Consider the following 72,089-nt stretch of genomic DNA (forward strand, 5'->3'; position numbering starts at 1 on the left):
TTTTTATCACAGCCTACCAACCTCAGGGTAACTCTAGTTAGTAAATACCACCCAGGGAAATGGATCCACAGCACTTCCCTTCCATATCAAGTGTCAAGTGGTTCCACAAAGTAAGTTTGACCTGACTTTGTGTGAAGTGGTACCCAGGAAGTGAGAAAAACCAAACAGTGTGTATATTTAGACCCCAGAAGTAACTAAATACCTGACAGGTCCCCAGATAACTGTGTCTGGTCTGGTCAGGGACCTCTACTTTGTCTGATTGATAATTTGAAGTGATAACTCTGTTTATGTGCGCTCCAGGATGCTGCATGATTTTTTTCAGTGCTGTACAACGTCCAGAAAGGGTGGTCCTCAGAATGGATGGTCTGTACTGGTAACCTCACAACAACACAAAAACAAGGATGTGTGTGTGTGTGTGTGTGTGTGTGTGTGTGTGTGTGTGTGTGTGTGTGTGTGTGTGTGTGTGTGTGTGTGTGTGTGCGAGAATGTATGTTGTCCCAGTGCCAGAGCTCCAATGACAGACGAGCGGTCTTATCTATTTGCTTTGCTGTGCCTTGAACAGACAAGAGTATGCGTCTGTTAATGAATGAAAAATCTTCATTCAGATGTTTTAAAGGCAGCTCAGTATACTCTGTGAATCTGAATCTTTGTGTTCAGTGAAAAAGGTGGGTGCAGTTCACAGCAGAACGGATTCTCCTGCTGATTTGAGGCGACATGTATGGCTATGGAAAGTTCAATGACTTTTGTGTTGGTGTATAAGCAGTTCTTCCATTGCTCTGCTAAACCAGTACAGGACGCTGCAGGAGCCCACCATTGTAAACGAAGCTGTCAATCCATCATCTCTTTAAGGGAGCTCAAAATGTTTTGGCTTCACAGACAGTGAACATTTAAGGTGTCAATTTTCATTCACAGTCTATAGTGAAAATTCACTCATATGTAATGCATCACATAGCCCATGCATGCCCTGTGGGTTTATAACAAAGCCCAGTGGAAATGAGACATCTCTGACTCACTCTGGATAGCAGCAGCTGTGGTCGAGTGACTGTAGTCCAACTGACGACAAAGGACACAGATGAGGTTTGAGGCCTGAAGTTCAGTGGCCTGTCTGAGCCTGTCCACCCCCTTATACGAGCATTCATTTATGGAGTAATTTGAAGACGGTCCCGGCACAATTAGGTGTGCCTCTGTAACTTGCACAGCTTAGACAACTGCTTGTACTGATGAAAATCAGGTTCTAGATCCCTGTCTACCTGACTAAGATTGAAAAGAGAAATAACTTTTACGTATTAAGTAATATTTTGACTTTCTGAGAAATACATCTTAGACTGTTCTTCTAGCTGCTACATTAAACTTTCACTTTCCAAAGAGCCAATTCATCATCCTCTTTTCTCAGGTGGAGTCACCTGAAGAGATAGCATCCTTTATAAAATCTGTTGAAGTGCAGACTGGTGGAGGCTCTGTTTAGAGATTTGGCAAACCCCGGCCTGTTATAATGGAGCTGTGTGTCTGTGATCGTTACATTAATGACTGCTGGGTGAGAGGAAGGACAGGTTTCCATCTGTCAGCACCTTTACAGAGAACAAGACCCACCACACCAGTCTGTTGTCCATGTAACTTAAAGAGCCAGGGTCTTGAGACTGAGTGTTTGTTTTGGATGGATGTGTTTCTCTGTTTTCCTATAATTTAAGACAAATTATCCATGTTTATCAGGTATGAGTGCATTAAGGTGTAAGTGATACCTGGTGCCATCAGGTGTTAGTGGGAGCATAGCAGAGTGAAAATGTGCATATTATTTACCTAGCACCTTCAATATGCTGCTTTTCCACTCCATCGCCTGCAGCTTACAACTCACAGCACACACACAGACACACAAACCTAAAGAGACACACAGATGAATGCAAACACATACAAATATATCTGAAGACTCAAAGCTTTTCCTTCTCCATGTATGACATTCTTCGCTGTCATGTCATTAAAAGTGTCACATGTTCTGGAGGAGTGAGTTCCTGCTGCTCTCACATATAAATGGCAGAAAGCCAGGAGAGAGATTGTGGGAGTGATGAGGTGATGCTGGACCATTCGTGTAAACTGAACCCTCAGGGTCACATGACCTCTTCCTCAGGCATGATGGGAGCAGACGGCTCTCTCTCTGCTGTCCCCTGCACCTGTCCTCTCTGAAGGCCTTCTGGCTGTCTCTCTTGGTCACCCTTATGGACATTTGAGCATCAATAACATCTCTGCTGTCTGGATGTCATGGCTGTGTACAGAGGAACCATCAGCTGGATATCAGATTAGAAAACTTTTCTATTCCTTTGTCTCTTTTCTCAATCATCATTCTGTCCTGGTCTGCCTATTTCTCTTGCCTGTACACTCAGAGCCTCTCCCCTCCTCCCCCCTCCTTAGATATGAAGCGACATTGGTGTCTTGTCTCAGAAACCTGTTAAGACAACCAAGGAAAATGTCCCATTTCTTTTTTTTTTCTTTCGACCTCATGTAAGTCATCTCAGCACCTCTCCATTAGAGTGTGAGATTGCAGGATTCTGCCAGACTGAGCTGGTTGGAGGTTTTGGATGCAGATGACAGATACCACATGTCCTCCTAAACACTGGGCATTAGACTTGCTCTGAACTGGCAGAAGCGCAGAGTCAAATCTCCTCTTAATCACACAAGAAATGTGAGTTGTAGTGGTTTTACCAGCAGGAATGTTTGATACCTGCGTTTTAACTTATTAATAGTATCCCTTTTGTTATCTAAATCTTTGCCCAAAATATTTACTCAAACTACCCAGCATTTCCATGTGATTTCAGGGCTATTCTTATTTTTACTGCACTCACTTCTCTCAAATCATACACTACACAACACTAAGAAGGTTCCACAGACTTAACCATAATGTCAAACTGACACATATTAGAGTCTAACCACTCCATTTTTTATTCAAAAGGTGGGTTATTCAAATATTTACACCCACACCTCATAAAAGTGTGAGCTTGTAAAGTAGCATTGATTATGGAGGTATGCGCTGAATGGTATGCAGTTATCCCTCTCTTTATGCCTGATAAGAAGTCATTACTCTGATTGAATGGCTCCTCCACTCAACTGCTGTAGTTCATCTAATAATAATCTCACCTCCACTTTAATTCAGCTGTGAAATACTTTAAAATCATCAGGTTGAAATTCATATTTTTGTGTCTGAATCAAAATAAATATCACTACCTAGTTTTTTTTTTTAACTGCAGGATTGATCCCTTAATGGGATGTGGACTGATGCTCTGACTTTGCACAGAGTCCATGTTTGAAAATGTTGTATCTCACTGCATTACTGATACACAGAGAGAAACCTTTGATTTTGATTAACAGCCTCCACGACAAAAAATAGAACATATGTTACACAAATAGAATGAAGCACTGTGGATGTTATGTTTTTTTTTCATGCAGTACAGTAGGTCACAAATAAAATAAGTGTAACTAAGAATAGAGCACATTCTGAGGACAAAACACTCCCAGGATTATAATCAACCACTGTGTTTGGCTGCATCTGAAGCCCAAAGTTGTTGATCACTACCCGGAGAGAACTAGGAGTCACATGTCTGATAGTTCTGCTGTGTTTAGCTCTCAGAGCTGACAGGAGAAGTCCATATAAAAAGCACACTAATACAGCTCAGCAGAAGTACAGTGTCTGTACTGTCGGAGGTAATAAAGGCTTTACCTTGCTTTTATGTCTCATGATACTCATACTGTACATGTGTGCATATTTAAAGAACAATGGAACATCTGAATAGAGCAGACACATACTTCACAAACACAGCAATCAGCACTCTCTGTTCTTATCTGTACTCTGAGTCTTGATCCATTGGATGACCGTCTCATAGGCCAGCTTCTCAGCCGTGGTGTTGAAACTGTTCTTGGACAAGTAAGACACCAGACCCTCCTTGGACACACTCAGAATCTCGTCCTCTCCTACCACCTGATGAGAAAAACAACAGTCAAATTCCTTCTGTTGTACATTTGGGTTTTACCTAACAAATCCACAAAATATGGGGTATTTACTGTATATAAAATCTCTGAACTAGAGAGTTACTACAGGAATGAATGAACGAATCACTCAGACTGATGATAAATCTGTACAAACATGTGGAAACTGTTTCTCTGCAGTCAATAAACCAGGTCAGAGACCAAGATAGAGAGGACAGAGAAACAAAACAGGAGACAGAGACAGAGACTGAGACAGAGGCTGTATAGAATAAGTATAAGTATAGAATAAAAAAAAAACAATTCAGACATTCATGAAAGATAACAGATTTATGTTACAATGTTACAATGTTACAATGTTACAATGTCATTTAGCAGACACTTTTATCCAAAGCGACGTACATACGAGAACAAGAACAACACAAGCAAAGATCTAGACAAGAGGAAACAAGATCAGTAAGAGTAACAAAGTGCTTCAAGTCAATTTGCAGGGTTCCCACTCTTTTCCAGAGATCATTTTCCAGGACATTTTCATTGATGATCAAGCTGGGATGACAGTCTAAATTTAGTTCCTAATTTAGTTCCTAAATAGTCTAAAATGTTCCTCTCAGTGGAAGTCTACATTGAAAGACATGTAGTCTATGGCTATCAATGAAATCATCTCTTACATTCTTAAAAATTATGGCAAATTGATAATAGAATAATGCAACCACAGATGTACAGCACTTCACTTTATTAGTGCAACCAAGTAACAATAATGGGCAACATCTCAGCTTTCTCTTTTCTCAAAAAATATAAAATGAGCTAAGAAAAAAACAAAAGAGCCTGAAAAGGAATCAGGAAGCTGCCTTACTGAAATAATTAAATAATAATAATGATCAGAGGATCAGTTCATTAATGACCTAAATAGAACTGAATGACAAAAATGGCCACAAATGTTTCTCAACTCAACTCAAACTCAAAATATACCTGCTTAATCAAGATATTCATCCTGCTAAGTGGTCGATGTAAAACAAAGCAAATGTCACGTTTTTTTCATGTGTTAACGTAAACTCTGAAAAAATCGCACCGGTGTAAAGACACACTCTGTATTTGAAGATCTCTCAGAGATTTAAAAAAATGTAAACTGTCTTCCTGCATGGCGATGTCTATTATGATCAGCGATGTCTACAACATGGAGTTTCTGTGCAGCTGTGTCGCTCTTTTTGTTCTGTTTGTTTTCACTATCGGGATTTGGACTCCTACTAGCTAGAGCAGGGGTTCTCAAAGTTTTTGGAGCCAGGGACCCCTTACAGATGAGAAAATTGTCCAAGGCCCCCTCATAACTGTAACACAGATTAAGCACATTAGTGATGTGTCATGATCAAAAGCTGCGGCTCTGAGAGCCGATGCTTTATAGTGAATCAGAAGAGCCGGTTTGCATCGAGAGAGAGCCGGCTCCCAGTTTTTTCCTTTCGCTGCTTAGCTCTCTCAGTGTTCAGCCCCAGCTCTGCTCACAGCAGAACTTTGTTTTGATTGGTCAGCATGGCGGCCATGTGGCCAATCACATGTGAGGATATAGGATAAAGGTGATGGAGGGGAGGCTGTGTATCGTGGCTACATCTGTTCCTTCAGAGAGAGTCTTCTTGAAGATCGGGCAAATACTCACTGAGGAGAAATCGGATCAGCCCGTCCAAGCTGAGGCATCTGATTTTTCTCAATGCCGACCTGAGGACATTAATAATGTTTGCTCCAGTTTGGTTCTGGTTCTGTTTGAATGAGTTTGGTTCTGGTTCTGTTTAGTTGAGTTTGGTTCTGGTTCTGTTTGCTTGAGTTGGTTCTGGTTCTGTTTTCTTGAGTTTGGTTCTGGTTCGGTTCGGTTCTTGTTCGGTTGTGGTTCGGTCCTGTTCTGGTTCTGGTTCTGGTTCTGTTCTGTTTTGCTTCAGTTCTGTTTCGGTTCTGGTTCAGTCCTGGTTCGGTTCTGGTTCGGTTCTGGTTCGGTTCTGTTACGGTTCTGGTTCGGTTCTGGTACAGTTTGGTTCTGGTTCGGTTCTGGTTCGGTTGTGGTTCTGGTTCGGTTCTGGTTCAGTTATGGTATGATTCTGGTTCTGGTTCTGGAACAGTTCTGGTTCGGTTCTGGTTCAGTTCTGGTTCAGTTATGGTATGGTTCTGGTTCAGTTCTGGAACGGTTCTGGTTCGGTACTGGTCAGGGTCTGGTTCGGTTCTGGTTGGGTTTGCTTAAGTTTAGTTCTGATTCTAACTATAACCCTAAGCCTAACCCTAACCTAAACCCTAATCACAACCCTAACCCTAACCCTAACCCTATCCCTAATCCTAACCCTAACCCTATCCCTAATCCTAACCCTAACCCTAACCCTAATCCTAACCCTAATCCTAACCCTAACCCTAATCCTAGCCCTAACCCTAATCCTAACTCTAACCCTAATCCTAACTCTAACCCTAATCCTAACCCTAACCCTAATCCTAACCCTAACCCTAATCCTAACCCTAGCCCTAATCACAACCCTAACCCTAACCCTAACCCTAATCCTAACCCTAACCCTAATCCTAACTCTAGCCCTAATCACAACCCTAACCCTAACCCTAACCCTAATCCTAGCCCTAACCCTAATAACAGCCCTAACCCTAACCCTAACCCTAATCCTAACCCTAACCCTAACCCTAACCCTAATCCTAACCCTAACCTTAACCCTAATCCTAAACCTAACCCTAACCCTAACCCTAAACCTAACCCTAACCCTAACCCTAATCCTAAACCTAACCCTAACCCTAATCCTAACCCTAATCCTAACCCTAACCCTAACCCTAATCCTAACCCTAATCCCAACCCTAACCCTAACCCTAAACCTAATCCTAAACCTAACCCTAATCACAACCCTAATCCTAACCCTAACCCTAACCCTAATCACAACCCTAACCCTAACCCTAATCCTAGCCCTAACCCTAATCACAACCCTAACCCTAACCCTAATCCTAACCCTAACTCTAACCCTAATCCTAACCCTAACCTTAACCCTAATCCTAACCCTAACCCTAACCCTAATCCTAAACCTAACCCTAACCCTAACCCTTAACCTAACCCTAACCCTAACCCTAATCCTAACCCTAACCCTAACCCTAATCCTAAACCTAACCCTTACCCTAACCCTAATCCTAACCCTAATCCTAGCCCTAACCCTAATCACAACCCTAACCCTAACCCTAATCCTAACCCTAACCCTAATCCTAACCCTAACCCTAACCTTAACCCTAATCACAACCCTAACCCTATCCCTAATCCTAACCCTAATCCTTACCCTAACCCTAATCCTAGCCCTAACCCTAATCACAACCCTAATCCTAGCCCTAACCCTAATCACAATCCTAACCCTAACCCTAATCCTAACCCTAACCCTAACCCTAACCCTAACCCTAATCCTAACCCTAACCCTAACCCTAATCCTAAACCTAACCCTAATCCTAACCCTAACCCTAACCCTAACCCTAATCCTAGCCCTAACCCTAATCACAACCCTAACCCTAACCCTAACCCTAATCCTAACCCTAACCATAATCCTAACCCTAACCCTAACCCTAACCCTTAACCTAACCCTAACCCTAACCCTAATCCTAACCCTAACCCTAACCCTAATCCTAAACCTAACCCTTACCCTAACCCTAATCCTAACCCTAATCCTAGCCCTAACCCTAATCACAACCCTAACCCTAACCCTAATCCTAACCCTAACCCTAATCCTAACCCTAACCCTAACCTTAACCCTAATCACAACCCTAACCCTATCCCTAATCCTAACCCTAATCCTTACCCTAACCCTAATCCTAGCCCTAACCCTAATCACAACCCTAATCCTAGCCCTAACCCTAATCACAATCCTAACCCTAACCCTAATCCTAACCCTAACCCTAACCCTAACCCTCACCCTAATCCTAACCCTAACCCTAACCCTAATCCTAAACCTAACCCTAATCTTAACCCTAACCCTAACCCTAACCCTAATCCTAGCCCTAACCCTAATCACAACCCTAACCCTAACCCTAACCCTAATCCTAACCCTAACCCTAATCCTAACCCTAACCCTAACCCTAATCCTAAACCTAACCCTAACCCTAACCCTAATCCTAGCCCTAACCCTAATCACAACCCAAACCCTAACCCTAACCCTAATCCTAACCCTAACCCTAACCCTAATCCTAACCCTAACCCTAACCCTTACCCTAATCCTAGCCCTAACCCTAATCACAACCCTAACCCTAACCCTAACCCCAATCCTAACCCTAATCCGAATCACAACCCTAACCCTAACCCTAGCCCTAACCCTTATCCGAACCCTAATCCTAACCCTAACCCTAACCCTAACCCTAACCCTAATCCTAACCCTAACCCTAATCACAACCCTAACCCTAACCCTAATCCTAACCCTAATCCTAATCACAACCCTAACCCTAACCCTTATCCTAACCCTAACCCTAATCACAACCCTAACCCTGATCCTAACCCTAACCCTTATACTAACCCTAATCCTAACACTAACCCTAATCACAACCCTAACCCTAACCCTAACCCTGATCCTAACCCTTATCCTAACACTAACCCTAATGACAACCCTAACCTTAACCCCAATCCTAACCCTAATCCTAATCCTAACCCTAATCCTAACCCTAACCCCAACCCTAACCAAAACCCTAACCCTAACCCTAATCACAACCCAATTATAACCATAACCCTAATCCTAACCCTAACCCAAACCTAACACTGAACCTAACCCTAATCCTAACCCTAATCCTAAACCTGATCCTAGGGTTCGTTTCTGTTCTGGTTCTGGTTCGGTTCTGGTTCGGTTCTGGTATTGTTTGCCTCGGTCCTGGTTGTGGTTCGGTTCTGGCCCAGGTCTGGTAAAGTTCGGTTCGGTTCTGGTACGGTTCTGGTTCAGTTCTGGTACGGTACTGGTTCGGTACTGGTAAGGGTCTGGTTCGGTTCTGGTAGTGTTTGCTTGAGGTTGGTTTTGGTTCAGTTTGCATAAGTTTGGTTCTGGTTCTGGTTCTGTTTGCTTGAGTTTGGTTCTGGTTCTGTTTGCTTGAGTTTGGTCCTGGTTCTGTTTGCTTGAGTTTGGTTCTGGTTCTGGTTCGGTTCTGGTTCGGTTCTGGTTCGGTTCTGGTTCGGTTCTGATATGATTCGCTTCGGTTCTGGTCCGGTTGTGGTTCGGTTCTGGTTCAGTCCTAGTACGGTTCTGGTATGGTTCTGCTTAGGTTCTGGTCTGGGTCTGGTTCGGTTCTGGTACGGTTCTGGTACGGTTCGGTTCTGGTTGGGTACTGGTCCGGGTCTGGTTCGGTTCTAGTACGGTTTGGTTCTGGTTCGGTTCTGGTTCGGTTCTGGTACGGTTTGGTTCTGGTTTGGTTCTGGTCCGGTTCTGGTGCGGTTCTGGTACGGTTTGGTTCTGGTTTGGTTCTGGTCCGGTTCTGGTTCGGTTCTGGTACGGTTCGGTTCTGGTTGGGTACTGGTTCGGGTCTGGTTCGTTCATGTTGGGTTTACTTGAGTTTGGTTCTGGTTCAGTTTGCATGAGTTTGGTTCTGGTTGTGTTTGCTTAAATTTTGTTCTTGTTCTAACCCTAACCCTAATCCTAACCCTAATCCCAACCCTAACCCTAACCCTTATCCTAACCCTAATCTTAAACCTAATCCTAACCCTAATCACAACCCTAAACACAACCCTAACCCTAACCCTAACCCTAACCCTAACCCTAACCTTAATCCTAACCCTAATCCCAACCCTAATCCTAACCTTAACCCTAATCACAACCCTAACCATAACCCTAATCCTAACCCTAACCTTGACCCAAACCCTAATCCTAACCCTAATCCTAACCCTAACCCTAATCACAACCCTAACCCTAACCCTAATCCTAACCCTAACTCTAATCCCAACCCTAACCCTAATCCTAACCCTAACCCTAACCTTAACCCTAATCACAACCCTAAACACAACCCTAATCCTAATCACAACCCTAACCCTAACCCTAACCCCAACCCTTACCCTAACCCTAATCCTAACCCTAACCCTAATCACAACCCTAACCCTAACCCTAACCCTAATCCTAGCCCTAACCCTAATAACAACCCTAACCCTAACCCTAACCCTAACCCTAATCCTAACCCTAATCCTAATCACAACCCTAACCCTAACCCTAACCCCAACCCTTACCCTAACCCTAATCCTAACCCTAACCCTAATCACAACCCTAACCCTAACCCTAACCCTAATCCTAGCCCTAACCCTAATAACAACCCTAACCCTAACCCTAACCCTAACCTTGACCCAAACCCTAATCCTAACCCTAATCCTAACCCTAACCCTAATCACAACCCTAACCCTAACCCTAACCCTAACCATAACCCTAATCCTAACCCTAATCCTAACCCTAACCCTAACCTTGACCCAAACCCTAATCCTAACCCTAATCCTAACCCTAACCCTAATCACAACCCTAACCCTAACCCTAATCCTAACCCTAACTCTAATCCCAACCCTAACCCTAATCCTAACCCTAACTCTAATCCTAACCCTAACCCTAATCACAACCCTAAACACAACCCTAACCCTAACCCTAATCACAACCCTAACCCTAACCCTAACCCTAATCCTAACCCTAACTTTAATCCCAACCCTAACCCTAATCCTAACCCTAATCCTACCCCTTAGCCTAACCCTAATCCTAACCCTGACCCTAAATCCTAACCCTAACTCTAATCCCAACCCTAACCCTAATCCTAACCCTAACCCTAACTCTAACCCTAATCCTAACCCTAACCCTAACCCTAACCCTAATCCTAACCCTAACCCTAACCCTAATCCTAAACCTAACCCTAATCCTAACCCTAACCCTAACCCTAACCCTAATCCTAGCCCTAACCCTAATCACAACCCTAACCCTAACCCTAACCCTAATCCTAACCCTAACCCTAATCCTAACCCTAACCCTAACCCTAATCCTAAACCTAACCCTAACCCTAACCCTAATCCTAGCCCTAACCCTAATCACAACCCTAACCCTAACCCTAACCCTAATCCTAACCCTAACCCTAACCCTAATCCTAACCCTAACCCTAACCCTAACCCTTACCCTAATCCTAGCCCTAACCCTAATCACAACCCTAACCCTAACCCTAGCCCTAACCCTTATCCGAACCCTAATCCTAACCCTAACCCTAACCCTAACCCTAATCCTAACCCTAACCCTTATCCGAATCACAACCCTAACCCTAACCCTAGCCCTAACCCTTATCCGAACCCTAATCCTAACCCTAACCCTAACCCTAACCCTAATCCTAACCCTAACCCTAATCACAACCCTAACCCTAACCCTAATCCTAACCCTAATCCTATTCACAACCCTAACCCTAACCCTTATCCTAACCCTAACCCTAATCACAACCCTAACCCTGATCCTAACCCTAACCCTTATACTAACCCTAACCCTAACCCTAACCCTAATCCTAGCCCTAACCCTAATCACAACCCTAACCCTAACCCTAACCCTAATCCTAACCCTAACCCTAATCCTAACCCTAACCCTAACCCTAATCCTAAACCTAACCCTAACCCTAACCCTAATCCTAGCCCTAACCCTAATCACAACCCTAACCCTAACCCTAACCCTAATCCTAACCCTAACCCTAACCCTAATCCTAACCCTAACCCTAACCCTAACCCTTACCCTAATCCTAGCCCTAACCCTAATCACAACCCTAACCCTAACCCTAGCCCTAACCCTTATCCGAACCCTAATCCTAACCCTAACCCTAACCCTAACCCTAATCCTAACCCTAACCCTTATCCGAATCACAACCCTAACCCCAACCCTAGCCCTAACCCTTATCCGAACCCTAATCCTAACCCTAACCCTAACCCTAACCCTAATCCTAACCCTAACCCTAATCACAACCCTAACCCTAACCCTAATCCTAACCCTAATCCTATTCACAACCCTAACCCTAACCCTTATCCTAACCCTAACCCTAATCACAACCCTAACCCTGATCCTAACCCTAACCCTTATACTAACCCTAATCCTAACACTAACCCTAATCACAACCCTAACCCTAACCCTAACCCTGATCCTAACCCTTATCCTAACACTAACCCTAATGACAACCCTAACCTTAACCCAAATCCTAACCCTAATCCTAATCCTAACCCTAATCCTAACCCTAACCCCAACCCTAACCAAAACCCTAACCCTAACCCTAACCCTAATCACAACCCAATTATAACCATAACCCTAATCGTAACCCTAACCCAAACCTAACCCAGAACCGGTTCTGGTTCGGTTCTGGTTCGGTTCTGATATGATTCGCTTCGGTTCTGGTCCGGTTGTGGTTCGGTTCTGGTTCAGTCCTAGTACGGTTCTGGTATGGTTCTGCTTAGGTTCTGGTCTGGGTCTGGTTCGGTTCTGGTACGGTTCTGGTACGGTTCGGTTCTGGTTGGGTACTGGTCCGGGTCTGGTTCGGTTCTAGTACGGTTTGGTTCTGGTTCGGTTCTGGTTCGGTTCTGGTACGGTTTGGTTCTGGTTTGGTTCTGGTCCGGTTCTGGTGCGGTTCTGGTACGGTTTGGTTCTGGTTTGGTTCTGGTCCGGTTCTGGTTCGGTTCTGGTACGGTTCGGTTCTGGTTGGGTACTGGTTCGGGTCTGGTTCGTTCATGTTGGGTTTACTTGAGTTTGGTTCTGGTTCAGTTTGCATGAGTTTGGTTCTGGTTGTGTTTGCTTAAATTTTGTTCTTGTTCTAACCCTAACCCTAATCCTAACCCTAATCCCAACCCTAACCCTAACCCTTATCCTAACCCTAATCTTAAACCTAATCCTAACCCTAATCACAACCCTAAACACAACCCTAACCCTAACCCTAACCCTAACCCTAACCTTAATCCTAACCCTAATCCCAACCCTAATCCTAACCTTAACCCTAATCACAACCCTAACCATAACCCTAATCCTAACCCTAACCTTGACCCAAACCCTAATCCTAACCCTAATCCTAACCCTAACCCTAATCACAACCCTAACCCTAACCCTAATCCTAACCCTAACTCTAATCCCAACCCTAACCCTAATCCTAACCCTAACCCTAACCTTAACCCTAATCACAACCCTAAACACAACCCTAATCCTAATCACAACCCTAACCCTAAACCTAACCCCAACCCTTACCCTAACCCTAATCCTAACCCTAACCCTAATCACAACCCTAACCCTAACCCTAACCCTAATCCTAGCCCTAACCCTAATAACAACCCTAACCCTAACCCTAACCCTAACCCTAATCCTAACCCTAATCCTAATCACAACCCTAACCCTAACCCTAACCCCAACCCTTACCCTAACCCTAATCCTAACCCTAACCCTAATCACAACCCTAACCCTAACCCTAACCCTAATCCTAGCCCTAACCCTAATAACAACCCTAACCCTAACCCTAACCCTAACCCTAACCCTAATCCTAACCCTAATCCTAACCCTAACCCTAACCTTAATCCTAACCCTAATCCCAACCCTAATCCTAACCTTAACCCTAATCACAACCCTAACCCTAACCATAACCCTAATCCTAACCCTAATCCTAACCCTAACCCTAACCTTGACCCAAACCCTAATCCTAACCCTAATCCTAACCCTAACCCTAATCACAACCCTAACCCTAACCCTAATCCTAACCCTAACTCTAATCCCAACCCTAACCCTAATCCTAACCCTAACTCTAATCCTAACCCTAACCCTAATCACAACCCTAAACACAACCCTAACCCTAACCCTAATCACAACCCTAACCCTAACCCTAACCCTAATCCTAACCCTAACTTTAATCCCAACCCTAACCCTAATCCTAACCCTAATCCTACCCCTTAGCCTAACCCTAATCCTAACCCTGACCCTAAATCCTAACCCTAACTCTAATCCCAACCCTAACCCTAATCCTAACCCTAACCCTAACTCTAACCCTAATCCTAACCCTAACCCTAACCCTAACCCTAATCCTAACCCTAACCCTAATCCTAAACCTAACCCTAATCCTAACCCTAACCCTAACCCTAACCCTAATCCTAGCCCTAACCCTAATCACAACCCTAACCCTAACCCTAACCCTAATCCTAACCCTAACCCTAACCCTAATCCTAACCCTAACCCTAACCCTAACCCTTACCCTAATCCTAGCCCTAACCCTAATCACAACCCTAACCCTAACCCTAGCCCTAACCCTTATCCGAACCCTAATCCTAACCCTAACCCTAACCCTAACCCTAATCCTAACCCTAACCCTTATCCGAATCACAACCCTAACCCTAACCCTAGCCCTAACCCTTATCCGAACCCTAATCCTAACCCTAACCCTAACCCTAACCCTAATCCTAACCCTAACCCTAATCACAACCCTAACCCTAACCCTAATCCTAACCCTAATCCTATTCACAACCCTAACCCTAACCCTTATCCTAACCCTAACCCTAATCACAACCCTAACCCTGATCCTAACCCTAACCCTTATACTAACCCTAATCCTAACACTAACCCTAATCACAACCCTAACCCTAACCCTAACCCTGATCCTAACCCTTATCCTAACACTAACCCTAATGACAACCCTAACCTTAACCCCAATCCTAACCCTAATCCTAATCCTAACCCTAATCCTAACCCTAACCCCAACCCTAACCAAAACCCTAACCCTAACCCTAACCCTAATCACAACCCAATTATAACCATAACCCTAATCGTAACCCTAACCCAAACCTAACCCTGAACCTAACCCTAATCCTAACCCTAATCCTAAACCTGATCCTAGGGTTCGTTTCTGTTCTGGTTCTGGTTCGGTTCTGGTTCGGTTCTGGTATTGTTTGCCTCGGTCCTGGTTGTGGTTCGGTTCTGGCCCAGGTCTGGTACAGTTCGGTTCGGTTCTGGTACGGTTCTGGTTCAGTTCTGGTACGGTACTGGTTTGGTACTGGTCAGGGTCTGGTTCGGTTCTGGTAGTGTTTGCTTGAGGTTGGTTTTGGTTCAGTTTGCATAAGTTTGGTTCTGGTTCTGGTTCTGTTTGCTTGAGTTTGGTTCTGGTTCTGTTTGCTTGAGTTTGGTCCTGGTTCTGTTTGCTTGAGTTTGGTTCTGGTTCTGGTTCTGGTTCGGTTCTGGTTCGGTTCTGGTTCGGTTCTGATATGATTCGCTTCGGTTCTGGTCCGGTTGTGGTTCGGTTCTGGTTCAGTCCTAGTACGGTTCTGGTATGGTTCTGCTTAGGTTCTGGTCTGGGTCTGGTTCGGTTCTGGTACGGTTCGGTTCTGGTTCAGTCTGGGTACGGTTCTGGTTCGGTTCTGGGTTTGGTTCTGGTCCGGTTCTGGTTCGGTTCTGGTACGGTTCGGTTCTGGTTGGGTACTGGTCCGGGTCTGGTTCGGTTCTAGTACGGTTTGGTTCTGGTTCGGTTCTGGTTCGGTTCTGGTACGGTTTGGTTCTGGTTTGGTTCTGGTCCGGTTCTGGTGCGGTTCTGGTACGGTTTGGTTCTGGTTTGGTTCTGGTCCGGTTCTGGTTCGGTTCTGGTACGGTTCGGTTCTGGTTGGGTACTGGTTCGGGTCTGGTTCGTTCATGTTGGGTTTACTTGAGTTTGGTTCTGGTTCAGTTTGCATGAGTTTGGTTCTGGTTGTGTTTGCTTAAATTTTGTTCTTGTTCTAACCCTAACCCTAATCCTAACCCTAATCCCAACCCTAACCCTAACCCTTATCCTAACCCTAATCTTAAACCTAATCCTAACCCTAATCACAACCCTAAACACAACCCTAACCCTAACCCTAACCCTAACCCTAACCTTAATCCTAACCCTAATCCCAACCCTAATCCTAACCTTAACCCTAATCACAACCCTAACCATAACCCTAATCCTAACCCTAACCTTGACCCAAACCCTAATCCTAACCCTAATCCTAACCCTAACCCTAATCACAACCTTAACCCTAACCCTAACCCTAACTCTAATCCCAACCCTAACCCTAATCCTAACCCTAACCCTAACCTTAACCCTAATCACAACCCTAAACACAACATTAATCCTAATCACAACCCTAACCCTAACCCCAACCCTTACCCTAACCCTAATCCTAACCCTAACCCTAATCACAACCCTAACCCTAACCCTAACCCTAATCCTAGCCCTAACCCTAATAACAACCCTAACCCTAACCCTAACCCTAATCCTAACCCTAACCCTAATCCTAATCACAACCCTAACCCTAACCCTAACCCCAACCCTTACCCTAACCCTAATCCTAACCCTAACCCTAATCACAACCCTAACCCTAACCCTAACCCTAATCCTAGCCCTAACCCTAATAACAACCCTAACCCTAACCCTAACCCTAATCCTAACCCTAATCCTAACCCTAACCCTAACCTTAATCCTAACCCTAATCCCAACCCTAATCCTAACCTTAACCCTAATCACAACCCTAACCCTAACCATAACCCTAATCCTAACCCTAATCCTAACCCTAACCCTAACCTTGACCCAAACCCTAATCCTAACCCTAATCCTAACCCTAACCCTAATCACAACCCTAACCCTAACTCTAATCCCAACCCTAACCCTAATCCTAACCCTAACTCTAATCCTAACCCTAACCCTAATCACAACCCTAAACACAACCCTAACCCTAACCCTAATCACAACCCTAACCCTAACCGTAACCCTAATCCTAACCCTAACTTTAATCCCAACCCTAACCCTAATCCTAACCCTAATCCTACCCCTTAGCCTAACCCTAATCCTAACCCTGACCCTAAATCCTAACCCTAACTCTAATCCCAACCCTAACCCTAATCCTAACCCTAACCCTAGCCATAATCCTAACCCTAATCCTAACCCTAATCCTAATCACAACCCTAACCCTAACCCTAACCCCAACCCTTACCCTAACCCTAATCCTAACCCTAATCACAACCCTAACCCTAACCCTAACCCTAACCCCAACCCTAACCAAAACCCTAACCCTAACCCTAATCACAAACCTAATCATAACCCTCACCCTAATCCTAACCCTAATCCTAACCCTAACTCTAATCCCAACCCTAACCCTAATCTTAACCCTAACCCTACTCCTAACCCTAACCCATCCCTAACCCTAATCTAAACCCTAACCCTAACCCTAATCCTAACCCTAACCCTAACCTTAACCATAATCCTAACCCTAATCATAACCCTAACCCTAACCCTAACCCTAACCCTGACCCTAACCCTTGCCATAATCCTAACCCTAACCCTAACTCTAACCCTAACCCTATATCCTAACCCTAACTCTAATCCCAACCCTAATCCTAACCCTAACCTTAACCTTAACCCTAATCCTAACCCTAACCATAACCCTAATCCTAACCATAATCACAACCCTAACCCTTATCCTAACCCTAATCTTAAACCTAATCCTAACCCTAACCCTAATCACAACCCTAAACAACCCTAACCCTAACCCTAACCCTAACCCTAACCTTAATCCTAACCCTAATCCCAACCCTAATCCTAACCTTAACCCTAATCACAACCCTAACCATAACCCTAATCCTAACCTTGACCCAAACCCTAATCCTAACCCTAACCCTAATCCTAACCCTAACCCTAATCACAACCCTAACCCTAACCCTAATCCTAACCCTAACTCTAATCCCAACCCTAACCCTAATCCTAACCCTAACCCTAATCCTAACCTTAACCCTAATCACAACCCTAAACACAACCCTAACCCTAACCTTAATCCTAACCCTAATCCCAACCCTAATCCTAACCTTAACCCTAATCACAACCCTAACCCTAACCATAACCCTAATCCTAACCCTAATCCTAACCCTAACCCTTACCTTGACCCAAACCCTAATCCTAACCCTAACCCTAATCACAACCCTAACCCTAACCCTAATCCTAACCCTAACTCTAATCCCAACCCTAACCCTAATCCTAACCCTAACTCTAATCCTAACCCTAACCCTAATCACAACCCTAAACACAACCCTAACCCTAACCCTAATCACAACCCTAACCCTAACCCTAACCCTAATCCTAACCCTAACTCTAATCCCAACCCTAACCCTAATCCTAACCCTAATCCTACCCCTTAGCCTAACCCTAATCATAACCCTAACCCTAAATCCTAACCCTAACTCTAATCCCAACCCTAACCCTAATCCTAACCCTAACCCTAACCCTAGCCATAATCCTAACCCTAATCCTAACCCTAATCCTAATCATAACCCTAACCCTAACCCCAACCCTTACCCTAACCCTAATCCTAACCCTAACCCTTATCACAACCCTAACCCTAACCCTAATCCTAACCCTAACTCTAATCCCAACCCTAACCCTAATCCTAACCCTAACTCTAATCCTAACCCTAACCCTAATCACAACCCTAAACACAACCCTAACCCTAACCCTAATCACAACCCTAACCCTAACCCTAACCCTAATCCTAACCCTAACTCTAATCCCAACCCTAACCCTAATCCTAACCCTAATCCTACCCCTAAGCCTAACCCTAATCCTAACCCTGACCCTAAATCCTAACCCTAACTCTAATCCCAACCCTAACCCTAATCCTAACCCTAACCCTAACCCTAGCCATAATCCTAACCCTAATCCTAACCCTAATCCTAATCACAACCCTAACCCTAACCCCAACCCTTACCCTAACCCTAATCCTAACCCTAACCCTAATCACAACCCTAACCCTAACCCTAACCCTAACCCCAACCCTAACCAAAACCCTAACCCTAACCCTAATCACAAACCTAATCATAACCCTCACCCTAATCCTAACCCTAATCCTAACCCTAACTCTAATCCCAACCCTAACCCTAATCTTAACCCTAACCCTACTCCTAACCCTAACCCATCCCTAACCCTAATCTAAACCCTAACCCTAACCCTAATCCTAACCCTAACCCTAACCTTAACCATAATCCTAACCCTAATCATAACCCTAACCCTAACCCTAACCCTGACCCTAACCCTTGCCATAATCCTAACCCTAACCCTAACTCTAACCCTAACCCTAACCCTATATCCTAACCCTAACTCTAATCCCAACCCTAATCCTAACCCTAACCTTAACCTTAACCCTAATCCTAACCCTAACCATAACCCTAATCCTAACCATAATCACAACCCTAACCCTAATCATAACCCTAACCCTAGGATCAGGGTAAGAATGGTTTTGTAACAGAATAAATGCACAAAATTGGTCTTCTCATAAAAACACTGTATCTAAAAGGGTTTTCAACACAAACCATTAGTTTTTGCAAACTTAAGGTAAAATATAAGGCTACAAAAGATCCTAAATTAAGAGCCGTTCAGGAGTCGAAAGAGCCGGCTCTTCTTTGGGAGCCGAGTTAAAAGAGCCGGCTCTCTGAAAAGAGTTGATCTTCCCATCACTAAAGCACATGCTCACTACCATTTGCACTCTTAGTTGCCCTTGGAACTATTTGTATTGCAAAACGTATCAATGTAAATACTTCAAACCTGTACCATAGTGATAAACAGATAACACTTCAATTTGAATCAAGTAAATACCACTTGTATACTTTAAAACAGAGGGTCATTTCATTCCTTGTGGACTCAACATGACAGCATTTATACTTTTCAAGTAATTGATCTTAAACGCTTTCAGAAAATTAACAGTAGCAAGACTCACATATCCCTTCGAGCCACCAAATGGTATCATAATAATGGTGTATATGCTGTTTTGTAATGACACAGCACAATTTTGAAATTTATTAGAAATTTATTCAAATTATTTCACGGACCCCCACGCTATGGTTCACGGACCGCCAGGGGTCCCAGGACCCCACTTTGAGAACAACTGAGCTAAAGTACGGTAATTGAGCTCTCAGCCTGCAGAGAAAGTTGTGAGGCACAGACCCCCAAGCTCTCTGCTGACTCCACTGGTCACACTATAACTTAAATATAAGACTCTTTGAATCAAAAGAGCACTCTACAAGGTTAATGTACCGTAAAACATGAACAATATACCCCTGTTTTCTGTGAATGCATGATTATGAAGTGAAGGAGAAAAGATGTGAAAAAAGTTGCACAGTGTCGCTGTCTTTTCCAGCACAGCATGCACTCAACTTTGAATGAATGGGGATGTGTTTTGTTAATAGGGTCAGGTCGCACGCAGCCATGTTGGAATAATTTTCCAGGACTATATGTGATTTTCCAGGACATTTTACTTTTTCTCCCATTTTCCAGGTGTTTTCCAGTACTGGAAAACAAGAGAGCAAGAGAGCAGCATTTAAGGTGCTGTGTCTGTAGTTCTAGTTTTTCTTTTGTAGTTTACTTGCACACCTGTAGGCAAACACACAGATCAACCGGGTCAGCGGCCACTGAAAAAAGTCTGATTAACTACCAGCCATGAAACAGAAGTAATGCCTGTTTTTTTATCAGTGAACACAGTCAGAGAGTTTCTCGGAAATAAATATCAGCAAACAAAGGTCACCTCACATCTATTAAATCACTACCAAACTAAAGCAAAGAAAAGAGGAAATAAAAGTGACCTCATGCTGCCTCAAACTGAGGACTCAGAGCGACACAACAGACTGTCTGAAAATGTTCCTCTGTTATAACTGAGCAGATCAAGAGTTATTTCACTGTACATGGTCACAGTGGGAACATTGTGTTGCACATTCTTTTTATCAGTTTCTTCAATTCTTAACAGGCAGGCTTCTACTTTAATTTGTTACAAAACAGTGTCTAAGAAAACAGTTTCAGATTTTTAAAATACTTTGTAAGTCTTTTGTCGTTGCTGTAATAGAAAAGCATATCTGTTATTCACTTCTTGATAATAAAGGAGTTATGATCATTGGTGAACACAGTCAGTTTTTTTTGTTGCTTGAATAAAAGTCAAAAGAATAGAAGTCTAGAAGATTTTTGCTGTTACTCCTCACTGTTTTTGAAACAAACTTCAACAAACTTTGTTAAGAACATGTGCACACATGTGTGCTGCTTTGCTTCATATCCGCTGAAATGTCATGAATGGATTGACAAATGAAGTCTATGACTGGAAGAACTATGTTTTCCACAGTTTTTTACCCAAATAGAGAGAAACAAATCAATGACACGGCTGCAGGTTCTCTTTAAATTTATTTTCGCTGTTTTCCTGCTGCTGACCTTTTTAATAACATGCACTTTCCTTTTGTTACCGCTGGAGATATTTAAAGAATGTAAATACTGACATTTGAAGATTTTTTTTAATGCTGTTTACAAAATCTGTAACATGCTGTCTGTGTTTCATTTTCCCTATTGTAGCCCCCCAAAAAGCCTCACCATTCATCCCCCTCTGTCCTTGCTCCACTTTCCACACTTTATGAAAGTATCATTGTTTGGCTATTTCTCAATTCCCTCATGGTTCAGGCCAGATGATTCGACATTTAAGTAACCATTGTTCCCTGACCTTTTCATAAATCTGCCCCGTGTGTTTAGCTTTGCCCACTGGGACGAGAACAGAGACATTGTACCTGACAAAAAGCGCCAGCAAACAGGATTCTCACACAGCTGCTAGCTTTGATATCAGGACAAAAACAAGTCTGTGATGTGCCAGAAACAGGGAGGAAACTATGCACAACTTCTCAAACCACAAAAACTGCTTAGAAAGAAGTGTTTCACAATGACTACATCTGAGATACAAAATACACAAGTTTGTAGATGGCACATGTTGCAGGAAGGGTCATAAAGGAATATGTGAAGTTGTGACTTCACCAGGATGAAATGGCAGAGATCAGTTCACATGACTCTCCCAGGTGAGTTAAATATCTACTCAACATGCTTGTTTAATGTTCCATATGAAACAATAATCCACTCAAGGGCAGAATAAATGGAATCAAAGCCCTGCAGAGCATGTCCCCATACTGCTATGTCTCTCCTTCTGCTGCTAAGGACATAAATTAAAGTATTGTGAGGCAGTTAATGATGTCAGGGAGGACAAGAAACAAGGAGGAGTGAGAGGAGGGTGAGGGGGAGAAAATAGGATGACTACCATTAGGCAAAAAAATGTGTGAAAAATGCACAACTGATTCAAGAAGTGTTAAAACATTTTCTTACTACACACATAGATACAGACACTCACACATACACACACACACTCCCTTAAACATCCTACCAAAAAAGCCAATTTACTGGGAATACATTGAGCTTATTCTTACAAGACCATTTATTCTGTGGAAGTACTCACATTGCAGAGACACGCTGAGATAGAAAAATGGCTCGCACAACCACACATTACAGGACATGTTAGGACTATCTGTAGAGAATGAGTCCAGTTTGTGTCACACACTCTAAAGGACAGAGACAACAGGGTGACAGGGGAAGAATTTAAAAGCCTGAACCTCCGCCCATTGTGAACACAGAGCCATCAACATGAGAGAAAAACTAGTATGGACATTGGATTGACAGAAGTCTTGATTCAAATACTTTGCTAGAAGGTTTAGGAGGAGGATAGGAAAGTGAGTGATGATAGAGTGAGCAGTTTCCAATGGGTTGTATGATTATTAATGTACAATAAACCCTGAAGCCTTCAGCTTCAGAACTAAAAGTTGAATGCACTGTACAATTATATTTTCAGACCCATTATCAGTGTTATCCATCTGTACAGAAGGTCTTTTTTTATCTCTAAGATTTATAGACTCGATCTCTCACTTTTCTGACGTCATTACTTTAAAAGGAGGTAAATGAAAGTTAGTGGTGCTCAGAGTAGTACAGTCATGGCCAAAAGTTTTGAGAATGACACAAATATTACATTTTCACAAAGTCTGCTGCTTCAGGGTTTTTAGGTGCTTTTGTCAGATGTTTCTATGGTATAATGAAATACAATTAGAAGCATTTCATAAGTATCAAAAGCTTTTATTGAGAATTACACAGAATTCATGCAATAAGTCAATATTTGCAGTGTTGACCCTTCTTTTTCAAGACCTCTGCAATTCTCCCTGGCATGCTGTCAATCAACTTCTTGACCAAATCCTGGCTGATGGCAGTCCATTCTTGCATAATCAATGCTTGGAGTTTGTCAGAATTTGTGGGTTTTTGATTGTCCACCCACCTCTTGAGGATTGACCACAAGTTCTCAATGGGATTAAGATCTGGGGAGTTTCCTGGCCAAGGGCCCAAAATCTTAATGTTTTGTTCCCCGAGCCATTTTGTTATGACTTTTGCTTTATGGCAAGGTGCTCCATCATGCTGGAAAAGGCATTCTTCATCACCAAACTGCCCTTGGATGGTTGGGAGAAGTTGCTCTCAGAGGATGTTCTGGTACCATTCTTTATTCATGGCTGTGTTTTTAGGCAAGATTGTGAGAGAGCCCACTCCCTTGACCGAAAAGCAACCCCACACATGAATGGTCTCAGGATGCTTCACTGTTGGCAAGAGACAGGACTGATGGTAGCGCTCACCTCGTCTTCTCCGAACAAGCCTTCCTCCAGATGCCCCAAACAATCGGAAAGGGGATTCATCAGAGAAAATGACTTTACCCCAGTCCTCAGCAGTCCAGTCCCTGTACCTTCTGCAGAATATCAGTCTGTCCCTGATGTTTTTATTGGAGAGAAGTGGCTTCTTTGCTGCCCTCCTTGACACCAGGCCTTCCTCCAAAAGTCTTCGCCTCACTGTGCATGCAGATGCACTCACACCTGCCTGCTGCCATTCCTGAGCAAGCTCTGCACTGGTGGTGGCCCGATCCCGCAGCTGTAACACCTTCAGGAGACGGTCCTGGCGCTTGCTGGACTTTCTTGGGCGCCCTGGAGCCTGTTTGGCAACAATTGAACCTCTCTCCTTGAAGTTCTTGATAATTTGATAGACGGTTGACTGAGGTGCAATCTTAATCGCTGCTAAAAACTTCCCTGTTAGGCCCTTTTTGTGCAATGCAATGAGAGTAATTTGGGTGAACTGGCCCTTTAAATACAGAGCATCAAAGTGATGTTGTAATTGAAATTAGATGAGATTATTTCAGTGTGCTGTCTTCTCCTTAGACTGAGAGCAGCAGCAGAGGGCTGAGCAGCAGCACTCAGGGCTCAGCTGCAGTGTTCACACAGGACCGACTCATGTAATGGGCTTTAACACATCTCTCTACCAGCTCACAGTCACAACACTCTGTGACTCACACACTGAGAAAACTCCTGGGCTGACACAGCGAGAGAAAAACAGCATAAAAGTACGAGTCAGGACTGCTCAAAGGCTCTGAAGCTGTTACATCACTGTGGTGTGGCGATGCAGTGGCCATAAATTAAAGTCCTGCAGAACACACTTTTTGGAAAACGTTGAGCAGTAAAATTGAATAACCCAAGATGATTTGTGTTCTACCCTATTAGGGTATTGGGTTTTGGGGTCAGGAGTTGTGTGTGTACTTTTTATTTATTTTGTATATTATATTTTCCTAAAGCAGCATTACATCCTTCAGGTATCATGGGGTAAGATTGCAGGGATGAATGAACAGACACTGCAGGAGAGGCCTGTTAGCAGTGCTGGTACTCACTGGTGAGAAATATCTTCAAGAAACAACATTTCTAGAATTACTTTGATATTCCAAGATGTCTGAATTCAGCTTCATGCTATTTAAGCCTTTGATTTCTTAACTGAGTTGGTGTGTGTCTGTGTAAGTATGCATTTCAGTGTGGGGTGGGGGGAGCAAAAAATTGTGCTGTTCGTCCATCAGTGTTACATATCTAATTTCCCCCTGGCTAATGGCAGCCCGCCTAAATTGTACACTTAAATTATGTCCTTGAACCTGAGGTCGAATGAGATGATCTCTTTTTGTTGGATGTATCTTGTGAAAACATGACAGTGATGTGATTGTAAACCAAAGGAATTTTACAATTAATCACCCAAATAATGAGAATTTGCTCGACCAAACTGTGAAATTAAAGAAGACAAATTGTAGTGGCAGCAGCGGAAGGAAGATTTTGATGCAGCTGCTTCTCTTGGGGCCCCTATTGTATTTCAGGGGCCCTTTCTGCAAATATGATCTGGCTTCATGCAAGATAAGAGGCACATCCCAGACAATCTGATGGACAGGTTGACCAGCATGGGGCTTCAGTCTCCTCCAAAGTCACTTCAGTCTCTCAGACAGCTGCTTTGCTGCTGTCGAGGTCAAAGAGGACTCTGTGTCTCTTTTTTATTCAGAAGGGAGCTGTCATGGAGAAGAGCAGTCAGGGTACATACAAGACTCTGTGACTCCTCTACCTCTGTTCTCTCTCTGCTCTTCCTCCCTCCATTCATATTCAAGTGCAAGTGTATCAGTAGTGAGTTTAGCAGCTGATGAGGCACTCTGGCTGCAGTTAGAGACTGTGTATTTGCTTACTTCATCTATCACCATGCAAAGAAAAAACGCACTCTCTCACACTCATGGGCACATTATTGATGACAGACTTGAAAAGCACAGTTCATTATCTGATAGAGAACAAGTGAGTCGCAGAGTTGATCAAATGTTTCAGCAAGTGCTTAATGTAGTATGATTATAAATACATAACAGAAAGGTCTGAGAAAGGAGATAATTAGCTCCTATATTCTACACAGTAATGAAATATATGCAATTTTCAAAGCATGCTTGTTTAACATAGAACTGAGATCTAAAGATATGATTTTTATAGAGAGACTCTTGAATAGGTATATTTGACTTCTGTTTATTCAAACAGCAGAGCGACACCAAGTTTCTAAAAGAGATGAGGGCTGAAAACAGAGACTCTGTGGATGCATTATTCATATTGAAATAAAATTCTTTAGCTTCTCTCGAGTGCTCTAGTGAGCAATGAGGAGTTGACCTTCAGACGTCGCTCAGTGAGAAAATAAATGCTTATCCTCAAATCCAAACACCTGCTTCTTTTCTCTCGCTGCCTTTTACAAATTACACCCCTAACCAACTCCCTCTTGGAAAGAAAAAAAATACTCAGGGCAAACAAGAGTGGAACTAACTGTTTGCTATTCAATGCCGTAGTATACAATGGTTGGTCTAATGTGGTGTAGTAGCTCCATGTCAGGCCTGGCCTTACAGTAGTGTTGGGTCGGAGGCTCTTGTTTCTCTGCGTCTTAATGAGGCACCATGAGGCAAAGCTAAGAGGGGAAATCAGCAGGAGACGAGCAACTTGTTCTACAGCCTCAGGAGGAATAACCAACACTGTAGCTCTGATAATCTATTGAGAACGCCACTAAAAGAACACTAAGGGATTCAAAAAGAGAGATACAGACACAATAATGTGGATGATTATAGAGGGAGCCAGCTTCCATACTGTCAACTTAGAATTAACACATTTTATAGAGACTGCAGGGTAAACATCTACTTGGAACAAAGCACTGCCTGTGTTAAAGGCACATATTCCCTTCTGGAGAAAAGTAGGGACATACACAATGATTTAGATCAGTAATGTGGAGACTCCTCCTTAAAATCCTTAGCAAAAAGGCTTACTTTTCTTTCTGTAAACTTGTCTTGACAGTACTCTAAGAATTCTTAGAAAATCTGAAAAGCAGCGATGTTACTGGTCAAAGATGTGCATCTGAATGTATGTCAATTATGAGCTAACCCATCTGTTTAGCCTTTCAATGTAAAAAAAAGAAATAAAAAAAAAAGCTGATCAGACTTGTGATTGTATTGGTCATACTCACATCGTTGCTGAAAGAAAGGAGTTGCTTTTATAATACTGACAGAGCTCTCTCCAGACTGAAAGCAGAGATTTAATTTATCCAGAATTAAATACAGCCCTCTTTTTGCCTGAAATATGCTCTCATTTAGCCCCTTCTTTCTCCTGACTGACACTGGAAGCTCAGCTCTGAATATCCCAAGCAGATGGAATTATACAGAATAAAGACACATGACAAATAAGATGCTATTCAGAGGCACTCTTTAGGAAAGGCATTTTCACCAAGCAGTGCATCCTTCAGAGTTTTTACATCAAAGAATTAATGAACAGAAATAAAAAGACCTGGTATTAAACATGCCGAATACAGAATAGGAGAAAATCACAATAATATATCCAGTTTTTGACAACATGTCTGTTATATTTGCACAAGTTAGTGTAAGCTGTATGTACACATGCAAACAAAGGCTGGAGTCTGCCTCGACTTCATCCATTTCTTCTGTCTCTCCCTCTGTCTCTTTTTCTTCTCCCAATGTCTTCTCCACCTCTGCTGCATGTCCGTCAGTCAGCTGTCTGATGACTGTGTTGGTATGAAGAGTGAATAGTGAACACACAGTAAGTTTGAGTTTACAAAAGGGAAACTCCAGGGACTGATACGGCTCTCACCTCCAATCAGCCCCACAGCTTACCATCTGTTTACCCCGAGAATAGAGAAAGTGAGAGGAGGAGAAAGAGAACTCAGCCTGTTAGCAAACAATGGCTGCCTCCCTTACAGCAGTGAACACACACCTCAATGCCTGATGGAAAGATAATTATGCCCTCCACAACATCATCAACATTGGGAACCGTGAAACTGCACATGGCGTCCACATTCTCAGCTTTTGCATAGAGTGTGTGAGGCCGAGTTCATTGGGACCACAGCGGCTTTGAAACAGCGACGTCTCAATACTGATCTCTTGAGGGGAGTCCACACAGAGGATGGAAAAGAAGATTTTTTGTGGGGACTAAACAAAATTTTGCATTGGGAGATAGGATAGTTCTGAAGAATATTATGGGTAATGAAACAAACAGTAATGAAAAATGCTAACATAGTTTCTGCCTGTAACTCGTTCACAACAGTAGCGAGGGCCTGAGCTGGCTCTTCCTGATTGGTTGACACCGCTGCAGGGAAAATAAAAACAGGTCCAACTCTGCTGATTAGCCTAGCAACTCTACTGTAAAACATCAGAGCGCTGGGTCCATTGGGGTCCTCGGGTGTGTTTTCCAGTAACCAATTGGAGCACACCATGTGTTCCGTTACTATAAGGTGTAGTAAGTCCCACTGAGCTGTGCTTGGTTTCTGTAGAAGGGCGAGGCCACACACCATTGGTTCCTGAATTTTGAGTCATTTCAGGGTTACACATGATTAAACTCCTCCCCTGCAACGCCACCATGTTGTCTTTACCCTGATCTATGAATTTGAAAAATAATTTCAAAAGCTCTTGATAGCTTATTGACTTCTTTTTAGCTATTGTGTGTAAAACCTTAAAGATGCTTAGGGAATATATAGCAATGTTTAGATATGACAGCAAATAACATATCAAGGCAGGGCCAACGTAACTTTTCATACAGCCTTTAATCTCTCTATTAAAATACATTAGGGATAATCATATTTTGCATGAAAATCTAAAACTTTTTATCAACCTATGTAGATGGGAACATTATGTAAAATAAGATGAAAATAAAACAATCCAATACAAAATCCTGAGGGGTAAAATAATGAAGATAATTTTTAAACAGTGAAAGGGTAACATTTTTACTTTAATTTTAATAGCTTCTCTTTGGGTTATTCACATTTAATTTCATTCTTTAAATTGAAAATGAAAATTGTATTATTGCTGTGGTCATTTTTACATAACCTTGAGTTATTTTTGTTAATTTTGCTTGTATTTCATGTCGGTATGCTCCGTGTGACTAATTTTCGGCTGCATTGAGGGATGGAGCAAGCTTAAAAAAACAGAAAGATGAAGTAGAGATGATCTGCATGTTGTGGAGAAAAGTGTATATGATAAACAAGCTAAATTTATTTATTTTACTTTATTTTGATTTTATTTATTTATTGTAATAAATGTTCTGCTTATCTCTCTATTTCTTATATCATATCTTATCTGATTAAATCCTAGGATTCTAAAGAAATCAATAAAATTATATTACCCCCCAAAAAACATGCAGGCTGATTGCTCATTCAATGCACAACCAGTGAGCAACTTTTTTTCTACAATATAAATATAAATATTTATTTTAATCAGCAAAAAGATGGTAAAAAAGGTCAAGCAGTTTTCTACGAATAATTGATTCATATGCAGAATGAGGACAAAAATTACATCAATGCAATTAGATTTAATGAATAACAGTTCGGTTTTGGCTGTAACTGTTCCTAATAAATATTTTTCACTTACAATTGCCAGGTCTAAATTTAGTTTAATATGCAACTCATAATAGTAAAAATTGATTTTAAATGTTAAAGAATATGCAATGAAATATTTCATCGATACTGATTTAGAATATTGTAAATATGTTTGTAGTTTATGGGAAGAAATGCCGACAAGGTTAAAATATATATATATATATATTATAGAAACACTTCAAAGATACAAAAACAGCTACATTTTGTAGATAAAATTCAGGATTGTCATGGCCCTTTAATTTGTCTTTTAAACCATGTCTTATCGTCTTCATGAGCATAAACAGGAAAATCTAAACAAATTCAAAGAAATATGGAAAAATAAAAATAAATCCATCAACCTATATTTCTATAGAACAAACTCATGAGTATTCTTTATTATCATCATCTGACTTTTATATAAGACATGATTATTGGTTTCAATCAATTTGTTCTTAACAGCAAAATCGAAAATGTTGAACGTGTTCTTTGCACTTATTGGGCCAAACTAAGCATACATTTAAAAAGCTTTAAAGAATATAGAAAAAATAAATCTACATTTTGTATTACATTTGTGACATTTTATATATCATGGAAACTTTTGTAACTGTTTTTCTTGAATTTGAAATACTTTGCAATGTCAATTGGTAATATTAAAATGACCTGGTAGTCTTTAAACTGTGAGTGAAATGAAATATGGCATTTTTTTAATCACTTGAGTTATACTCCAATTTTGGAATCTGTTCTTTGAAATGCCCAGTCAAGGAATTTAAAGAAATCTGAAAATGTAATAAATCCATTCATTTTCTAATGCTTGAATTGATTTTTAAAAAGAGACAGTGGGACAGACTTCACCAGATTTCCGTTTAAATATATATATTTTCAAATGTCTGTTTTACATATCTTAAAATGTATTTGTACAAAGAAACCAGGAGTGTTAAAATAGGTTAAAAACCATAATGATGTGATTTTAGACCTATCTTAAGACAAACATTTAATACACCTGTATTTTTAACACCCTCAGCTCAGATTTTTTTTATAAAGCTAAAGTAGCTAAATGTCAGGCTTCAGTAGCTTCAACATGTCTCAGAAATTATAAGGTTGATTAATGATTCTCTGTCTTCTGAACAAAATATGCTTTTAATTAATCGGATCTTACAGGTATGTGCGTAACTTAGTCAAGCCTGCATTTCTTTCTTTACTCTCAAGAGTATAAATCATACCTCTCAAAATCCCAGCCTCACTCATTTCTGCAGACGTCTCAACAGTCTGAGTCCCAGAAAATCAGCTCACCCAGACATCAGAAGTACTGGAGACTCCTCAAATATATCTCTGCCCTGTTGTTAGTCTTGAAGGCAGCAGTGGCCCCCGTACAGCCTTATAGAATAGTCCATGATGTGGATACTTTATATTCCCCCTGCTCCAATCAGCAGAGCTGCTGTGCTCATGCCACAGCAATGCTGTCAAACAGTCTGGACTGAGTCTGGGAAGGAACAGTGGACAAAGAGAAAGAGAGGGACATGGGGCCTCTCACAGATTCTGGGGTCTAGGTTTTTGATGCCTGGAAGAAAAGACCTGGAGGCGCACAAAGCACAGCACTACTCTGTCCTGTCTGCACTCTGAACCAAGGGTCAGATGTGTATAACACACAGACACACATGCAAGGAAAAGTCAAGAATTGGCAATAGCAAGAAATGCAGGAGCAGGCTCAGAGTAGGAAGAAAACAAACAAATAAAGCCTGTGAGCATCAGTTGACATGCTGTGACAGGATGTCCTGCGATGTTCTGTTTGTTTTTGTGTTGAGTAAAAGAAAGAGGAGAAATCCTCTCTGTGGTCCTGGCTAGTGTGGTGACATTCTTGTGAGCTAGGCAGTAGGGACAGAAGGTGAGAAATGGTCAGTGTCCCTCCGACTGGTTTTAGAGGAGACTCCTGTGGCTCTCAAAAAAGCAAGTATGTATCATTTGCTGCCTTCAGGTGCTGCAGGAAATAGAAACTGCTGCAGGCGTTGAATGAGAAATAGTAAAACATGCTTATGACTGAGATCTGTGGAGAGAAAGCAAAGGTCTAGTGTATGCATGGAGGCTACACCTATACTTGTAACTATCCTGTATGAGTAGTTACCAGCATGTATTTACTATAAGTGCTGCATTTGTGACATTTCAGCTCATATAGTTTTCTCCTTGGCTGATGTAGCTTTTTTTTTTAAATTGCAGCCAACACAAAATGATTTATTGAATCTGACCTACTGCTTCTAAAACTAATAAGATTCAGACAGGAGGAAATGTTTTGTAAGGACATTTTTGCCTCAGAAACTCTGCAGAGAGCCTCAACCTGTCCATGCTACTTACTTAGTGTGCTTGTGTTATCTGGAATATTAAATAAAAATTGCAGGCCATCCAATAATGCTCACATCAATAAGCAAGATTCTGAAATCAGGAACTCTTTCAGGAGAATGTGTGGAGATGTTGTTTTTCCTGCTGTGGTCCGTTCAAATGGTCAGCTTCTATTGCTAAAAAATGAAATCAACAAAAATCAAGATTTCTGCAAGGATGGCTGCAGTAATTTAATGTTTCAGAATAAAATCAATTCCAGCTTTCTACTGTGTAACTGTTTGCAAATGCAGGATTGACTGCAGTTGAAATAATGACAGATATGTACTGAAAAAAACATGCAATTAACCCTCCTATTATGTTGCGGGTCAAATTGACCCTTTTAAAAGATCAAAAATCAAAAAAAAAATGTTAAAGTATTTTTTGGTATGAAATGTCTTTGGTGAAATCAACATAAAAAATGAAATGGTTTATTACTCATTTTAGGTAATATGCCTTCCTAACCAGCTAAAAACAGCCTAAAAATCTGGGCATGTAACAGAAGAGGTGTCTCTTGTTAATTTACCAACATTACTTCATTAAAAAAAAAAAAAAAATCAAAATTCAAAATAAATTAAAACAAAATCTGTCATGTACAAGTATTGCATTTATATTAAGGTCTTTCCAATGTACATTTAAAAAAGTTTAAATGTGAATTTTCATTAAAAACAAGTGAGTTATCCTCACTGAACCATGATCTGAGAGAATGAAAGAACACCATTGCACCAACTATTGATTTAACTGGTTAGTAATGGAGGTAATAATGAGATTAAATACATGTTTATTGGGAATAAATATGCCCCAGGTGAAGTTGACCCAGGAACATTATTGCTCTCCCTGAGAAACGAACATAACAGGAAGGTTAAAACCATACACAGTAATTGCATACTAGTAGTTGAACTTCAGTTAATCTAGGAAAAATGCATGATTTTTAATTGAAATGATAGCTTTGTTTGCTTTTGTTTCTCTTACCACCTTCATCCTGATAAATAAAAAGAAAACCTATCCTCTCTCTCTCTGAAATCAATGACACTGAGTCTAAATTACAACATTAACATGACACCCGTTCTGAAATTTGTAACAACTGAATGCAACCTTTCAAAGAGTACAGAAACAATATGATCCATTCTTTCTTCAACTTGTTGTGGGTATGTTTCTGTCAGACTTTGCTGAATCACTTGGGCTGTTACTGAGAATAAGTTTTGACCTAAAGCCACAACATCCATCAACAACAAATATAAAACTTGCCGCCACAGGTAACCTGTACACTCTGACATTTCATCATTTTAAGTCAGATTTTTCAGCAGACTGGACCGTTTATTCCCTTAGGCAGGGGGAGTAAACACTCAAATGTTGTTTTTTGAAAGTCTACACTCAAACCTAAAAACTTAATAATGAACCATGTTTGTATTTTTTTTTTAATTTACAGTTTATAGCATGTCCCGATTATAATCTCAACATCAAAATTGGTGCCAATCAGGATGTTTTTTAAATTGATGGGGATCTGCATTTGAGCTGATCATCTAACCCAGATGTGAGGCAGCAGAGATTGTTGCCAACATGTGTTGTGTGTGTGTGTGTGTGTGTGTGTGTGTGTGTGTGTGTGTGTGTGTGTGTGTGTGTGTGTGTGTGTGTGTGTGTGTGTGTGTGAGAGAGAGAGAGAGAGAGAGAGAGAGAGAGAGAGAGAGAGAGAGAGAAAGAGAGAGAGAGAGAGAGAGAAAGAGAAAGAGAAAGAGAAAGAGACAGAGAAAGAGAAAGAGAAAGAGAGAGAGAAAGAGAGAGAGGAGAGAGAGAGAGAGAGAGAGAGAGAGAGAGAGAGAGAGAGAGAGAGAGAGAGAGAGAGAGAGAAATTGTTGATCTGTTCCCCAAATCCTGTTAAAACCTCGGCTGTTTATCACTTTGGTTTGGGTTCATTCTATACCAGCTTTGCCCATGGAGGATTCTTGCTTCTGTGGGCCACATATTTTCCTAAATGACCCAAGCAGGACAACACACACACAGACACACACCAAAAAATCTAATGTCAGCAGTGCAGTGTGAGATAAATGTCAACATCCCCCCAAAGGCAGTGTTTGTTTACGGGGTAACTCTGTGAAAGTCACAGCAGCTCGAGCAGAAAGAAGCGTGGTGGGGTTAGCTTGTATGTGGGAGTCCTCTCAACAGCACCTAAGATGAGCTCCCAGAGCCTGAGGTGGAGTCAGGCGAGCAATCTTTGCTTTATATTACCTTTCTTTCTCCTCCTCCTTTCTTTCATGTCTTCTCTTCTCCTCCTTTTAAACTGCATTTCTCTTCCAACAATCCATCAGCTGGCTGGACTGCCACACAAATTCACACTGTACCCAACATGTTCAAATGCTTACAATGTGTGTGTCCTTATGAAATTGTGATTTAATTTTTACTCTGTATTGCAATGCTTTGTTATTTGGCACTCAGACAAGCTCCACTAAATGCGAAAAAATATCTGTATTCGAGAGAGAACAGGGGGCACAATACATGCTGTAGTTGAACTATCATAAATACTTCAGCTGCTGCCTTTGCTGAAAAATAGCAACACTTTCTGTATTATTCATTGTGTAAAATCTAACTGCCTAGGCATATTTTAAGTCTATAAAACTCACTGTAAAGATCTCCTGATCATAATACAAGCAATTATCATTTCTCAGTCAGAGAATAATATAACATCTTAACATGCTAAGTCTGTTGCTCTGCTACAACTCTGAGGAATAAGGAGTTTGAGACAGAAAATTATTGCTAATGTCCTGTTATTAGTATTTAATTTCCTGTCATTAGAATGCATACATTATATGCATGCACATACAAGTTACAAGGACAAAGTGAGACTATTCAGTAAAGCACACTGTGGATATCAGCGGGCTTATACCACTAAACTTGGATGTGTCTGCTGAGATGTTGCAGCACATCTGCTGTTTTAAATACTGACTTCTCTCTCTGTTTCAATTACACTTTTCATTAGAGAGAAACATCCTCTATTGACTGCTTCCTGCTACCATCAGCTGAGTTTACACTCCTTCTCATTGATAATGCATTAGCACATACTTCATGGCTGATGTGAAGAATAACACATCGACATTAGACTCGTAATTAATCCGTCAGATCAGATAGCCTCTGACACAAAGTGTTTGAGATTCTGAACCATTAAAGGTGGAACATCCTTTCACTTTAACACTACTGTACGCACAGATCAATCTGCTCCAACAGGACTCAGGGCAGGGGACACTCCATGAAGGAAAATGGGATTGTTCCAGGACTCTTGTGAATACTCAATACAAGATATTGATCTGGAGATTAAGATTGGAGTCTGTAAAAACTGAAAAACCAGTGATGCATGAAAAAAGATTTATTTTTCATGTGCTGTAAAGCTTATAAATGATTAATCATTGTTTTAGATCAGACTAACTTGAACTGACCCAACCTCTCTGTCCTCTGAAACTGAATTAGAAGTATAAATGTTACATTTGCTAAAAGTATCTGGAAGAAAGCTTCCATATAATGGTTTCTGAAAAGACGTATCATTTAAGATTCAACCATATAACCAATTTGTTTGAATCATACATTTAGTGTAGTGATAAAAAAAACAACACTTTTTTTTTACTTGCTTTTTCATTTTACTTCACTTTGAGGAAAGAAAATGTCAGAGGCTTTGATTGGAGTGAATATAAAAGTAAGTAGAAAGAGTGTGACCTTGAGTTGTAAGCATAACATGCTGAAATAACAGTGATGAATAACTTCACATACGCAATTATCCCTAGTCGTTGAGCTAAGTTATGTTTATGAAAGGAATAAAACATTATCAATTCATTCTATTTGCTTTATTCATGTTGGGAGATTAATCTTGGGACCTTGAGCGCCAAGCAGTTGAACCTGTATGATCATGTAAATTGAAGACATGTATGGGATTTGCTTCAAGTATTAAGTGCTTTCATTTCTCAACAAGCTAGCTCAGAATCCGCACATGAAGTTAAATACTTACTGTGAATGTAATAAAGCAAAAGAGACATTCTGATTAAGTATTCAAATATAACCAGCATCTCAAACTGGCTCCATCCGTTGCAAGCGAATGAGCAATCTGGGATGACTGGGCTGATTTCGTTCTTGTTTTATCCTTTCTTCTTTAAGCTTTCACTACCTTTTAACAAATCAAAGCTACCATGCTTTCTAACAACTCTAACATCAATGGTGTAGAGAAACTAGAAGGGCGAGAGCAAAGTTAGCAAAGCGTAGAACAGGTGGTGAGTTCAGAGAAGAAGGAAGATACAGAGAATTAAAAAGAAAGAAAGAAAGAAAGAAAATGAGGAAAGGATGGAGGAAAAGCAGAGGGTATGTGTGGGTATGAGTAGCAGGTGGATGTTAGAATGGTGGGGGGGCTGGAGTGAGTACTCAGCATAGGAGTGGAGAGGAAGTAAGTGATACACATTGTGTGTGGTGAAGAGGTGGGATGGATAGAAGAAAGAGAGGAGGAAGGTATGGACACAGTGCCTCTTAGTGTGGTAAACAGCCTGGCTTCTGCTCCCTGGCTGTCAGGCTCCCTGTCCCGCCCCCTGTGAGCTTTGTTTTGAAAATCCCAATTAAATGAAGCCGTCCTGGCATTCTGTGTGGAGGGGGTGGACAGTGATCAGTTTTAATGACTTATCCACCAACTTAACATTAATGACAAACAATGCATGGAGCTCTTAGAGGGGCTCCCCACCTTTAAATGAGAAAGAGAAAGAAGGGCGAGAAACTTTATTTTCTACCCTTATCTCACATTTCCTCTCCTACCCTCCTTCCCTTTTTTTTCTGCTCCTCCTGAGAGTCAGAGCTGTGAGGATACACCTCAATGAAAAGCTGTTTTGAGCACAATTAAAGAAACAGTGCCATGAGATTGTTGAGATACATCTGCTGTTCGACAATAAGATGATTAATTCAAACACAGCTCCTATATGAACGCAGTCTTCAAAGTTACCACAAGCTTGTCACTGTAGTCCTGCGTTTATTCATTTGAGATAACTATCAGCACTAAGTGAGTTCATAGTGGTTGGAATACATTTCAACCTCATTTACAATTTGCAAGGTCCACAGCTCTTGTGAATTCGATTTCATGCGAATATAAAGATACCCACTGTTCAACAGACATTTTCTATTCCAAGCTTGTCCTGGTATAGATCATAACGGGGTCCTTCCATGGATAACATTGCAGAGACTCTTATTAATGTACCACTTTTTTAATTACATGCATAATCTCAGTCAACATGTTGAAAATAGAAATGTATAATAACAATAATCTACAACTTTTTAAGGAGATTCTGTATATTTGGGGTTTTGAAAATAAATGTGATGTTTTCTGCAGTGAGGATGTGGTGGAGATCCTCTGTTCTCTATCAAGTGATGGAGAGACAAAGGGAGAGGAAGGAAAGTGGAGGGTTTAATGAACATGCTCACTGGAATTAATAGCCCCGTGCTGATATCACTAACTGGCAGGTTTTGAAATAAATAGTTTGAACTGTTTGTCATGCTGGCTGTTCATTCTTCTGGTTTATTCAAATTGTATGTGTCACTTAATGCTGTTAATTGTGAGAGCTGTGTGCTCCCTGATAAAGACTGATATGAGCTGACTGGAGGATGAGCTTCCTGTGCAGAGAGGAGGAGGTGCGGTGTTGCTAGATGTGTGTCTTACAATGATCTGTTAATGTGCATGTGTCCCTGTGTGAATGTGTACATATCTCCAGTGGTGTGAATATAAAGAGACAATGGATCAGTGAAGGCCAATGAGGTGGAATGTAGTGTTAGAATTATGTTTGACATAAGCGGAGCAGTGGTACTTGCTCAGGTGGCTCATCCCCCTCTGCTCAGCTGTGACTTCATCAAGACATGCCATCAAGCCATTGATTTTAATGACTCACTCAATAGACACACACAGACTCCACTTCCAAGACCTCTTTCCCTATCTCTTATGTTCACCATCTATGTTTCTCTCTCCCCTCTCCATGTCTTATTCTTTTGAATGTTGATTCTCCTTTTCAAACAACAGTACTATTCATCTTATATTGTCACCTATAAAGAAATGCTGACAGCTGCGATCGCTGCAGCTCAAACTACAAACTATGGAGGAATTATTTAAGAGTTTGAAAGCTCACCCAGATTTTGTTTTCTTCAGCAAAAATAAGACAATAGAGAACTGTGGGAGGAGTGAGACAGGAATTGAAAACTGAAAAGACAGCTTGGAGTTTGGTCTGTTCATTTTGACAGATAAGATGAAAAAGCCCTGCTGTGTATGGAGGAAGCAGGTAGGCAGATCACAGCAGGGTGACTGAAAAGTCTCAGGAGGTGATGAGGTTAAAGTTGCCTTCAAGCTGCTCTTTGACACACACAACATATGGCTGTTCCACAGACATATACAAACACCCTCACTCTACTGTAAACAGAAAAGCAGACAAAAGCTTAGTCAGACAGATGCAGAGAGGAGCACACAGTTGTTGATGTGCCCACTGATGCAGAGTGAAGACAAATTGCTTCTTTTGAAGGCAAAGCCAAATCAAACTGTGTCACTGTGCTGTTGGGCTTCAAGGCTGTGAGGCTGACAAAACATCCGTGAAGTCACACCCAAAAACTGAGCATGCGTGCGACCGCACACATATTTACACACCCTCAGCGGCCCATTGTGGAGCTCTGTCAGCTCCTTCAAGATCCTGATCTTTGCTGTCAAAACACCCCAAAAACTCCTCTGCATGTCAACGTCTGCTAGCATTGTGTCTCCGGGCTCAAGCTTTTATGACAAGCATGACAAGGATCAGACTGTTGTTGTCTTTTTTCCTTGATTAAATGCCACACTGAAAAGTGAACAAATTCTACACACCACCACTAAAACTTGAGGATATTTGGAAACTTGAGGACCATTGATGTGTGGGCTTGCCTTTTTTTTTTTTCCCATGATACAAAGTCATGTTAACTGAGTGATGTTAGTGTTATCAGTGCTGATGCAACAAAAATCCTTCAATGTTTCCCTTCCTAACATGATTCTATATAAGTACTAGGGGTGACCCCTACTAATGATTTGCTTAGTCGAATCTGATTCGTCAGATTTTGCCCATAGTCGACGAATAGTCGAAAGTTTGTTGTTTTTCCTTATTGACCAAAAGGCTGCATGATGGTGACCACATGACAATATTGCCCATAACCCTTTACAATTAAGAGACTCGTAGCTTAAAGTAAAAGGGACAACAGAATATTATGAGCATAAAACTTAGATTTTTTTAATCTATATTGCACGCAAAAACAACGAGGTGATGAAGGAGAGAAAACTCAAGTAAGGCCACCATCCGTTAAACATGGAACAACGCACCATTATAGAATAAGGAATCAGGAGATATATAAACAGTGTTCACACAGCGGAGAGCAGCACTTCGGAGGGTATTTGTCCAACTTAAGGCTAAACATTTGTATAATGTTCAAAATCAAACCTGAACCAGCTAAAGGGTTTTTAAATCTCTTAACAGTACCTTTTAAAACAGTCTTTCATCGTGTCTTTGTCCGCTTGAGTCTTTTCAAACGGTACGCGAGGAAAACCATCATGTTTACGGGCAGAAGTGCGCTCCATGCTTTGTTGACTGTAAATCCTGTCTTTGAGAATATCCTCTCTGATGGCGTGGAGGTGGATGGGATGCTGTGGATTGTTTTTGAGGCTTCGGGCAGCTTTGGGTATTCCTGCTTGTTCGTTTGGCCCCGTACAGTTTTTGTGTGGTCCGGTAATCCTTGATCTCACAGCCCTCTTCATGAAGCTGCTCCTCATCTTCATAACTATTTTTAGGATCAACTAAAGTTTTTTTTCCTGACATTTTGAGCTACCATGAGCGTAGAAAGATTTAAAGGCCAGCTGAGGTGCGTCTGCTCCACAGGTCCCGCTAAATGGGAGAGTCCACCTTTAATTACCAGGGGAGATTTAATTACCACTTTAAGGAGATTTAACACTTCAAGAGCTGTTCTCAGAATTACATTAAATAAGTTTATATTTATATCAAAATAGACTATATGAGACACTATTTTTATGGGAAACAGGAAAATGATGTAAAATTAGACATTGAGCACCCCCATGGTTTGAATGGAATGATCCACGTTTCATATGCAAATGTTCGACTCTGAGATTGGCAGTCAACTGAGGCTCGTTAGAACGAATCGTCGAATATTCGAATATTTGGGGTCACCTCTAATAAATACTATAATTCTAATTAAACCAACTTCTTATACCTGGTCATTACATGTTTTACCAATTTTAATATGACCTGCAGTCTCATGTCATCATATCACTGGCAACTTCTACAAGAAGTGCTTTTCTGCATTCTACGAGCTTCTTTGAAAACTTTTTATCTATCAAAATGTCAGGGAAAAGAAAAAGAAAACAATCCAAACTTTAACTAAAAGTTTATTTAAATGTAGAAATTGGTCTGGGAATTATGGACATATGTTTTTAGAACAATTCAGAGAGAAAGAGGCAGAGCCTGAATGCTCTTCCTGCCTTGTGGACTTTTCAAGAGCAGTGAAAAGATAAACCTGATATACTTTTAACCAATTTCAGATAGCTTCAGTACAGATGCTGCTTTTGCATCAAAGTTTAGCATCTAAACAACATGTTTTCTTTTTAAAATAATCCCTTTCACAGTAGCTGTATCTGAGCGTTTGCTTCTGTACCCTGGGACCTTGGAGCAGCTCTGAATTGAATTGGCCCTGCTTGTATTTTAACAGTCCCTTGCTTTAGTGTTTGCTGTCTTGTTTATGACTGCTGGCATCTGAAACTGCTCTGGTACACAGAAAGAGAGGGCAAGAGAGGGGACTTTGTGTTTCATTTCAGCACGGCCTCACATAAAGTGAGGTCACAAGGAGAGCTTAGTACATTGATTTAACACCTTCCAGCTCTCAGGTTGGATTCTCTTCAGACCTCAGGTTCTCGTCTGAACATATCTGCTTTGATTCAGCTTTAAAAGAGAATCGTGACAGGTTTCATATCAGGAATAAAGTAAGTATAAAAAAACCTAAAACACCCTCTTGTGAACAGAGCACCAGCTGAGATTGAACCTGAGTTGTTGCTGCCTGTCCATTGGTCAGAGATAGGGTGGAGGCTTGGATGAGGCTGGGGAGGAGATGTTAAGTGACCAATGCTGATCCATCTGTGAGGGTTTGGATGATCCACCTGGAATACCTGCCAACATTGTACTGTGAAAAATAGGGAGATTTTCTGGAGTATCGTAAAATCAGCCTATACCCAGCAACCCCGTCCATATATAACCCTGAACTGCAGATTAATGCATTTAATAAACAGATATGTAAGTCAATACTTTAAATGTCTACCAATTTCAATGTTTTCAGTACAATATGGCAATGAAAACATACAAAAAAAAAAAATCCATGGCTTACAAATATGACAAAAATCATAAACATGTTGAAGAGTGAGAGTAGAGTGAGCCACTGCAGTGAGGAGTAACACACACATATTCCAGGTAGAGTGGTTTGCATTGGCACCATGTATGTTAATACCATTATAGTATTATTTCAATAAAGTTTTGAATGCAGGAGTCTCTGTAACATTAATCTACATCTCTATGTGCTTTTAAAAGTCATTTATCTGGGTCCTTTAAATCATATGTATTCACTACAGCTAAATGTTATCTGACCTACAGTAGCATCTGCACCCTCAGTCTCTGCTGCTTTCTGCTCTTTATTTAAAGAAGGAAGAGACTGGGAATACAGCGGGAGAATAAATTAAAAAGCAGTAAATTCCTGCCTAAATCGGGAGTGTTGGCAGGTCTGCCACCTGGTTGGTTTAAGCAGGGAGGGCGGACGGCTGGAGTCAACATTACCTGTGTGAGAGTCTAAGTTTACTCAGACACCCCATGCCAAGACTTAGCTGGAAAGATGAAACCATGTTGGGCTTGAACGCAGCCACCCTACTCTACTCCTCCGGCCCCTACTTTCTCATCTTTATCTCCCCCTGCTAGGGTCCAGTCCAAAATAATCAGACAAGGAGTTAAAAGTTAAAAAGTTAATAAAAAATAAAAAAACATTATCCACACTATTTATGATATCACTTTGATGATAGTCCAGACAGAGATGGATGTCTGCACCTGGTGGCGGCTCAGAAGGGTTGGAATAATTCTCATAAAGGTTTATAGTTCTAAGCGGTGTTTGAAATGACAACACAGCACATCTGCTGTGCTAATCTATATCCTTATCCTTTACTATTTATTCTGTCCTTTACAGAATATTGAAAGGCCTCAAACTAGAATTAGTTCAAGAAAAATCTAGATTTATATCAAATGTTTATAAGCATCTTCAGACTCCATTCTCAGAACTAAGATTTTCAAAGTTCCATATCCCCTTTGAAAACTTCCACTTCTTTTATGTATTGATTTACACATTAAACTTTAATCTGCATTATGGCATCAATCAAATATTTTGTCCAAAGACTCTCTGATTCAAACTAAAGTTATTTTTCATAGACAACTCTGTTTAATAAACAAAACAGTGAAGTTCCTGTTGAAAGAAAGTGTTAATTAATTCTGGCACAGTTGGCAGAAAACTTTGTGGAAACAGTTCAGTGAAGTGTGGAGAGGAGCTGGCTGCACTGCAAACACCAGTCACAGCTTGGAATAATGCACACTCACTCATAAATATGCAACACTCTGCTGGGATTCTGTGTGTCAAATGTGACAGTGTGCTCAGTCAGTGACGTCTCACTCCCTTCAATCTTCACTCTGAGCTGCAGTGTGGGTGCTGTAAGCACGGGAGGGGGTATAGGAAGTGAAGCTCACGTTCACTTTCCAACATTAAAAGAAAATCTGGAGCTTCATGGACAATTTAGCTGGACTCTCAATGCACAGCAGGAGACTGTGACTGCACAGCAGGGGGGCAAAGAGACAAAATGAACCCTGCACTTTTCACTTTATCATCACATCTACATCCCTCCATAGTAATTAGACCTTGAAACAGACGTATTCCTGTTTGGTAGTTGAATTAGTTGGGAGCTGGTAATGCAGTATCAGGATCTGAAACATTGTTTTGAACATGATGCTTTGCTAACAGAGTAGCAGCTGTCTACAATCTGGATGTTTTCAGTTTAATTTCCACTAGAAGAGCTGTGTGTCAGTGTTATTCTAAAAGCTACATGCTTGTGATGAGCAGGAGGCAGAGGCCAGCGGAGCAATGGAAGTAAATGAAGTGCTGTAGGGCAGAGCCATTCTGGGTGAGTTCATTACAATGAGAGCACCGAAGTACAACACTGGATTTAATCCTGTGTGAACTGCAGAGGCACTTGTGCTGTTTTTAAAAGGCATGAATAAAAAGATAATTTGAGGCACTTTCAGAGTTTCTTTACGTGTTTAATTTAGCTTCAGCTAGTGATGAAATAACATTAACTATGACAATGAAATTAAAGCAGAGTGAAGAGTTGGGGAAACTTGTTAAGGTGGATTTGAACTTCTTGATTTTACCTTCATGTTTGCTTCATGAAGCTGGTTTATGTAAAGATGTTGTTTGTGCAAGATAATCATTCATCATGTGGAGGAAAGCATGTTTTTTATGTATGTCAAGTCAGCCATGACATCTCATTAGCATTGGCTGCTAGTGTAGCTGATTAAAGTTGTCTTTGGTGAAGTATGTAAGAATGTCTGTGTGTGTGTGTGTGTGTGTGTGTGTGTGTGTGTGTGTGTGTGTGTGTGTGTGTGTGTGTGTGTGTGTGTGTGTGTGTGTGTGTGTGTGTGTGTGTGTGAATGAGGGGGGATGCTTACTGTGCTGGCGTAGCAGTGATGTAAAACTTTCATCACTGTAAACACACATCAGTTGGAATAAGCTGATGTTAGGTTGTGTTTGTCAGTGTGAACACGAGTGTGTGTGTGTGTAAGCTTCATTACCGCTGGGCTTGCTGTCTTGACAGGTATCTCATCTGTATCTCAGGGTGTGAGCTGGTTAATGGGCGTCTGTCCCCACCTCAGTCCTGGAGCCAGCAGCAGTCCTGGGCTCTGGTTGTCAACAGGAGACGCATTTCAGAACTTGAATTAAAATCACATAATCTAACAGTTTTTTAAGGACTTGGAGTGAGAGTAACTGATTAAGTGTGTCTTACACTCAGCAGTAAGTGGGTGCTGATTTCATCCTGTATGTAATGGGTATAAAGGATAAAAAGAAATCTTGCTCAAAGGCCTCAGAGTCTTTGTAGAGAGTCCATTACTTCTGCTCGTATATGCTAAAAACAATTTACTTTCTTGAGAGAGTTTCATAAAGATTCAGATCTTTCCTCCTGAGACTGTATACCTTTATCTTAAAGGAGACATTTTGTTCAGCCAAGCAGGGAAATAGAATTCAGAGCACAGATACCTCAAATGGAGTAAATGTTAAAATTATTTTACAAGGCTGACAGAAATGACAAATCAAAATTTAAAAGAAATAAATTGTGACAATGTGTGTGCAGGGGTAAAGCCAATGTAACTATATCAACCCAAAGTAAGGCCATCTTTTCTCCATATCTCTGATGTCCTTGCTCTCTTTGGGGGGTAAGAAGTGTTATCAGAACAGCCCAGGCTGATGAAAACTCAAGATCAATCATCTTTGGACCTTTGAGCAACTCTCTCCTCTCCCTCTCTGCAGTTTGGACACTTTGGTCTAACAAGCAGGCAGGGAGAGGACAGAGCGGAGCCTGATTCCCCTGCTCGCCTCAGCTTGAACTCTGAGTTAATAGAAAAGACCTGGTCACCAGGCCCCTCCTGTGTCCTACTGACTGATCCATTCATCCCTCAATTCCATTATCCTCCCTGACCCACCGTTCAATTCATCAAGCTCCCATCATGCAACCTGACAGCTGTGACTACAAAGCCCAACAGAGTGCAGTTGACTCCGACACAACGGAAATGCATTCAAACAATTAAATTCAAAAACAAAAAAGGGAATTCAGAAAATCTCTCATCAAACCACAGTTCAAACGCTTGATATTTAGATAACAAAATGGTTCAAAAGAGGAAAGCTTTACATTAATGAAGCTTGAACCAGAGTGATGGAGTGAGAGAGTGAAGCTGGATGGAGGAGACAGGCTGTCAGATGTTTTTGTCCAGCTCCACCTGCCGACTTCTGACGAGAGAAAACTGAAATGGTTTACTCAGAGGATGCCCTCAGTGCTCAGTTCCTCCTGAGAGCCCTGGAGACTCTGGGAGAGAAAATTTCATTAGACCGATTTCAAGGTGAGGAGTTGATTTCTATATCACAATATTTGTTTTAATGAGCGTTTCTCCTCCTCTATTCTGTGAGCCTTACTGTATTCCTCTCCAGCCATGCTTCACCTTACCCTCTATTCAGACAACTCCGCATTATCTCACAGCACTGACTCTCTTGTTTTCCTTTAGCACTGCACCTGCTTCATATTACTCCCTCATCAGTGTTCCCACCAATCTACAACAACAGAGAAAAAAACAGGTACAATCTTTTTCTGAAGGCGCTTATTATGTCACAGTTTCAGGAAAGAAGAAAAAAAAAAGTTCTTATTTAGCTATCAATCAATCAATCAATAAAGATTGATTGATTGATTGATTGATAGCGTCATCAGACTGATGTCGGCCAGGCTCAGGGACAATCCAGCATTGAAAATGATCAAGGTTAGACAGGAAATACGTGAATAGAACAACACAAAACACAAGCATGTATTCACAGACACAAAGCAGGTGGAAATCTATGTGCACAAACACACAGAGAGGAGAAATCAGACCTTTTGTATTAAGACGACGGACTTGCTGCAGATTCTGTGACAGCTCCTGACATTTTTCTCTCTATTTTATTTTCTCTCCACATATCCAGTCCCCTCCTCCTCAGCCGCTGATTATCACTGAGCAGCTGTTTCCTCTGACTCCAGCCAAATACATACAATATGAGAAGAGCATGCCTTTCTGTGTTTGTTGTCAATCTAGCAGGCAAAAGATTATTTTGTACGGCAAGCAACGCCCATGCATATAGATAATTTACTGCAGATTGTGACGTGTGGTGTCTATACACAAATGAACACACATATAGTGCATAAAAGGTGCTTTTCCTAGTTTGTTGAGCCTCCTTTTCTTCAGCTTAATGGCTGAATAAAAGCGTATTTCACGATCTTCGTGTCTACTAATTTACCAATTGAAAGGTAAGAATTACTAAAAACAATTAAAGATGAATCAATGCTTGTTGTGTCCCAGCACAAATCTTATGGCAGAATGTATAAAGTTAACAATCAGACAAAAAACATGAACTCCTTTCATTTTAGAGGCTGAAAAGTGACTGAAATTCCATTTTATTTATTTATTTTTGCCACACCGAACATTTTTTTGGATAGTTTGAGGTTTACTACCAAACCAGACGTTTTTCTCCCTTTCAAACATAATTTCAGATACCTAAACTTGACATTTGGCACTAGGTACCTCTCTGATACTAGTTGGATCAACAAATATTTTGGTGCAGATGATAAGAGCATTGCGGTTACTGGCATACAATACTAAACATTGTAATGCTTGGCCTTATCTATCTACGATAAGGTGGACGAGCTAACGCAGCACCAGAGGGAATACTGGTAGAGTAGCATCATGCTAACAGAGCTAACACCGGACACAAACGCCACATTGGAAGGATTTCACCTGCTGTGGGCGGACAGGATGCAGGAGAGCAAGACTGAACTAACTGGGGAAAAGGGCTGGCTCAGTCCTGGACCCTGTGGAGGTGGTGGCTGATAGGAGAATTATGGCCAAGCTGTCGTCTCTGATGGAAAAAAAATTTGTATATATATTCTTGATGAAATTCTTGTACTGTACACCTTCTTGTTTGCTGCTGTAACTCCATGAAGTTCCCCATTGTGGGACGAATAAAGGAGTATCTTATCTTATCTTATCAAGCTGCTTTGTTTACCTGAAGTAATAGAGCTTAGTGTATTCAACAAGAAACTTTGTAGTTGCTCTGCTGAGCAGGTCAAACATAATAAATAAGAACGTTTTAAAAAGTTCAGGTATTGATTGCCCTGTGAAGGCTTTTTTTTAGAGTTTGAAGCAGCATTTAGCTATCTGCTCCTCCTGCCCTATATCATACATGCAGATAGACATAAACACACAATCATGCACGCACAGCACAGCTCAACAGACCTTCCCTTACACCTCTGAGGTTTCCAGAAATGTCAGAATCAGTGTATTAAGGAGAGGAAGATAAAATCAAGATGCATCAAAGCTAAACATAAACTAGTCCTCTGTCAGGGCACAGACAGCAGTCCTGTTCTCGATGGAAAATCAGCTATTTTCTCAGACAGAGCAAACACTGACATCTGCCTTTACTTGTGTTTTACTATTGTTGGCAGCATTACCTCTCACCAGTGTCCAACTGCTGTAGGCTGTGCTGATCCAGGGCTCTGGGCTTAGATTGCTTTGAGTCATCCACATCCACATCACAATAAACATAACTTGTTTGCTCACAGCTTTTTGTTTGTCTCTGCATTTGAGCCAGCCCTTGCCTGTGTGAGGTACTGCACAATGCTCAACAGGGAATAAAATAGCACGAGAGGCAAGTATGTTATGTTACCCAGGTCCCTTTGGGTTAAGAGCAAGTCAGAGTGAAGTAAGAGGTGTAGGTGTGGGATAAGAACAGATTTTGAAGTATAAAAAACAAAACCGGAGAGAATGGGTTGAAGGAAAGCTTGGTTAACCAATGAAAGTGGCTCAAACAAACACACACAGCAGTTCAATAACAACAGTTAATCTTAGGGGAGGTTGTTAGAATAACTGCAGGACACAATGAGATGACAGTATGCTGGACTGGATGATCATTTTCTACCTTTGAGGGTTCAGTGTTCAGGAGAGAAGAATTACAGACTGCAGGAGAGGAGGAGGTTTACTGCTGTGCGTCTCAGTGCTGTAATCAGACATGATACTCTTCAGCCATTATCTTGATAGGAAGTTCAGTTCAGTTCAGTTAATCTATTCTAAACTAATGGACCAGGATTTCAGGTAGTCTGCTGTTGGAGCTGCTATTACTGTTTAATTTAATGAGTCCAGGAGAGAAAATCCACCTTCAGGATTAGCAGTAATCTCTGGGCAGATGCATGTGCATATTTAATTTGCATCAAATTTCGAACAGCAGTGGTCACTGCAGCGATATATTGCTATATCTGTGTGTGAACTGTAAAATCATTTCACATTGTAATACCCTACGATGAACAAATCATAAAAAACGATATGTGCAAGCGGGGAAATGGAATTCAGCTCTGACAGGCACGGACAGATACAGAGAATTTACCAGAAATGTGGAAGGAGGTGGATCTAATGCATTCTTTGAAATCGAACAGAAAGAGTTGTGGCCAAGCAAGTAGTGGCAGATTGAGAGGCAAAGTAAGGCAAGCCCATCCATCACATTGCCTGGTATCATTGTCTCTGACAGATCATTTTCATTAATGTTTTCAAATGGAGAGAATAAATTCCCCTTTTTTTTCTCCTCCTGTCCAAAGCTGTTCACGAGCAAGAGTAGAATTGTTTATTGTCTTCCAAATATTATTCACTTACTGTTTAAAAGGTATCTCTTCTCCATGACAACGCACTGACAAGTTAATGTGAATTGATTTGATTTGTTCTGGACTTCATTCATAATGGTGATGAATACTGGACAATGTGAGCAGCTGTGTCCAATCTATTAGCCTAAACACAGACACTACTGTGTCCAATCTATTAGACCAAACACAGACACTACTGTGTCCAATTTATTAGACTAAACACAGACACTACTGAGTCATTATGTGGGTGATGTTGGGAAGATGAGAATTTGGTATGATGGGTGCATACTGAAGATCAGAGGTGGGTAGTAACGGGTCACATTTACTCCGTCACATGTAAGGTTATGATTAGGGTTAGGGTTCCAGTTTGGGTTAGGGTTCAGGTTATGATTATGGTTAGGTTTATGGTTATGATTAGGTTAAGTGTTAGGATAAGGGTTAGGGTTATGGTAAGGGTTAGGGTTATGATTAGGGTTTGGGTTATGATTAGGGTTAGGGTTATGGTAAGGGTTATGGTTATGATTAGGGTTAGGGTTATGATTAGGGTTAGGGTTATGATTAGGGTTTGGGTTATGATTAGGGTTAGGGTTATGGTAAGGGTTTGGGTTATGATTAGGGTTAGGGTTATAATTCGGGTTAGGGTTATGATTAGGGTTTGGGTTATGGTTAGGGTTCGGGTTAAAATTAGGGTTAGGGTTATGGTTAGGGTTAGGGTTATTATTAGGGTAAGAGTTATGATAAGGGTTTTATGTTTTACGTTTTTTATAAAGGTATAAGTGATGTCGAGATGTGTTGTTGTTCTTTTATAAGAGTAAATGCACCACCTTTGGCAAACACCTGCCCCAGTCTTAAAGAGACACAGCAGTTATAACACATGTTAGCATATGCACTATGGCAACATCTCTGTGAAAAATGACAGCAATACTGGAGGTCAACTGTTCACAACTTGTTGTCTATGTTTCTCTTGGCATAAAGTGTAAGTTTCTGTGTGCTACAGCACTGTGAACATGTTTTATATGTGAGACAATGCAGAGTAGTGCCGAGGCTTTTTGGAGAGGAGGACTAGTATTTGGACATGTGGGCTGTGGGGACATTTTTATGTCATAATAACACCTCCCAGAGGAGCGTGTCAGCAGCCATGTTGGCCTTTGCTGGCTCTGGTCAAGACAGAGAGAGACAGAGGTCTCCAGCATGCAATGACCCTGTCTGACATGTGGAGAGTGTTAGGGGAATATCCTCCGCCAGTCACAGCAGCAGTCTCAGAGACAACTGTGTAGTTCTTGTCTGAGGTTGAAACGTAGGAAAAATAAAAAAATATGTGTGGCCCTCTGTGTTAAAATACGCAATGCGACAATACTTACTTGCCAATTTTGCAGTGTGAGGGATTTTCAAATTATTTTTACAATGCATGCAATCTGGGGTGTTTTGGCAGAGAAAAGAACCAGATGACCATATGGCAGAGCTTAGAATCATGGGAAATATGCAGTGGATGCTTATTGCAGATGTACAGTTCGAGAAAACATATGTGAACCTTGATTTCTGCATAAATTGGTCATAAAATGTGCTCTGATCTTCATCTAAGTCCCAACAATAGGCAAACATAGTCTGCTGAAACCAATACCATAAAAAATATATATGTTTTCATGTTTTTATTGACCACACCATGTAAACATTCATAGTGCAGGGTCGAAATAATATGTGAACCCCTAGGCTAATAACTTCTCTAAGAGCTAATTTGAGTCAGAAGTCTGCCTACCTGGAGTCCAATTAATAAGAAGAGATTGGTGTTGTTGGTTAAAGCTGACCTGCGCTACAAAACACACATACTAGTTTTGAGTTTGCTATTCTCAAGAAGCATTGCCTGAAGTAAACAATACCTCGCACAAAAGAGCTCTCAGAAGACCTACGATTAAGAATAGTTGACTTTCATAAAGCTGGTAAGGGTTACAGTGTATTTCTAAAAGCCTTGATGTTCATCATCCACAATAAGACAAATTGTCTATAAATGGAGATACTTCAGCACTGTTGCTATTCTCAGTAGGAGTGGTCGTCCTGTAAAGATGACTGCAAGAGCACGGCGCAGAATGCTCAATGAGGTAAAGAAGAATCCTAGAGTGTTAGATAAAGACTTACACAAATCTCTGGCACATGCTAACATCTCCACAATATGTTAGACACTGAACAAGAATGGAGTTCATGGGAGGACACCACAGAGGAAACCGCTGCTGTCCAAAAAAATTATTGCTGCACGTTTGAAGTTTGCTAAAGAGCACCTGGATGTTCCACAGCACTGCTGGCGAAATATTCTGTGGACAGTTGAAACCAAAGTTGAGTTGTTTGGAAGGAACACACAACACTTTGTGTGGAGAAATAAAGGCACAGCACACCAACATCAAAACCCCATCTCAACTGAGAAGCATGGTGGAGGGGGAATCATGGTTTGGGACTGCTTTGCTGCCTCAGGGCCTGGACAGATACCTATCATCGACAGACAATAAATTCCAAAGTTTATCAAGACATTTTGCAGGAGAACTTAAGGCCATTAATAAATCAATTGATGCTGAACACAGGATGGGGGATGCAACAGGATAATGACCCAAAGCACAGAAGTAAACCAACAACAGAATGGCTTCAACAGATTGTTGTGACTTAGATGAAGATCAGAGCACATTTTATGACAAATTAAAGCAGAATTCCAGGTAACTCCAAAGGGTTAACATACTTGTTCTTGCAACTGTATATGGAGCCTCAAGTTCCCACTGTGTTCACTCACTTCCCTTACATAAACAGTTGAAATGATTCATTGGATTAACATTTCAGAATGTACAGTGTGTGAAAGAGGTTTGTTATTGTAGTGAGGGTTAAATTGTTTTGAATACATCTTTTCATTCTTTGGACCTCTCATCACCAGTGACCCGTAAGTAGAGTTTCACATTTAGTCCTCTTCTCCTCCTGATAGTCTTTTTTGTTTGATCAAAACCTGACTCCTACACATATTATTCACAGCCTATCACCCTCCTGAATTTAATCGTAATGAACAATGACTCCTTATAGAATGAGATGTGAGAGCTCTTGAGAGGTCATTACTCCACATGTATTGAGAGCTTTAATTAAGTCTTGGGGCCCAAATGTGCAGTAAAAAAAAAAGAATATCAGCATGTTGTCTTGACGGATTATCTTTATAGGAAATCTGGAGGACATTATGTTGAGATGTAGCAGAATCAAGGGGAGAGATGTATAAAATGCCATCTGAAGCTGGACTAGAGCAGGTCTTGAGCATGGTGTAAGCAGGGCTGTATAATGTTTAACTTCCAATCCCAATATGCTTGATTTAATCTGCTAAAATACACACTGAAACTTTTTCATCATCAGAAGGTGCAATCTCTTAATTAGACTATATATTGAAGTGATTAAACTTTAAACACATCCAAAACCACTGGCCAGTATTTGCCACAAATGTGTCTAATTAAGGATGAGCTAAGAAGCAGATTCACATCCTCCACTCAGTTTAACTCTGAGTAAAAATGTGCCACATGGCTGCAGTGTGAATAACCTTTCAATGCAGCTCCCAAAAATAGCATTAATAAGTGAGAAACAGCAGAACCTGCATTACAGCAGTGTTACATCAAAACCCCTCATGACGCCTTTAAGGTGTGTAATTACCAGAAGTCTGCCTACTCTTATTTCTTCAGTTTATATTACTCATTCACAGCATCTTCTTTTTAACAGGAGTATAAAAGAACATTAACAGTTCACACTTGGAGCCTCTAAATACAGCTGATTTTTTGTGTAAGTGTGGACATCTACCTGAGACTTCAACAGCCAAACGTCCACATGAAGTTTCACACAAACAGCCACATGTGTTTACTATGGCAGAGCTTCAAATGTTGAAGTTTCAGAGCTCCAGCTCTGCTCTCCCAGGGTTTGATAGGAGACTGAAAGACTGGTTTATCCCACAAGATGAAGAGGTCAGTGCTGCTCTGTGCCCCTGTGAGCACAGGGGGGAGTCCACAGAGCACTCTGTATGGAGTAAGATATACACTGAAGAGACACGCTGGGATCATTAGACACAGAGGACTCTTAAAGAAAGTCAGAAATAACCATGAACTACACTGCAGCATGTGGATAAACAGATTCTCACTTGAAAATGGAATGGTTTTCTTCTGCCTGTTTTGAGCCTCCTTTTGAACTGTTGTATGATCTAGATTCAGGGGACTTGATCCCTCTTCTTGTCCAGGAGTGTGCAAAGCTCCTTTCAGAATGAGGCAATAATGCCACCAGAGGATGGCTTTTAAGACACCTATGTTGTACACAGATTCTCATTGCCCTCACACAACCTGAACAGTGAGTCCCTGTGCACTTGTTGATTACAGCTTCTAATCTGAAATAGTCTACAGGATTGAGCTGTTAAATCCCTTTTAAGAATGTGAGATAGAAAAAAAAGAGGAAGAAGAGGGAGCATCTTCCCTCTGAAGCTTACTGAGCTCTCAGGTGTCCTAATCAAAGAGCATTGATTTTGCATGTTCCAGTGTATGTGCTTTAAATATGCCATTGACAGGAGCCCTCTACATGATGAGCCTGCTTTGGATGTTATGACCACATCAGGGAGTCTGTCTGCATATTGCTCTGTTTTAGCACAGATCATAGTCCTTCATTTCAATTGATCCATCACAGAGTATTGTAGTGCTGGTTTCACACTCTGCTTCTCACTCATTGTCCTATTGTCTCAATTCAGCTGTTATAACAACCCAGCTGGGGAGTAATACAGCAAAAGGAGCAGGAACAGCTGACAAAATGGATGCATTCAACTTGTTAGGGCATAAAGTAAACATGAACTCCGTATCAAACACTCATGAAGGACATTATTTACAGCACAAATATGTCTTTGACAAGAATACAATGAAAAATCAATTGCACCTTACAGTTTCCCAGATACTGTAACACGTACATGTACAATGGATGAGCTGCTTCATTACATTATTTTTAATCTCAAACAATAAAAGAAGACAACAAACAGGTCTTGTTTTCCACTGAGACCGGGCCTCTTAATGAAGATATATAGTGAGCATGCAGAGGACACTGCTGCTGAGCACGGTCACAAGCTCTGGGATGTGCCAGGACATTAATGAGAGTCATTAGACTCATTTTAAATGAGGTCATTAAGCCAATGAAATGAGGCCGTATATATCTTAGCGCAGAAACAGAAAGGGAGAGCTCCTAGATCTCATCCATACCAAATCTCATCTGAGTGAAGTACACCGTGATTCTGTCTGGAGCTGGGCTGGGCTGAGACATTTAGGTAGACCAAAAGGAATCAGGTGCAGACAGTTTACAGCGTCCACTGTTACTGTTTAATAAACTTAAATACCAGAAACAACTGCAAAAACAACTCCAATGTGATGTTTATGATGCACATTTTGATGATGCCCCCACTGCAACTCTTTCTTTACCCAGATATCTCACCCTAAAGCTGGAAGATTAAACATGAGGTGATTAATGAGAGGCAAAGACGTGTTTGTCTCACCTACAGCTCTCAATTTAAGAAAGTGTCAACAACCAGCAAATTGTAGCTCATTTGTTCTAAATTCCTAATATATCTTTCTTTGAGGAGAGCTGCAACAAGCAGGAGAGAAATAAACAGGTCCATAAAAATAACATCATTGCCAAAATCATAAGAAGCTAAAATTGTGATGAGGCAATTTTGCTCAACAAGGAGTGGTTAAAATAAAGCAGCTGAGCCAGATGCAAACACATTCAGTTGGTTTTTACTGAGGGCTACACAGCAGGCCTCCACCCCTGCAGTCAAATCACATTCATCTGAATAGGTTAATACCCTTTAAGTCAGAGCTCATCTCATACCGCTGATGGCTAATTCAATCAGATCACCTCTGAAGTGCACTTGAGGGTTCTCTATTTTTTCCAGCAGAGGAAGCTGGGATGGGTAAAGAGACCACAGTGAGCTGGAGTTACATCAGCTTGGGGTAAAGAGTCATGTGTAGATCATAAATCAAAGCAGTGCAGGATCTGAGTAGTGAAATCCATCACTGAGGGGATGTAGCACATTGTACTCCTTCTAACAAAAGGCATATTATGCTTCTTGAGCCCTTGATAACAGATGAAATGAATAAATAACAAACTCAAACCAGGTTCAGCCAGGCCCCATGCAAAATCCACAGGCCTGTGAGGAAAGAGTGACAGCAGAGGAGGGGTCTTTATTTTACACACTGGGGTCTGTCATGTTGCTTCTTACCTCAGAGATGGATGAGTTACTTGAAATGCCAACATCTGTGTGTGTGAGAGTTTTTATAAAAGCAGAAGTTAATTCAAGTAAATGTCTGAGCATGCAGGTGATGTTAACACACAATTTGATTGATGACTGATTTAATGTGAGTGATACACAATGGGGCCTGTAGAAGTACTGGCCCCTTTATTCACCCACTTAAAAAGCTACTCATCCTTTCTATTTTGCTCCCTGTCCCTCTTTTGTCCATGCTGTTATTACCACTCTTATTTTCATTCACCTCTCTCTCATACAAGCTCTGGTCTGTCCAAATACAGGAAGCTTATATGCAGAGGGAGAGACAGACAGAGTAACTGAAAGCTATAGGCTGACTCTCCTTTTTCTTCCTCACTCACAAGCAATAACCTCTTTCCCTCTCTGCTGTAACTCAGACAAAAAAATCAAACGTGTACTGAATAAATATTGATGACAGAGAGAGAAACAGGGTGAGAGTTCAACTGAAAATGGCAGTGAGTAGCAGGTAATATTCCCTTATCGACCTAGTGCCACACCTCAGCTGAGAAATAAGAGGGAGGACAGGAAATGCCTTCACAGAAATACAGGAGACGGTAAATAAGGAAAGTTATCTCCATGAAAGGTAAAACAAGGGGGAGAGTGCTTTTGCTTTCACAATTCTAAACAGGATGGCAAATAAATGTTAGGTGTGTATCTGACAATGTGTTAGAATGTGTCACAGTGTGTTTGTGTGTAACAGTGTGTATCTTACAGTGTTATTGTGTGTCACAGAGTATGTGTCTGTCACAGTGTGTATCTGTTACAGTGTGTATGTGCTTGTCATAGTGTGTTTATCTGTAATAGTGCATATGTGAGTCAGTGTGTTTGGGTCTGTCACAGTGTGTGTTTGTGTCTGCCACAGGGTGTATGTGTCTGTCACTGTGTGTTTGTGTCTGTCACAGTGTTTTTGTGTCTGTCACAGTGTTTTTGTGTCTGTTACAGTGAGTATGTGTCTGTCACAGTGTGTTTGTGTCTGTCACAGTGTGTGTTTGTGTCCTTCACAGTTTGTTTGTCATAGTGTGTTTGTGTTCGTCACTGGGTGTATGTCTGCCACAGTGTATACTTGTGTGTCACAGTGTGTATGGGTCTGTCACAGTGTGCATGCATGTCACAGTGTTTGTCACAGTGTGAATGTGTCTGTCAAAGTGTGCTTTGGTCAGTCAGTGTGTATCTGTCACGTTTGTATCTGTCAGTTATTGTGTGTGTGTCTGCCACAGTGTGTGAATCTGTCATACTCTGCATGAGTCTGTGTAATTATAAGATGGTCAAAGAATGTTTGTCAGTGGGGTTTTTCTGTGCTATTGTGCTTTTGTTTCATTATGTGCCTGTCATAGTATGTATGTACAGGTATGTCCCAGGCTGCTTTTGTAACAGCCTACTATACTAGCAGTACATACTTATTTGTTCAAAATGTAGTATGTAGTATGTAAACAAGAGCAAAATATCTGAGTATGCAGTGGGCCTGTGTCCCTTGTTTACTGTTTCACACAATGCACAGCACTAACATTCTTCTTCTTCTTTTATCCATTTATAGCAGTTGGCCCTTAGTAGGTCCCTGTTGGTGGTTTACCGCCACTTTCTGTGTTGGAGTGTGGACCAGCGTTATCAATTCTACATTGCAAATGTTAATGGTCCGTTACATTTACATTACATCACAGGCTGTGAAATATAGCGCACATTCTGACACTTCACACGAAAATTAATGGCAGATATGTCAGCTTTGTAACACTTAAGTTGCATTAAAAATTATTGTGTTACTATGTCATGGTTTATGTCTTTGTGGATCACCTCAGAGTCAGTTTAGCCAAAGCACATAAAGAAAAAAAGCCTACTCATAATTCACTGAATTTAATCTTAATTAGATGACCAAACAGAGCTGCACACACTCCTGATACTGATGAGGCATCTTGATCTCCCTCAGTCTATCTCTCTTTAATGACATTTTTATGTCTTACAAATTTCACACCATGTAGGTGTAATGATCTGTGTTTAGTCCTAGCCTTGATTAACACATCACACATGTGCCAAGATGTGGCAATTTGTTTCTGCTCATCCCGATCAAATCAAAGAACTGCCATGAACACCAAAGGACCTGCCCATGCTTCCTTGTTAAGAATCTGTTTGCCTCTCATTTCCAATATGAGCTGTTTGAACCCTGCTTCCTCATAATCCAGAGCTGAGTTATGAGCTATGGTAGTTCTGCCAGTTATACCCCTGAGTCCTGTATGAAGAAATGTTCCTGAATCAGGTATGTATAGATGGACTGAGACCTGAACTGACAAGGGAGAAAGACGTTAAAGTGTGTAGGTAACCGGTTTATTTAAAGGAATTACATAACATCCTGACAATAAAGGATGAAATAGAGGAGAAAAGTGTGTGTGTGTGTGTGTGTGTGTGTGTGTGTGTGTGTGTGTGTGTGTGTGTGTGTGTGTGTTATGGGGGGGTACACATACACATAGTTAGAGCTAATCACATTGAAGGTAATGAAGCAATACAGAGACCCTGTCAGCCTGTGAGGTTAATGGAACACCTGCATGCACACTGTGTAGGAAACACTACAGTGTGAGGCATGATCTGTGAACCACTAAAAATCAATGTGTGTGTCTTTGAAACTGATTTTGCTAATGTACTGTATGTGTAAAGGTTCATCATCACCAGGCGTGCTCAAGACAGTGCAGCTCAAGAGGAAACAGTGAAAGAGACACCAAAGAGAGAGGCCAATGCTCACATCTGTCAAAAACTTAAGAAGAAGTGGAAGAAGAAAGTTTCTCCCCTCAACACACGAGGGCATTTCCAGGGAAAGAGTGAGAGTATGAGAGCACTGCAACAAACCCTGAAGGTGACATGAAACAAAGAGGTACAAGTACTGTAGAGGGGATTTTCGTTCCCTGTCAGAGTAAAGGATACAACTTTTAACTTTCTGTGGATCTTCGCAATCTTTGAGCTTCTTCAAAAGTATTCTGTAGACAAATCTCTTTCATTCTTTCAGCAATCTCTGAAATAAAATTGATATTACATCAAACAAGCTTTAATGTTGACAGCTTTCAACTCTATAGTTGTAGGATCATCTGTAGACAACCTTTAATGAGAAGAAAGCAGGCGGCTTAATTATGTAAATGTCTGTCAATTTAATGAATCAGAGGCAGAAAACGAGCTGGCTGTTAGTCTCTCTTAGACCAACAAATGTTGCTTATACAGATGAAGCTGCAGTCTGATTTCATTATCTCTGCTCTGAAAAGAGAGGAAGGGAAGGAAAGGGAAAGAAATGAGAAATATTAGAGATCTGAAGATAGAGACAAATGTACATGGAAACACAGGCCACCATTCAGAGATCTATCAAGTCCAAATATCAAATTAGCCCAATGAAAGGAACAAGATACAGGATGGTGGGGAGAGAGCGAGAGAGGGTGAAACAGAGAGGCGGAAAAAGATAGATAGAGAGAGAGGTGGGGGGGGGGGGGGGGGGGGTATTCAACAGTTCATGCTGGTTGCAACTAGAGACTTTAGCAAGAAGTTTGTCAGTGGGTCTTAATCATATATTGAAATTCCAGTTGTTAAATACAGCAACATTATACAGTAAGTTTCTGATGGGTCTTATCACAGACTCTACCTCCAAATGCTGCTCCTTCTGCTGCTACCCCAGCAAACAAACTGACAGCCCATTCTTCAGGAAACTCTAAAGAGCTGAGAGTATGCTAAACTGTACTGTACTAAGACTCTAAAGTCTTGTATACTTCCATATCCTTCTGTTCATTCTCTCAGCACATGGGAGTTAGAAACATGTAATGCACAATCTGTTGCTACACAGAAGTCTCTCTCACACAGAAACCACTTCTATTTTCTCTATTTTTAGAGAGCCATTAAAAGGCACCAGGGAGTGTTGCAGCACTTGCTCAAGACAAATCATTACAGTATATCATGTATTGTGTTCCAAGGCAAACACTAATAAACACACCATTCACACTGCTGAACACAAGCTGCTAAATTCACACAAACTCACAAAAGTTCTGTGTACAGGTCCACTCCATTCATATAGACTAACAAGAAATGCAAACTCTATGAGATTAATAGGTCACTCTTTTTTCCCATGACTACATACTGCATCACCCTCTTGGAAAAGCAACATTTTCTTCATATTTTCCTCGCATGGTCCGTTTCTGTTGGGGCTCTGGCTCAAGACTCTCAGTAAGCCAGCTCAGCCGGGGATGGACTTTTACAGTTCAGCAGCTTCTCGGGCCTGGCTGAAAGTGTGTTTACATACTCTCCTGTACTGCCCGTCAGTGTCGGTGTTGAGGTGGACTGAGCAGGTCTCAGTCTCAGTGCTCATGTTATCCTTGACACCACAGGAGTCAGTGAAAGTGCAATGCTGTTTTACAGTAATGGGACCAGTTCATCATCACCACATGCAACTTTTAGCACACAGCAAACTTTAATCTTAAATGGAGATAAACGGTGTCTGTCTGTTGGTCTGTCTGCATTGAGGGAGTTCACATCACAGTCACTGAGCAGTTCAACATGTCACAGGAACGAGGGATGGCCTCATCCAAGTTTTACAGGGAACACATTCTGCCATGTCTTTTTGTGACATTTCTGTACATATTTATCTCTGAGAAAGTGTATATAATCTGATTATGTGACAGTCAAAAAACAAAGTGCATGCAGTTCAAAATGCCAATTCACTCCAACTCCATTTATGTTCCACAAAAAGTGAAAGGTCCTCTGATTTTCAAAGCTAGAACTGAGCCACCTTTGGTTGTAGTGATCAATGAGTCATCACAAATTCACTTAAGGTATAACAACTTTAAATGTACAGGAATAAAAGAGACTCTCAATCTTGTCCAATTAAAGCCTAATGATCAACAAAGTCCCTCCCATTACCTTAGTGTTTCTGTGAGGTAAATACACCTTCTAAGCCCCACCCTCAGGTTCGTGTTAGGATTGGTCTTGCAGAATCAGAGCTGAATCAGTGAAGTGATGATTGACTCCCAACTCACTGTGGATTCAGCAAATTTTAAATATTTCCATTAACTGGTTGAAAGATCACACACTCCAGCTACTGCTTATAACTATCAAGGCCCTAGGCAGTCCAATAACACCCCAACAACAAATAGTGCCATCTCCTCCCTCTATTTTCTCCCTCTTTTCATCATCCTCTCTTTTCTGTCTACATGCATCAGCTTTGAGGCTTTCGGTGCTTGATGACAAGTAACACCTGTGTCTGATCTGTCATACATGTGTCTGTCACGACAGAAGCTGTGAGACTCTGTGTTTAGGCAAATACCTAATGTATTGTAAGTAAGGTTGAGTAATATAGCGAATGTACTCGAGAAGGAGGAAGAAGGGCATTGGTAGAACAAAAAACAGTAGAGCCCAGGTAAGTCTATGTGTGCTCAGAGAGGCTGTTCATACTTCTTTGCATCAACATGTGGTCTCCAGTGATCCAGGTAATCTGCTTTCACTCTACTGCTTAAAATGCAAATAACACAGAGCTCCATTCACCTTCATTAGACTTTACAAAACATTCGATGATGATACACTTTTTTACCAACCCAAGGTGAAGGCTTCGCTCTCTCACACACACACTGCATGATCAGCAGAGCGCAGCAGGCAATGATAGGCTGATATGAGGAAGGGTAGAAAATGTTTGCTTGATCACGAGGCCTGGTGTGTCCGGTGTGTTAGTTCCGTTTTTATCTGTAGATTAGAATGACTAAACGGCAGACTTCAGTCTCTGATTACAATGGGAAAAAAAGATTGATGAACACAGCAACAAAAAAGATTGACACATCAACCTTATGACTCATAGCGGCACTCCATTGATAATCTCCAATAGCTGCTTGTTGTTCAGATATATCGTGGATTGATATATAGCCTAAATAAATCACAGTATTAGTTATAGGCTGATAGACTGATCCGGGTTTCAAGAGAAACAGAGGTTCAAGGATGCTTTAATTCACCCGTCACTATCCCTCACCTAAGCTGGGTAGACAACATGAAGAGAACAGCTGTAGTCAATTGTTTCCTTTATTTTTCGTCTAAAACACAAACTGGTAACAGGACAGCTCTGGCTCCATTTTCTGCAGTATCAAGCTGCCAACAGAGGCTTTGTTTGGGAATAGGGTCTGTGATAAAGAGCTGAGAGCAGCAGGAGAGACAAGCAGAGCTCAGAGCTCAAGGCAGAGGTGGCTCCTGGCCATCCATCTCTGGTTTCAGGATTCAGAGAGTACAGGTTTGGGTCCTCTGACATACAGCTTGGGACGATAATATTCTCAGATAAGATGTCTGCATAATAAATTAAGATTTGTCCACAGATTCACAAATAACCTGTCCAGTCTCTACCCTGATGAAGTCAGAGGGGGATTACTCTTTGCTAAAAACCCTTGCATTGATTTATTTCAGTTGAAAAGAGTGTGATGTCTGAAGGTTAGACACACACTGTGTAGGTAAATGACTCCTGAGTGCTGGAGTTTGATCCAAATGAAGCAATAATGTAGCTCACTGGTCCGGACCCACATTGGATTAAAGAGTGCGGCTCTGATAAAATGTGAGTTAGAGTGAACGATACATGGGGACAATCTGGGACCTTGATATGAAGCCTATTATTATAATATGCTATACTGTATGTAAAAAACAGAGCAAGTAACATGTGAGTCTGCACAAACAAATATACTCATTATCTCCTCTGTCAGGATGTGACTCTATCCATGTGTTAGTTTGTTCTCCTTTATTCACTAATCTTGTTTACTGCTGTGTCTGAGCACATGAGTGACTGCCTGTGTGCAGCAGAGTCTAAAAAGTAGTAATGTTTATGTTTTTCAGTCTGATGCCCTGCAGTGTTCCTGGCTGTGCAGAGCAGCAAAAACTGGCCTGAGAGGTTTGGGAACATGTTCCCCTGACAAATAGGGCACATCAATAACATCTTGGTTGAGGGAGCAACTCTCCATAAGGTGAGCTGACTCAACAAAACTGGCATCCTAAGGGGGGATAGAGGGTGGGGAGTGGGGATAGAAATGATTGCATTGCAAGAGGTATAATGCAAGGCAGTGTTGAGATCATATGTAGACACTCTGCTACATGAATTCACAGTCCTCTAGTGCAGTGGTTCTCTGGGGGTCCGTGAACCATAGCTTGGGGGTCTGTGAAATAATTATATCACTCATACACACTTCACTCCGGTCATAGCTGTTCCTGCTACTACTTAGCTTTGCTTACTACCTTGCAAGCATGGAGCCATTTCTAAATCAGATCATATCGTCAAGTGATTCTAAGCCCAAGCTAGCTAAATTAAGACAATATGATGACAGGTATATAGAGTTTGGTTTTATTGAGAACAGTGATGGGAGACCAAAATGCGTTATGTGTCTTCAGGTGCTAGCGAACAAAGCTATGAAGCCAGCCAAACTAAAGCGACATCTGATCACCCGGAATATAAGGACAAAACTAAAGACTTTTTTCCAGCGAAACAGACAGGAACACATCCACCAGAAAACATAGAAGGGTTTTCTGTTTATCACTATGGAACAGATCTGAAGTGTTTAGATTGCTAAGTTTTACAATACAAATAGTTCAAATGGTAGTAAGCATGTGCTTAATCCATGTTATGAGGGGGTCCTTGGAAAATGTTCCCACCTTTAAGGGGTCCCTGGCCCCAAAAAGTTTGAGAACCCCTGCTCTAGTGGAGGATTAGGAAGGAGGAAAAGAGGAGAGCGTGTCTACATATCAGCATGCATGATAGATTGGTGTCCTGTATGTGTCCTATGCCTTTACTCAAGCTCTATGTCACCTATTATAGTCCAAGAATGACATGAAGTATCGAACAGTCAGTTGGCTTTTTTGATAAAAGTATTAATCTAATTAATAATGCTATAACATCATTTTAAAATGCACTTGAATTAGTCTGCAGACGCTATTAATTTTCTGAATGAGTCATAAATCCCATTGAACAATGTTCTTTTGGGTTCTTTAGTGTATTGCTAATGCTGAGTCCAATACGTAATGTGTTCAGAGCACAGGGGCCATTTAGTGAACTACTTCTTTCTGTGTTGCAAGGACACATTTGACAGTGAAGGCCTGGTAGGTTAAAAACACTGCACTCAATGCTGTCAGGGAGTTAAACCAGGAAGAGAAAAAGCAGCGAAAATTGTGAAACACCATACAATTTTGGTCACTTCTTTAACAGAAAACTCTTGGGATAATCACCATCTAGTGCAGCAATAAAAATGTTTACCACTGACATACTTGAGCTGGTTGATTAGATGCCAACATCAATGTCAGCACAAGGAAACAGGGCATTAAACATTCAGCTGACTGATTTAATAAAGATAGGTGGATCCTACGTCAGAAGACTTGCAGCTTGAGGGTCTAAGATTTTAGATGTTTAAGTCTATGTGAGTTGATTTTAAAATATAGAACAAATTAAAACATATTGCACCCCAGAAGAAGGAAAATCAATTCAAAAACTGGATTTTTTTTGTACAAGTGTAAAGTACATGTGATTTGGAGTTAATGATGCAAGGCATGTCCAATATTGGTAGGATTATTGAAGTATGTGATCCCAAAGGCTAGGCTGCAGTAATAATAATTCAACACGTCTCACAGACTGAAGGTGAGCACCTGTTTTCTTCTTAGTAGTGGTGTGGTTCTCTTCACTATGTGCAGTGACAGTAAATAAAACTTTGGGTATTAAGTTCACAACAGTGCTGTGAGAATGGCCATTTCCATTTGGTTACCTAGTGCAGTGCAAGGAAGAGACAATATTGAAGGATGCTCTTTCTGACAAGCTGAATGTGGCAATTCATCCCTGTCTGTCATTATCAATAAAATGTTCCATAACAAGTGTATTGTGATGTGTCAAGAAGTGACAGTCTAATCGCCACAATCTTCAGGTTAAAGCAGGTGTAACCTGATTCAGAAAACACAGAAATGTGACTATCCCACGTTCATTTGTTAAATATTCATAAAAACTTGCAACACCTCATACAGCAACAGTTCTAAATAAACTGTATCTTTCTATTCTGGGCTGATAGAATCTTGCAGGATTGTTGAGAGTGTGAGGATACTCTCTGCATACAGACTTTATAGCTGCTGTCTGCTCTGCTGAGGGGCGAGGTGAATATATTACTCTCACTCAGTGAAAGTCACAAATGCCATTTCCAACTGCTGAATGTCACTGAGACTGTCGGGGTGACTGCTAACGCTTCAGAGCACCATGACGTCTACATTCCTGCTGTTAACATCCTGTATCCCACCTTTTTAAATATCAGACCCAAGCCCATTCACTGTGAACTGAATAAATATTGATAAGCCAGAGAGACAGGCAGTTATTGGTTGATGCAGTCTTGATTATTGCCTCTGCCCCCAAACAAAGAACAAATCAAAAGTAAAGTTTTCTGCGAACAACAAACACTTCAGACATTTTAATAAAAGCTTTTGTCTGTGCACAGATGCTGGAGAGTTGGCCATTTTTAATAAAACACCCCTTGGGCTAAAAAAACTTTTTTATGCTCTGAAATGTGCTGATGAAAAAGACAACGCATTAAAAGTAAATGGATTCAAGCACATCTGTAAAATACTCTCCTGCATCACTGGGATTCATTTTTTTTATTTTAAAGATCATCAAAATAAGGAATGTGGTTATATCCCATGTCTTTAGACATAAATGTTTAATACCAAGGTCATTCTCCTGCAGCCAACCATACCTCTCATTCTGCCATAAGTCACTACTGCTGTACATCATTCTCTGTTTTCTACAGCTGTAAATTTAAAAAGACAAAACCAGAGTTACCTCGGGGACAGGAGTGCTAAGACTGGAGCTCAATTTTAGTGAGAATCACTTAAATTGTGAAGGTTACATTTAGGAAATATCTTAAACTGGACAGAGAGCAAGACCCCGATTAAACTCATTATTCCTTATTTGGATTCAAGGCTGATTCAATTATTTTTTCATGAAGCCTAAAAGCCTTTTTTTATTGAAGGTCCCGTCAAAGCTAAAAGTCCTTTATAATTGGCTAAAGTATTCCTTTAAGTGTTAAAGTTGTTCTATTAATACCCTCTTACAGCAAATAACTAACAACACTAAAGCAGCTAATTACAATAATACACTACCAGGGATCAGCTCGCCAAGGTCCACCCTCTTGACTGCTACCTGGCTCTCTTCAAACCCAACCATGTCTATCCCTGGAGGTGGTGGGCCCACCGGATGGCGGCTTGAACAGTTTCACCCATCGTTCTGTTTTCACAACAGGTGATCTGCATGTGGAATGAGGTAATGTTTGCAATGATAAAAAACTAAGACAGGGCAGGATGACATCAGCAGCGAACAGCTGGACATATGGAAATGATTTGCCTCAAGGCTAAGTACTCAAGATATTCAAGAAACCCTACTGCCAACATGTTTCACTCAAGCGGCAACCTTCGGTCTCAAATGATGAAGCCTATGCGGAAGTGTTATAAACTGCAATACATCGAAAATCCACTTGAGTCTGGCTGCAGAAACACCGGAAACCACATAGACATGAATGGGAAAAGGACAATCTTTGCAGCATTAATAAACATGTTTACAGCTTGGTTCAAAAAATGGCATGGCTCTACGAAGCTAATCTCTCTAATGGCTCACACTGTACGGGGGCTGAATTTTTTTCTAACGTGACGGTTCAGAAGATATTAAGATTATGAGTTTTGCCCAAATAAGGACATGACTGACGTGACTCCTGGTCGGGAACATATAGCTATTGGCTAGGAGGCTCAAACTACGTCACACTCTGCCTAGTTGAGTTCCGCATTTCCAATATGGCCGCCGCTGTCGATTTGCTTCAAAACAGCGCTCAGGAACAGATGGGTGATGTCACGGATACTACGTCCATATTTTATACAGTCTATGGTTTCACTGTATTTATTCGCTAACCTGCTATCACTCTGTGTAGGTATAGGTAAAACGGTGTTTGTCTTCATGCTTTGTGCATCTGTCAAGGAAGAAAAAAGGACACTGCAGCCAAAAAAGAAAAAGAGCCAATGTGCTAACAAGCATGTTTAACAAAAGAAACACCATTGTCTATAATTGCTGCAATTAAACTGAGAACAGAGATTAAAAACAGGATGAAGGAAAGGGATGAAAGCCTGTATTGCATAACAGTCAAATACATTAAGAGCATCTTTCTTCCAGGAAATCTTGGAACCAACCAGAACGCAGAAGCAGGGCAGATGGAGGGGGTGTTTTTATCATTACAGCCTGATGTGACACATTACACAATGAAGAGTTCAAAGACTCAGCTGCTTTTGACCTTTAGAAGGCAAAAAGTCACAGTATCACAGAGCAGTGATACTGAAGATCATTGCGCTCACACAGTTTAGCAATATCAGAAGCAGCAGTCCACACACACTGCATTTACAACACATTGACCTGTCAGGATTAGGTGTGTAAAGCTGAGCTGACAGGAACAAGACAAGCTAAATGCAAACACAAACCTGAACATCATCTACACAGGTGTATTAAAGCAACTCCCCAGAGCTTCAGTGTGAGATAACTGATGATGCAGGTCAAGGGCAATTTCTTTAAAGTGTTCCTCATATCACAAGAACACCAAACTTCTCAGGTGAACAATCCTGCACACATGTCCAGCTGCTGACAGGGCCTTAAATACTCTCCAGCAATGATTCATAGACATTAGTTAATCTGATCAGGGAGTACCTGGACACAGAGGTAATAAACTGGAAACTGTCTGGTGGATTTCACATCAAATCACAACCAAGAGGAAAATAAAGCAACAAAGCTGCAGGAAGCAAGAACAGACAAGCCCATGTACTGTATGTCAGGAAGATTAATGATACAATAAACTTACATACTGTATCTTACTAGACTCACTCGTTAGATTAAACAGCAAGAATGATATCTAAGGCCTTAAAGAGAAGTAGATCTCAATGCTTTTGAATCAACCTTAAAATGAATCAGAAATACAAATGTAACATCTTATTTCTGGACCCCAGAAAATGAGACCGTTTGGATTTGAATGATAAAGAAGGCTGCTTGTCCTTCTGCAGTTTGACTCTTACTTATTAACCTCAAAGGAAGAAGTTACGGCATAAAAAAAGGAACTGTGCTCTCGTTAATTTATCAAGTGCCACTCACACTCAACTTCTCAGTGGTTCGTGACGTTCTGATGCAAAATGTAGGGTCACTGCATAGAGGTACTCATATTAAAATATTTAATGAGCACAGTAAATCAATTTTGAAGGGTGCAGGCTGAGACAAATGATTCAATGCATTTTTTATGATGTATTATAATAGTACTAATTTATATGACCAGTCAACTTAATTGAAGAGAACAATTTGGAAACTGAAAAACTTGTGGAACTCATTTTTTTCCTTATGATGTTTTCAGTTTAATCACTGTTCATTTATGTATCATTTATTTTCAAAGGAAATTCCCAAATATTTATGTAAATGATCCAAAAATGATAACTATTATAAATATTTTATAAAATGTGGCTGAAAGTCTCAAGTTAGAAGTTAGAATTGATGTCTGTACTTCAAAAAGTGCATACTATCTTTTAGTTTCACTGAATGTTAAAATGCTGGTTCCACTATTCAAGTCAATAAAACCTTTGGGAACATTGGATATGATGATGGCTAGATATTTTGGTATAAACTATGGCAATAAGGTGGTAGATTAACTATTTCATCTTTATAGTCACAGGGCTAAAGTTATAATGAATTAGTATGCTAAAACAAACAAAAAATACATCATCTTCCACACACATACACAAATGATGCAAAATATTAAATACAAAATCATAAAACATCTGCAAAAGAAAAAGCATGCAGCTTCAATGTTGACTGCAGAGAAGAAGAAGTAGTCACTGGATTTATGTGTTATTAAAACAAGAAACGTAAACTAAAACCTTTACAACTTTAATTGATAAATAATAGCGGTCACTTTAGCAAAGCTATCTGTCCATCAGAAACGAAGTGTAGCGTTAGTCAGCAATGCACTTTAGTTAGCCGCCAGCAGTACTGTTAGCCACACGGTCTCAGACTGACAAAGGGGATGTTATGGTGTTTGGAGCTACAAACTGCCGGGTGTCTGTCTGCTTCACGAGGTCCTCTTTGCTGAGGTTAGTAAAATTGTTGTCAGATTGTCATCATGTGTCATAACTCTTCTTCTCAGATTGATTTGATGCGTGGGGTGTGTGTGATCAGGTTGAGTCTAATTTCGCTTCTGCTGTTCAGAATTAACAACAATTGTCAGGGGATTTTGACGAATCAGAATTAAGTATTTAAGACAGCCAAGTGATTGGTAAGAAAGCCAGCTAATAAAAAGACAGAACACCTGCTGAGCTCTGAATGAGTATTTTAACAGTTTGATGGCTGTGAAAGAGTCGGTGTAAGTTTTTCTGTAGCTCCAGTGCTTTTTTAAACTATCAAACATAAAAATGACAGGCAAGTAGCCAGTATCAAAAAGTATTGAAATATCAAACATTTTGACAATCCCTATATTATAATGCTATATATTAGTAACATTTTTTCTTTTATATTCCTGCTGCTGCTCCAGAAGAGGGACTTTGCTGACCCAGATCCAGGCTGAGTGTGGATGATATTAGCAAAGAAATTAAAGGGGATGACAGCCGTCAAGCAGGGCCACACTGACAGGAGAGCACTCTCTCCTTCTTTCTCTCTTCTGACTGACTATTGATTTTTAACAACCAAAACAAGAGAGTGTCCCCTCAGCCCTCAAGTGGCCTTGATTATTTGGAGAAAAAAAAGTTGTCTCAGAGAAAAGATGTGAGTGGCGTGATTTGAGGAAAAGGGATAGAGGCTCACAGGTGGTTGACCCTGTCAGCTCTTAGCTTGAATGTGCTGAAATCACTGCAGGCATGTCTCAAACTGCATTCTCCAGAGATGAGGAAGTGGAACTTTACTGTTAGCTCAGGAAGTTGTTATATGTTTGTGCCAACGGTGACGAGGAAATTACTATGTTTGGGCTAAAGTTTGGCAAACCCAACTATTTTTAGGTGAGATTGGGAGGGAGGCCGGACGTGAGAGGAAAACTACTTTAAAAGAAAAGTTGAACTTGGTATACTCTTTTTCTGATGTTTACCTGCAGTAAAATGAAAATGATCTTATATCTCCTGCTGCAAGGACAGGTACCTTTCTCTACAAAAAGAAGTGAGTTAGATTCTCCAGTTTAAAGTAGCTTTTACTCTCAGTATATTATCAACAGTTGCTCACAGTTTGATGACAAGGTCAGTTTTCAAGAGACATGTGAGCGACACTTTAAACAGTAAGAATCTCCAAGTTACCACTGCACTGCTTCAAAGTATAAAAGCAAAAAAAAAAGTAATAAGTTATTATTTTTTAGCCCAGGCATGACTCAACACCAAACATGAGGAGAAAAACAGAGCAAGTGTGCAGTAACAATTGGAGGGAAAACTAGATTATAGAAAATCTCATCAAACAGATTATAGTATGGACAGATGTGTTGAACGCTTTGGTTTTATTCTGATTTCAGTGGGTGGCTTCAAGTTTGACAAAAAGCAGAGGAGGTAGACCAAACTGTACACAAAAACAGCTGAGAGGAACAGAAGTGACAGGATGAGATGAGGCGGCAGAAAGGGGTTTGTGTCAGATTAAAGGGAACACGTGTTGGCTGATTTTAAATCCCACTGTGCTATCACATCAACATAATAAATACGATCTGTAGGGGCGTCTGAAGCAGCACCTCTGAATCAAGATGCTACAGTTGTCTCACTGCTCTCTGACATATGTTTTTCTTTTCATCAGCTAGACTCTCCACAGAAGTTCAGTATGTATGGAGGAGAGCTTCTTCTTCAGCTGCTTTACAAATCCAACAACACCCACTCATCAAGTTCACTTCAGACAGCACACCTGGTTGCTTGCTTGCTGCACACTGCACTGTTTCCCACTCACATTTCTGGATCTATTGTTGAACATTTTTCGATCAACACAGATTTCTGCTTCAAAATTCAAAATTAATTTCAAGCAGCAGCTGTCAATTCTCAGTTTAAAACTCTGAGAGCAAAGACTGTTGAGTTTTGTGATCAGCTGGGACGATGTGATATGTGTATTTTAGCAGCAGGAGTTAAGAATTATTTGATTTGATTTTAGAGCAGCATTCTGAGAGAAATATTGGTGCAGAGTTGAGGGGAAATAAAACATTAGCTCAGTGATGCAGATGATTCAGGTGTAGACTCATCTCTACATGAGAATATTTTTAATACTCCAACATGTGCTGCAAATGCAACAGCACTCAGCTTTAGTTTGGGAACAAAATAATCTGTACATCTTACCGGCCTTATTAAAATTGCATGCCAACTGTGATCACCCAAAGCTTTTATGTCATGCTATAACATCTCTTCATGTCCAGAGCACAGACAGAAAAAAAATCCAACTGGTATCACTTGCATAGAGGTCGACCAGCCCGAGAGGACTCTCAGGTAGAGATAATCTTAAATAAAACAGCTGACATGACAGACTCACTGTGAGCCCTGAAATGTATGCATGACATTGGTGTGATCAGGTCATAGGACTCCTTCGCCAAAGGGGAAATTAGGGGTTGGAGACAAAACTCAAAACACAAAACAATGGCTGACAGGATTTCAGGATTTCAGGATGGACAGCTGGTGATTGTGTGCGCTCGTCAGCTTTCTCCTTGAGTTATGTCAACATGTTTGACTCAAATTTCTCCTTGAAAACAGTGCTTCAAAAAAGAAATGTAGATATTTTGAAAACAGCCTATCAGTTATTTTAACAACTTGTTAGAGCTTTTTGTTGATTTATGACAGTTGAATTTTATAATTATTCTATATTGTAGCTGTCTAAAGTACAAATGATTGAAGTTTTATCTAAGTCTCTCCTCCTCAACTTCTCTCCTCCACAGTGAGTGCATGAATGATAAAGTGGTTTCATACTCTTCCTCCTTTTTATGGCGTGTTCATGTTTCATTCTCTGAGGACACTTTAATGGAAAAAAGAAACACAATCGGCAAGCAGCTCTGAAAGTGCCAGCAAGTCCCATTTACAGATATTAGCTTCAAATGGTTGGATGACATGCCGTGCATAAACCCCCAGCTGTGTATGAGTGTGTATGTGTCTGAGTGTGTGCAAGTGTGTGTGCAAGTGTGTGTGTTAGAACCCTAACCTACCCTATTTAAGCAGTTGTGCCCCCCTGATGCCTTACGTCATAATCACTGCAGTGGTGTACAGGAGACAATGCCTCATAGTCTGTAAAATTAGAGTATTACCAGATGTGTGCTATAGTTGGCGTGTGTGTGGGAGTTAATGTTATGCACATGTCACAAACGGGTAAAACCATGAATCAGAACCCCTTGGAAATGGTCTTTACATCCATTTCATCAGTGCTATAGCTATAGGTGCGAGAGTCATGGATCGTCTCGTGAAAGGCAGCGGGTTAGGCTTGTTAAAGCATGACCTTGCTCCCATTCTCGCCTTTACCTCCCTCCAGCTCACCTGATCGCTTTCACCAGCACAGACAATATCTGACATGCACATCATGGCAGCTGAGTCAAAGGTCGCATCATTAACTACATCGGTTTTCTGCTTAGAACATCACTTTACTCTGAACTCCCCCCACCATTTTCTGTCTCTGCAGCTAAATATTTCACTGCACCTTATCTGGGTGTATGCCCTTTGAGACTGCTGCCTCTTTGTCAGCAGGCACACACTTGTTCTTGTCGTAATGATGGAAAAAGGAGAAGCCCATCATCATTAAGATTCAAAGTCGGGCCTTTTTAAAAAGACCCTTTTAACATAATTCAAAGCCACTGCTGCTATGTCTGACTGTGTTAAAACACTTTGAAAGTGGGAGATGAATCCTGACAGGCCATCAGGCAGCACTAAAAAGCAAAATTTATAGTCTTTGTCACAGCAGGACAGTCCATTAGGTAAAGGCAAATTTGTGCATAAGAACAACCTGTAATTATGAATTTGAGTCCTTTTCCAACATGGAAATTATTTCAATTCAAATGCACTAATTTCATGTTTTCAAATATTAGTATTACTCTAATATTAGATTATGGCTATAGATGACAGGGTAGATGGATTATAAGAGATAAAAAGTCCAGTATGCTGAACCTAAAACCAAACTGAACAGGAGTCAGAGATTACTGCATGATTAAAACATGATGAAGAAGTACATTTTCTTCAAGCAGAGCCCTAAAGCTGGGGTAGGTAGTCAGATTTAGATACACTTTTTGTTATACTGGTTAAAATTATCTTTATGTCCCGATGGTAATCAATACATAATGTGTTCTTAAAAAAAGAGCAAAATAAAGCCTCTATCTACAGCCGGAGTAAACCTGGGAAAACACCAAGCAATCACTGTCATTAGGGTCCAATTTATGAAACCAATCAAATCCTGTCCTGCCGTTCTGCCCACCTCCTGCGCGTACATTTCCCCAGAAAGCACTCCCCGTCCCCTGCCTCTACTTCCCCTGACTCTATTTACTGCCCCTCTCGCTCGATCTTGGGCCTGTCCCCTCTGACCCGATGAGGTGCTTTGCTCAGGACTGTAGTCCAGATCAGAGTCTAAAAAGCTCTCACCACAGGGGCTCTGACAAGCAAAAGAAATAATGACATTTAGTAAGTCCTACAGAAAATGTATATGTACTGTAGCATCCGTCCAGACGCTGTACGGATGACAAACCGGTTCGTGAACACGTTGAGTTTTACTAACCGGTCACTGTCGGCCGTGATCACGACAACCAACAAAGCAACAATCAATGTTTGAATGAATGAAAAACTTATCCTGCCTTTATCTCCTCTCTTCCGCTCTCTGTGAGTTGTGAGTACTAACAATAGCCATGTTTGTTTGTGTTTGTAACTTTCACTATGATAATGTTTTGGTGTTTT

The sequence above is a fragment of the Notolabrus celidotus genome, chromosome 13, assembly GCF_009762535.1.
Source record: "Notolabrus celidotus isolate fNotCel1 chromosome 13, fNotCel1.pri, whole genome shotgun sequence".
In the NCBI taxonomy this organism is placed as follows: domain Eukaryota; kingdom Metazoa; phylum Chordata; class Actinopteri; order Labriformes; family Labridae; genus Notolabrus; species Notolabrus celidotus.